The following is a 72,089-nucleotide window of genomic DNA, read 5'->3' on the forward strand; positions in this document are numbered from 1 at the left end:
TCAAAGCTTCCCAAGGAATCTGTTGCTGTTCATTTTAACACAGCAAGCTCTCAGTGCTCACTGTGTTTTCCAGTTAATTAAAGAGTATGTGTGAGAGAATTTTTGCAAACACACTTGGGGGAGAGGTCTTTTCAAGTTTTTTTTTACATTTACTTGGAGTGGACAGAAGGAAGTTTTTTAAATGCACGTGGAGTGGGCAGTCCAGGGGCCCACGCCAGTCCTCAATAGCCCTGGATGCCTCCACCTGGTTCTCTCATTTGCTGCCCTAAAATCAGTTTTTTGGAAAAAAAATTGTCAGTCAAAGAAAAAGCAGTAAGCAACTGTGTGAAACTGGCCTCTGGAAGAAAATGAAATGACATTCTTTGTACTAGTGCTTGAATAAAAATATATACAACACTACCTAGCACTCAGATTATTCCCCCTCTCCCCTCATACATATTATAAGGTAGCAATGAAAAGAAGTTCAGCTTTCCCTTTACATACATGGAGGATAATGTGAAAAAAGAGAGAATTACAGGACAGTTATATAACATAATGCTTAAGAAAATAAGCAAAAATCTGGGAGGTTGCTAGCTTGAATCTCATCTCAGTTACTTCAACCTCAAGCCCTCAATTTCAATTGAAGCATAATAATATTTACCTACCTTACAGGGTTGGTGTAGTATATTGTAATAATATATGTGGAAAGCACATTGAATTCATATGTTAAGTATTATTATCGGGGTGGAGCAAAGGGGAACTGCGCTCGGGGCACTCGTGCCCCCTGCACCTCTGCCACAGCACCACCTACTCCCATCCCAGAACACCCCTGCCATTCCCTGGCCATGTCCATGCTGTGACATGCACCCAGGGCATCACGTCCTCCCCCATCCCATTGGTGCTACGCCACTGATTATTATTAAGGTTCCTGCTTCCATGGATATGAGTGCCCCCAGAGTTTGCAGCAGTATAAACTACAATAAAAGTAGAAATATACAGCAGATGGCTATAAAAGAAAAAAAATGTGGCCTGGGACTAACTTACCTTAAGATAGGCTTGCCAGCTCTGAGTTGGGAAATTCTTGGAGACCTTAGGGGTGAAGTCCAAGGAGGGCACAATTTGCAGAAAATTAGGACTTCAACAGAAGCATAATATGTACCTACCTTACCGATATGATGCCATAGAACTTACTTTCCTAAGTGGCCATTTTCTCCAGGAGAACTGATCTCTATCACTTGGAGGTCAGTTGTAATCCCAGGAAATTTCCAGCTAACATCTCCAACTGAGGCTAGATGGGTGGTAGAGTTGCCAACTTCCAGGTGATGGCTGGAGATCTCCTGTTATTACAACCGACCTCTAGGTGACAGAGATCAGTTCACCTAAAGAAAATGGCTGTTTTAGAATGTGGACTTTATGGCGTTCTACCCCATTGAAGTCTCTTCCCTCCCCAAACTCTTCCCTCCTCAGACTGCAATTATTTCCCAACTAAGAGCTGGCAAGGGATTTCTCAGTTGTGGCACCAAAACTTTGGAACTCACTTCCCAGGGAGATTTGTCTATCTTCTTCTATCGATTACTTCTTCCAGTGGATGAAAACTTTTTTGTTTCGTTTGGCATACTCTCAATAACAGTTATTGGCCCTCTTCTCTGGTTCTATGCGTTTTTATTGAATTACTTTATAATTTTAATTTTTTAATTGTTCTAATATTTTATATGCAACACCTTAGAGATCCTGATAGGGTAGAAAAATCACATAAAATTGTTTTAGATATATACATAAATATAGTTTAATATACATGTGATCTTGTCAGTGCATGCTGCGTCCTTCATAGATAACAATCACAATCTAATCTTACATACAAACAAATCTGGAGGAAGTAGGTTAAGGGAGTGCAGACTGATATTATTGTAGCTTTGATGAGCCTACTTAATACATTTTTTAGAATCTGGCAATGAATAGCAGGTCAAGATCTAGCACTGTATAGTGGGACCATTTGTTTAGGTGGAAGTTTAGAGAAATTGCAATGGCAGCATTGTTGATTGAATTTGCACGAGAAATGTTGCTCGCTTCCCTTTCATTTAATTACAAGATTGCTCCATACATTTGGAGTATGTACTACATTAAAACATTATATCAGATGCCCAAGAAGGAATGTGAACATTCATCTAAATTTCTTATTTTAAGCCTCCTATTCAGTTTATTGTTGATGTGGGATAGTCTGTACCTTTCACCCTGCTCTATAACTATAGCCCAGGTGAGTCTATAGAGTCCCTTGCCAGCTCTTTTTTGACAAAGTTCCTCACCAGAGACTGTTGAGAAAACTCAGCAATGAAGGAATAAGAGGGGAAGTCCTCCTATGGATTAAAAACTGGTTGAGGAACAGGAAACAAAGAGTGGGTGTAAATGGGAAGTTCTCACAATGGAGAGATGTAGGGAGTGGTGTCCCCCAAGGATCCGTTTTGGGACCAGTGCTCTTTAACTTATTCATAAATGACCTGGGAAGTAGGGGTGGGTAGTGTAGTGGGCCAAGTTTGCAGATGATACCAAATTATGTAGGGTGGTGAGAACCACAAAGGATTGCGAAGAGCTCCAAGCGGACCTTGATAAATTAGGTGAGTGGGCTAAGAAATGGCAAAATGCACAGTTCAATGTAAGCCCGAAATGTAAAGTGATGCACACTTAGGGGCAAAAAAAAACTCAAACTTCACATACACGCCAGTACAGGGGTCAGTGTGCTATCAGTCACAGACCAGGAAAGGGATTTGGGCCGTCTTAGTTGATAGTTCCATGGGAATGTCCAACTCAATGCATGGCAGCAGTGAAAAAAAGGCAAACTCTATGCTGGGGATAATTAGAGAAAGGAATTGAGAATAAAACTGCAAAAGATTGTCATCATGCCCTTATATAAATATACACGTGGTCGCTGTACGCGCTTGGAGTACTGTGTTCAGTTCTAGTGCAAGCCACATCTCAAAAGGATATCGAAGAGATAGAAAAAAGTGCAGAGAAGGGCAACGAGGATGATTAGTTGAAGGATTGGAGCACCTTCCCTTGGCGATGAGGAGAGGCTGCGAAGCGTTTGGGACTCTTTTAGTTTGGAGAGGAGGCGTCTGAGGGGGGATACGGTGATTTAGAAGTCTATAAAATTGTATGCATGGGGTAGAAAATGTTGACAGAGTGGAGAAATTTTTCTCTCTTTCTCACAATACTAGGAACCAAGGGGCATTCATTGAAAATGCTGGGGAAAGAATTAGGACTAAATAAAAGGAAACACTTCTTCACGCAACGTGTGATTGGTGTTTGGAATATGCTGCCACAGGAGGTGGTGATGGCCACTAACCTGGATAGCTTTAAAAAGGGCTTGGACAGATTTATGGAGGAGAAGTCAATCTATGGCTACCAATCTTGATCCTCCTTGATCTCAGATTGCTAATGCCTTAGCAGACCAGGTGCTCAGGAGCAGCAGCAGCAGAAGGCCATTGCTTTCACATCCTGCATGTGAGCTCCCAAAGGCACCTGGTGGGCCACTGCGAGTAGCAGAATGCTGGACTAGATGGACTCTGGTCTGATCCAGCAGGCTAGTTCTTATGTTCTTATGTTCTTATGTTCAGTGGTGTCACTTAATTATACAGGAAAGTAAACAGAGATACTAGTAGACTCAAAATTCAGCAGATTTATGAAGAATAACAGACTATATGAGCTAGTACCTCAGTTAAAGGGCATACATATGGACTTGGCCATTGGGCAATGTTTCAGGCAGTCATAATCTTAAAAACTGTGGGAGTTGCATGATAAACAATCACATGGAGGTACAATCATTGCTTGTCCATATTAATTCCCAAAGGATATCATTTCAGAGGTGTTGGCCACAAGAACTGGGTCACTGCATATTGTATATCATAAATTCACGTAGTCCAACTTTTAATCACTTTACCATAAAAAAAATACAACAAATTTCTGAGTTGTGCAGTGGCTCATTTCTATACCACCTTTTGTATCTAATCTGATATGCAGAATGTCCTCTTTGTCCTCCTAAGACAAAATGGTTTTAGATCAAGCTTTACAAAAAAGAGATTGGTTCCAGTCTTTGAAGCTGTGTTTGGGGAAATATTTCATACTTGATCATTTGTTGGGCTTTGAGATGGCACATTAAAATATTTGTAACAGTGGAGGCTGCCCCTTTTTTATGATAATCCATAACATTTTGGTGCATAATGTGATGGCTCAGTTACTTGACATTCTAGGAAATGCAACAAAAATGATAATAATAGCCCTGACTCTTGATTTCTGATGCCATCTTACAAAGCATAGTAGTTTACTGACATTGACTTTGGAGAGCTCAAAATCCTTGTTGTAGTTAATACATTTTAATAACCTCCCTGAATACCCTTCAAATCTAATTTCTCTTATATACCTAGAACTATTCAGCTTAAAAGCTTTGGGAAAAATATTGAATGCACTAATGAAGTGGGTATCTGGCTTATTTAGAATACATTCTCAAAATAATCACAGAATTAACAATCACAACAACCTTTTTTCCCTCCTAGACTTAGTGTGTGGTTATTTTCTCAGGGTTTATTTTCAGGTCATAATGGTTTAAATTACAATATCATCTCATTTGAAGGGTTTGCAACAAAATGACCTTTGAAGTGAAATGATCTATAAATTCTCATCAAAATAGTTCAGTAGATTCAAATGCCTCCACATTAGCATTGATCAAACAGCACAAACACAATATAAACTCAGCACCAACATACATACTTTTTGTGATCAATTAATACGGTATATTGGATTAGATTGAGCCAGTTTTTTTAGCCAATCTCACCTAATTCCGCTCATTACCCCAGCCCCCATGGCACATGCTTTTCATGTCATGCACACCCCATGATTCCCAAAAAAAGTTTTTTGGTAGTCAAAGGAGATTATTTCCTCCCTTTATCACTAACATAAATGCTGGTTGGATATAACACATCCAATGGATTTGGACATTTTGAATTGGTCTATAGGATGTTTCAAGCAGGAATGCTATCAATTTTCACAGATTTGTTGATTCTGTTCAGAAATATCCATTTTATTTTTACATCTTCCCATGCAAATTGAACCTACGAGTTCTTATTTTTGTGTGATTTTCCATCTTCTAGCAATAAATTATTCGGTTTAAAAGTATGTGTTTTTCAATGCTGCTTGTGGATCAATACATCTACATTATATAGGGATTGGGAAAATATTTTCTTATTTTCTCTTGCTGTATCATACCAAACAGCATTCTCACACAAATTGCTGGGTTTTTTTTCATTTCAGCAGGCATTATCTGTAAGATGCTATTATTTGAGGATATGATGAGGGCAGAGGCGCAGCTACCAGGGGATGGGTGGGTGTGTTGCACTGGGTACGCGCCTGGGGTGGAAAATTGACCCCACCCCTTCGGCACCCCCTCCTGCCTCCCTATGGGACACCCCACTTACCTTAGTGAAACAGTGCAGGCTGGTGAAGTGACCTGTTCTCTTTAGGAGACCTTTGCAAGCCCCAGGGTCTCATGGGAGACCATTTTCAGTCTGAAGAGAACAGGTCGCTTTTCCAGGCTGAACTAAGGTAAGGAGGGATGGAAGGGCAGGGCACCATGGGGGGTCGAAAGCACAGAGTGTGCACCGGGCATACTCTGGCCCAGCTATGCCTGTGGATGACGGCAGTGCTTCCAGTAGGGGGATTTATGGAGCGCAATGCAGAGGATCTTCAGGGCTAGAACAGGAGCTGGGAGATGTAAATCACTGGCTGAGCAATCATTCTTGATTAAGAATGGAGATACCCCACTCTGTTTCAAGTAACTCTCCTCCCAAGTAAACTAAAAATGGAGATCTTTGCATATCCCTCTAGCTCATGGCTGCATTGAGTATAACTGAATTTTAAGCATGATCAATCTCCATTCTTTGCTTTTGGATGGCCCCTTCCGCACACGCAAAATAATGCGTTTTCAAACCACTTTCACAACTGTTGGCAAGTGGATTTTGCCATTCCGCACAGCTTCAAAGAGCACTGAAAGCAGTTTGAAAGTGCATTATTCTGCATGTGCGGAATGAGCCGATGATAAACAGTCTTAAAGACAGAGAGAGATTACATCTCTGCTGATGACAAGCAGCCTTGTGATAAACTAAGCCTTTTCTCTGGGAAGTTATAAATCAGAATGAAACTTTTTAAAAATGTGGGAAAAGAATTTAAAATAATTTGGCAAATAGTGGAATAAAGGGAGAAAGCAAAAGGGTTTTTTCTTATTCTTGCATCTACATTGTTTTTTTTGCTTTGTGACAAAAGTGCATTTGAAAGAAGACTGCTATGAGAACTGTCTAAACTGGATTTAAGCAAATTGTATTTTTGTTTAGTCTCAGTTATGAGAATTGATTGCTATGGAGATTGTAGGAATGTAAACAGATTAAGCTACAGCTCTGTGTATATTTTAAAACAGCTGCTAGAGTCATATGCATTGTCAGATTAAAGAGATTACATTTTCAAGGGGCGGGGGATCAATTCATTATGGCAACTACGAAGAAAAATCCTTGGATATAACACCTACAAAACCAGTCACATTTGAAATTATGGGAAAAAACATTTTGATCAATTAAACTTTGAAGACAAAAATGGAAGAGAAATTTACCAAACTAGACGAATATTTTCTAAAAAGAAAATAACAGATTTCTGAAGATTTTAGGAAACTGAAAGTTCTATAAATCAGATATCTGGGTAAATAAGACACACTGCTGATAAAGTTGAAATCTTAGATGGGATAACAGAAGCCTTAAATAGAAATCTGCAAAGAAAAATGGACAGTTTAGCTTTACTGGAGTAGAGAGAAAAAGAATTCTGTTTGAGATTTAGAGCTATCCCTGAGGACACAGATGAGAAATTAGACAAAGGATTATATTTGTTTTGGCAAGTTTTCTAGGACTCTCAAAGAAAGAGATGGGGATCATAGTTGATAAAGTCTGGTAAAAATGGACAATTGTCAAAGAAAGCAAAATTTACCTACAATTACAGAAAAACAGAGATATATTATAAATGGTATGATAACAGGATGGGAAGTGGTAGAGGCTATAAAAATTAAACCAGGAAAGGTTCCTCGTCCAGATGGTTAGTCATGTTTGTACCATAAGTGTTTTGAAGGTAAAATTTTACAACCATTACAGAATACAATGAACTCTATTTTGCAAGGAGGAAAGATGTCAGAGTCATGGAAAGAGGTCACTATAACACTATTTTTTTAAGGGACAAGACTTAACTAACAAAAAATTATAGTCAAATATCATTACTGAATAATGATTATAATTTGTTTACCACAATTTTAGATGATAAACTGAAAGTAAAATTACAAGAGTTTATCCATGAAGATCAATGCATATTTTTACCTAAAAGACAGTTACAGCCCAATCCAGGGAGGGGACAAAGGAAGCAATGTGAGCCCACGCCAATGCATTTGTTCACTGCACCTGTATAAATGGCACCTATACTGGCAGGGAGGGCAAACAGGGTGGCAGGTGGGTGCTTCACGGCTCCACTGTGCCCAACACAAAAGAGGCTTCCTTCCCTGGAGTCCTACTGGCATAACGGAAAACACTGGTGTAACAGGGGGCAGGCTAGGGGCATTCCCAGGGGTGGAGCCAACTTTAATCAGCTTCTACCAGGCTTTCTGTTTGGGAATGCCCCCTTCCCTGACTGCAGACTTACACCACCAGAAGTGTGATGTAAGTTCCTTCTTTTCAAATGGTTCTTTTTTTCAGGTTACTTTTTTTCCAGGAGTTTATGCCTTCCCACACTACCTGAATCTTTTTCAAAGGCAGAGTGGCATTGCAGAAGCAGTGCCATTCCTGGCCAACTAGCCCTCTGGATTGGGGTATTAAAGTACAATGTTAGAATCGTAATCGATATCTTGGAATATTTGGAGAAACATAATGAAAAACAAGGCGCTTTGATCTTCCTAGATGCAGGGAAAGTGTTTGATAGTTTGAATTGGTCTTCTTTATTCCAGGTCATGGAAAGTATGTATTTTGGAGAGAATGTTATAAGATAAATGAAATAAATTTATGCTTTGCAATCAACTCAAATAGTTGTTAGTGAAAATTTGTCAAAACCATGAGAGATTCAGAAAGGAACAAGGTTGTCCACTATGTCCTCTCCCATTTATATTAGTTCTTGAAGTACTGAATAGAGATATAAGACTCAAGGAGAGAACTGGGGATATAAAAATTAAGCAAGAGATGTAAATTGAAAGCATTTGCTGGCGACTTGCTGTTGGTTTTAGAAAATTTCTTAAGGGGAGCTGAATTCTTAATGAGAAAATTTGGTGCATTGGCAGGTTTTAAAATTAAAAAAAGAAAGAAAAAGAAGGTGTTAACATATGAAATTGCAAAATCAAAAGGAACCAATGAGTAAAACAAGTTTTAAAGTTTCAAAAATGTGAAATATCTGGATGTTAGGTTGACAAAAATGAATTGTATGTTATTTAAAAATAACTATGTTAAAATAAGGAATGAAGTTTAAAAACGATTTGTCAAGGTGGAACTTCAGTTATCATTGTTGGAGAGTACTGCTGTGATTATGATGAATGTGTTATCAAGAATGCTATTTTTGTTTCAAACAATATCAGAATTGGCATCTGACACTCCAATTAAACAATTGCAAAAAGGATATATCAATTTTTTGTCTGGCAAGGGATAGCCTCAGATTAAACATGAAATCTTTCATGATGCAAAGGGGAGCTTCAAGTTACCATGGCTGATGTTCCTGTCCTCACAAGGGCCCTTTCCGCACGGGCCAAATACAGCACCCTAGGGACAGCAAAAATGCCACCCCCAGGGAGCTGTTCGCATGGGGGGGGGGGCTTAGCTGCTTTGCAGCTGCTTTGCAGGTTTTTGGAAAACGCAACGGCTGGAAGCCGCCATCCCTCCACCCTTTGCCCGATCGACCGACCTTCTCTGTGACCGTCCGGCGCATCGCCGAGGCTTGGGGACATGCCCTCCCTGCCCTGCGACTCCGGAGCGGTCATGCAGGGCAGGGGGGCATGTCCCCTGGCCTCGGCAACGCACTGGACGGTTGCAGAGAAGGTAGGTCGATCGGACGACGGCGCTCCGCAGAGCCGTCTTCCCTTTCGTTACCGGGACCATTCATGCGAACGGTCCCGGGGGGGTTGGGTCGGTGTCATGTACACTGACCCAACCCCCAGCGTGGCCATGAGGAAACAGCCAAGGTGTCTGTTGTGGGGAAGGGAAAGGAGCTTGTAAGCCACCTTGAGTCCCCTTGCAGGAGAGAAAGGTGAGGTATAAATCTCCTCTTCTTCTTGGTTCTGAAAGACAATAACACTCTCAGTGCATAATTAAATTCTAAACTTTAGACTGAAACACAGATGAGAAATTTGAAATCATCATTACTTTTAAATTACATATCATATTGCCATGATACAACACTATTAGTGGAGTCTTCAATGTCATGATGTTGGATAATTCCAACATGAATTGTACTAAAAATTATTTTCGATGCCAGGGAGAAACTTCTTGCTGTTATAAAAATTCAATGCGGGACTGAACTGATGTCACAACTACTTCTCTTCCCCAATAAGCAACCTTATTGACTGGCCTTTCTAGGGTTCATCTCTGGGATCTGATTTTAATTTTTAAGACTCAGTCTTATAACACACTGAATAAGAAAATCAAAACAGGAAGAGCCTTTGAGCAAGTTCTAAGCAGATTTCTGTCATTGCTTAGAAATTATAAATAGTGTGTAAATATTGATTCCTCATGTGGTTACTGATGATTTGTTGTATGGCCCGATTGTTGTATGGCCAGCCAGTCCTGCTGTCTTCCACCTCACTAGATTAGGAGGTTTTTCAGAACAACCTAACAAGCATCACCTTTGTGTTTTCAGGATGCACCTGGCTGGAAGCACCTTCCTCTACTGTAAGAAGACAGTTAGCACAGAACCTGCCAATATTTTCTGAGGACTGGAGACTTAATTGCAGCCATTTTGTGGTGGCATTCAGTATATTCAAAATTCTGAAAGTGCCAGCAAGTTCAGCAAGGTTGGGGACTTCTGTATTAGAGAAACACTTTCAATCAGGTTTTCAGACGGATGTGAGAAATTAAACGCTGTTTAAAGATTCTTAGTTCTTCTGATGTGGATCTTCAAAAACAGATTCTTCAAAAACAGAATTACATGGGTTTTCAAAAACTTAAGCAACTAGGAAGCTTAACACATTTTGATGAATGTTTAATGAAAGCTGGGCAGCCTTACAGTTGGAAGAGGAGCTCTGCAGCAGCTGGGGATGACATGAAGAGGCAGCAACATGCCACCACCAATTGAGTTCTGGGCAGAACAGCAAGGAGTGGGGGGAAAACAACCCACTGACTGCTGGAAAATTCCATGGCAAAAAGTGACTTTACCATGTGTTTTCATGGTGTAAGTTGCAGGCCTATGCCAGGGGGTATTCCTGGGCCAAAACCTCAGTGTAAACCAACTATTGTATTGTCGAAGGCTTTCATGGCCGGAATCACTTGGGTGCTGTGTGGTTTCCGGGCTGTATGGCCGTGTTCTAGCAGCATTCTCTCCTGACATTTCGCCTGCATCTGTGGCTGGCATCTTCAGAGGATCTGATGTTGGGAAAGCAAGTGGAGTATATATATCTGTTGGAGTGTCCAGGGTGGGTGGAGAAACCTTGTCTGTGAGTAACAAAGAAGGCAACCAGGTCAATAGTTGAGGGCATCTGAATAGAAGTATGAGTAACAATGAAGACTATAGCATGGGAGTGTCAATGGAGATAGCAAAGTCACTGGTGGGAGCATCTGAATAGAAGTATCCTGGCCTTTGTTTCTTTTGTCTATGGTCATCCTGTGTTTGTGTGGAGCTGGTTAGACACTGTCTTGACTCTAGTATTTTTCAACACTGGCAGCCAAGTTCTGTTCATTTTCATAGTTTCTTCCTTCCTGTTAAAATTGTCCATGTGCTTATGGATTTCAATTGGCTTCTCACATTTTTAATTCTTTTCAGTTAGTCTCTGGAACCAGCAGAGAAGAGGAACAGTGGAGAACAGCAGTGGGCCAGAAAGGGCTGAGAAGTGGGCCAGAAAGGGCTGAGGAGCTCTGATTTTTCTTTACAGAGGGCTTTTCTCAAAGCCACATCTTTTAAACAGTGTATTTTAAACAGGGGGTTTCTCTTTTTTCTCTCCTTGTCCTAGGGCTGTACTTTGATTGGTGGGAGGCTGCTGAAGGGGTGGGGACTTCTCCACATTTTTGTAAATCTTTTTCAGTTAGTGCTACGAAGGGGTGGGGCTTCTCACATTTTTGGGAATGCTTTTTCGAAGTTTGTCTCTGGAACCAGCAGAGAAGAGGAGCAGTGGAGGGAGAGCAGCAAGTGGAGCCAGAAAGGGCTGAGAGAGTGGGCCAGAAAGGGGCTGAGGAGCTCTGATTTTTCTTTACAGAGGGAGGCTTTTTCTCAAAGCCCACATCTTTTTTAAACAGTGTATTTTTAAACAGGGGGGTTTCTCTTTTTTTCTCTCACTTGTCCTAGGGCTGCTGGATTGGTGGAGGCTGCTTCCTGAAGGGTGGGGCTTCTCACATTTATAAATCATTTCCCAAGTTAGTGCTGGGAAGGGTGGGGCTTCTCACATTTTTAAATCTTTTCAGTTAGTCTCTCTGGAACCAGCAGAGAAGAGGAACAGTGGAGAGGGAACAGCAGTGGAGCCAGAAGAGGGCTGAGGAAGTGGGCCAGAAAGCGGGCTGAGGAGCTCTGATTTTTTTCTTTACAGAGGGGGCTTTTCTCAAAGCCACATCTTTTTTTTTTAAACAGTGGTATTTTTTAAACAGGGGGTTTCTCTTTTTTTCTCTCCTTGTCCTAGGGCTGCTGATTGGGTGGAAGGAGGCTGCTGAAGGGGTGGGGCTTCTCACATTTTATGTAAATCTTTTTCAGTTAGTGCTGTGAAGGGGGTGGGAGCTTCTCACATTTTTAAATCTTTTTTCAGTTTGTCTCTGGAACCAGCAGAGAGAAGAGGGAGCAGTGGAGAACAGCAGTGGGCCAGAAAGGGCTGAGAAGTGGGCCAGAAGGGGCTGAGGAGCTCTGATTTTTTTCTTTACAGAGGGCTTTTCTCAAAAGCCACATCTTTTAAACAGTTAATATTTTTAAACAGGGGTTTCTCTTTTTTTTCTCCTTGTCCTAGGGCTGCTGGATTGGTGGAGGCTGCAAGGAAGGGGTGGGGCTTCTCACATTTATAAATCATTTCAGTTAGTGCTGAAGGGGTGGGGCTTCTCACATTTTTAAATCTTTTCAGTTAGTCTCAAATGGAACCAGCAATTTCGCGCCTAAGGGCACTTGGAGGTGTTTTACTAAATAAGAACTTCTTTATTTTAAGGGATAGTAGAAGGTATAGATACCTTAATAGGGAGTCACTAATTAAAGTCAGTATTTAGATAATATCTAAAACAAAATTAGATATGAAGGCAGGGAAGCCAAAGCAGGGGGATGGGGGGCTTTCCAGTGCGTTTTGCACTGAGTGTCACATGTATGACTATCTGCCACTAGGGGCAGAAGTCATGGAGTGTGCCCTGCAGCTGCAATGAGCTCCTGGCACCTCAAGAGGCATTAACGCGGTGCGTTCTCTTGAAGCCAAGGTGGCAGACCTGGCGAAGCTGAGAGAGGCAGAGAGGGCAACAAACGAGGCTTTCAGGGACCTAGCAGCCGGGTCCCACTCCCAAGGTGACATCTCTTCAGATGTCATGGAGAATGAGTCTGGGTGACGGAGGGTGCCAGTCTGAGGTGGTGGAAGATGCTCCCTTAGATGGGACCCCTTCCTTAGCTGGTGGTCAGATATCCTCGCACTGAGGATACCCCTCGGGGCGGCGGGGGACTCCTTGTAGTGGAGTGATTTCGATCATCAGGAATATAGAGAGTTGGGTTTTGTGACAGGCGTGATGACCGCATGGTGACTTGCCTGCCTGGTCGCGGAAGGTTGCGAGATGTCACGCCCGTCTAGATAGGCTGTTAGACAGTGCTGGGTGGAGTCCTGGGGTGATTGTAGTCCCATACATTGGTACCAATGACATTGGGGAAATGTAGTCGGGAGGGTTTCTGGAAGCTAAATTTAGGCTGCTAGGAAAAAAAGTTAAAATCCAAGGACCACCCAAAGGTGGCATTCTCCGAGAATGCTACCTGTTCCACGCCAAGAGGGCGAAGCTAGGCAATGCGGAGATACAGGGTCTCAATGCAGTAGGATGAGAAGGTGAAAGTGGGTGTAAAGCCCAGAGGGTTTCAGCTTTAGTCAGGAACTGGGAACAACCTTTTGGGATAAAGGCGGAGGCCTGTCACAAAAGGGACGGGCTTGACCATCTTAACCAGAGGAAGGAACCAGGCTGCTGGCGCCAACATTAAAAAAAGGTGGCAGAACAGCTTTTAAACTGGATCCTTGGGGGAAAGCTACGACAGGAGCTAGCGGGTGACTTCGTCAGAATACAGAGCCCATGGGGATGCAGACAGAGAGGGAGGATTTTCTAAATCAACCACATACAAGTGAGGAACATAGCAATGTGATAAGTGATGAGTGTCTACAAAAAAGGCTAAGAGGGCAAAACACATAAAATCCCAGGTTAGGGACAGAGACAGAAAGTATGAAGGCGTCTCTATGCTAATAGTAGCTTTATCTCGACCTAAAATGGGGGAGCTGGAGTACAGAGTTTTGAAGGAGGATATTGGATAGTGGCCATCACAGAGACATGGTGGAATGAGGAGAACCAGGTGGGATGCTGTTAATTATAAGCCACAGGTCCCCTACAGGAAGCGATAGGACAGGGTGTATTGGGGGTGGGTGTGGCTCCTCTACGTCAAAGAGAGCATACTGTCACATAAAATAGACAATGTAGGGGGAGCTGATTCCCCTACAGAAGCACTGTGATATCAATGCCAGGTGTAAAGTATAATCTAATATTAGGAATATATTATCGCCCCCCCCCCCCGACCAAAGTGCACAAGAGGATTCCTGAGATGGAAAAAAGAAATTAGGAGAGGCCAAAAAAGCAAAAATGTTGTGGTAATGTATGCGATTTTAACTATCCCCACATAAACTGGAAAAATGCATGTTCAGGTCATAGTAAGGAGAGAACATTCCTGGATATGCTAAATGACTGTGGCTTAGGAGCAGATGGTTCAGAACCAACCAGGGGAGAGGTGATCCTAGATCTAATTCTATAACCCAGGGACCTGGTATGGGAAGTCAGTGTTGTTGAGCCGATGGGGAACAGTGACCACAATGTTGTCAGATTCAGTATCTCTGCATGCTTAACAAGTGGACAACTACTAATGAAGTTACATTCGCCTTCAGAAAGGGAAAATTCTCAAAGATGAGGGGGATAGTGCGCAGGAAGCTGAAAGGGAAAATCAAGAGAGTCAAAAATGTCCAAGGTGCTTGGAGGTTATTTAAAAACACAGTCTTAAAAGCTCAGCTGGAATGTGTACCGCAGGTTAGGAAAGGCAGCGCACAGTCCAAAAGAAAGCCACCATGGTTAACAAGGGAGGTTGAGGAAATTATTAGAAAAAAAAAGATGTCTTTTAGAAAATGGAAGTCCAACTTTAACTTCGATAAAGAATACCAAAGAGAACACAAATGGTGGCAAAAAAGAGAAGCAAGTTAGCTGTAAGGGGAGTAAAAAAGGATTACAGGAACGACATGGCTGCGAACATCAAGACTAGCAACAAACAGTTCTTCAAGTACATCAAAAGCAGGAAGCCAGCTAGGGAAGCGGTAGGCCCGTTAGGTGATGCAGAAGGAACAAAAGGTGTGCTAAAAGATGACAGGGCAATTGGAGAGAAGCCGAATGAATTCTTTGCATCTGTCTTCACCCAAGAGGAGGTGAGGAAAATTCCTGCACCTGAACCAAGCTTCTTAGGAGGTGAATCTGAGGAACTAGCGAAGTTAGTGGTAGACAAGGAAGAAGTTCTGGCAGCCATTGATAAACTAAATGCTACCAAATCCCCTGGCCCAGATTGCATCTTATCCAAGAGTTCTTAAAGAGCTCAAGCATGAAATTGCTGATGTTCTCACATTAATACGCAACTTATTCCTGAAATCACTCGCCATCCATGAAGACTGGAAGATTACAATGTCATTAACACCAATCTTTAAGAAAGGGTCTAGGGGGGACCCAGGAAATTACAGGCCAGTCAGTTTGACATCTGTTCCTGGTAAATTAGTAGAATCTATCATTAAAGATAAAATTATTAAACATGTTGAAAAGCAAGACCAGCTGAGGAAGAGTCAGCATGGCTTTTGTAGAGGCAAGTCCTGTCTTACAAACTTACTAGAGTTCTTTGAGGGTGTAAACAGACATGTGGATAAGGGGGAACCAGTGGACATTGTCTACTTGGATTTCCAAAAGGCTTTTGACAAAGTTCCTCACCAGAGACTGTTGAGAAAACTCAGCAATGAAGGAATAAGAGGGGAAGTCCTCCTATGGATTAAAACCAGTTTGAGGAACAGGAAACAAAAGGGTGGGTATAAAATGGGAAGTTCTCACAATGGAGAGATGTAGGGAGTGGTGTCCCCCAAGGATCCGTTTTGAGGACCTGTGCTCTTTAACTTATTCATTAATGACTTGGAAGTAGGGGTGGGTAGTGTGGTGGCCAAGTTTGCAGATGATGCAATTAAATTATGGAGGGTGGTAAGAACAACAAAGCATTGCTAAGAGCTCCAAGCCGACCTTGGTAAATTAGGTGAGTGGGCTCAGAAATGGCAAATGCAGCTCAATGTAGCTAAATGTAAAGTGATGCACATAGGGGCAAAAAAATCCAAACTTCACATACACGCTACAGGGGTCAGTGCTATCAGTCACAGACCAGGAAAGGGATTTTAGCGCCTTTAGTTGATAGTTCCATGGGAATGTCAACCTCAATGCCAAGTGCTGTGAAAAAGGCAAACTCTATGCTGGGGATAATTTAGGAAAGGAGCTGGATAATAAAACTGGCAAGGATTGTCATGCCCCTTATATAGCAGCAGTGGGTGCTTAATTCCATCTCTAGAGTACTGTGGTTCAGTTCTGGTCGCCAAATCTAAAAAAGGATATCGAAGAAATAGAAAAAGTGAAGAGAAGGGCAAAAAGGAAGATAGAAGGATTGAAGCACATTCCTTATGAGGAGAGGCTGCAGCCGCTTGGGACTCCCCTCTCTTTTAATTTTGAGAGGAGACGCCTGAGGGGGGATATGATTGAAGTCTATAAAATTATGCATGGGGTAGAGGCACATTGACAGAGAGAAATTTTTCTCTCTTTCTCACAATAATTAGAACCAGGGGGCATTCATTGAAAATGCTGGGGGGAAGAATTAGGACTAATAAAAGGAAACACTTCTTCACTAACGCGGTGATTGGTGTTTGGAATATGCCGCCACAGGAGGTGGCGGATGGGCACTAACCTCGGATAGCTTTAAAAAGGGCTTGGACAGATTTATGGAGGAGACGTCGATTCATGGCTACCAACCCTGATTTCCTTGATCTCAGATTGCAAATGCCCAGAAGCAGACCAGGTGCTCAGGAGCAGCAGCAGAAGCTGATATTGCTTTCAATTCCAGCATGTGAGCTCCTGAAGGCACCTCCAGCCACTGGGCGTAGTAGCAGAATGCTGGACTAGATGGACTCTGGTCTGATCCAGCAGGCTAGTTCTTATGTTCTTATGTTCTTAATTGCTTCTCTGTGTAGTCTGGACGTAGTGGCTTTCAGAGTGCGTCCAGAATTTCTGTTTTTTCAAATAATATTCCCATGTCCAGGTTGGTTTATCATGTGTTCTGCTATTGCTGATCTTTTCTGGCTAGGAAATAGTCTACGAATTGCCTTTGTGTTCTTTGATACGTGTCATGCGCGCTTCGCGTTTGGTGGTTCCTATGTATGAACTTGTCCACAGCTGCATGTTGTTATCGTGCGGATAGACTCCTGCAGTAGCCTTAGAAGTGATCCCTCTTATCCCTTTGCTTCCGAACAGCTAGCATCTGTTCGAATTTTCTGTAGATAGGTCACTGTACCACCGATTGTTTGTAGGTTGTGCTTCTTCTTCATCAGTTTTCCTATGCGATCAGTGGTTCCTTTGATGTATGGTGGCAACACCTCTCCTCTAGGATGGCTCTCAATTTTATGCATTGTTCATGTAGCTTGTTTGTGGACTTGCAGCCCTTCTGATTTCCGTATTAGGAGTAACCATTAGCTTGTAGAGCCCATTTGTTTAGGGATGATTCAATTCATCTTGCTTAGGAGGTGGGGTTCACAGATTCTGTTTGGCGCCTTGATAAAAACAAAGAGATTTTATGGTACGCTCGCTTTTTTTTGCCCTGGATGGTGATTGGAGTTTTTGTGTAGATATCTGTCTGTGTGCGTAGGTTTTCTGTATACTGTGTGTCCCAATTGCTGGTTTGGTTTGCGGAACCAGATGTTCTTTGTTACTCACAGACAAGGTTTCTCCACCCACCCTGGACACTCCAACAGATATATATACTCCACTTACTTTCCCAACATCAGATCCTCTGAAGATGCCGGCCACAGATGCAGGCGAAACGTCAGGAGAGAATGCTGCTAGAACACGGCCATACAGCCCGGAAACCACACAGCACCCAAGTAAACCAACTATTGTTGGCTCCACTCCCAGGAACTCCCCTAGCCCACCCCCAACTGCACCGGCATCCTCCTTTATGCCAACACAGCTCTGGGGACAGAGGTATTTTCTGGGTTGGACAGTGCATATCTCTGAGACAGCCATCCATCACCCAGTTTGCCCTCCCCATGTAGTAGGGTGGAAAAATGCATTGGCTCAGGCCTGCACTGCTCCCACAACCCATTTTGTTCCTACCATCTGAATTTGGCAATAAGTGACTTTTATTCAAAGACTGATAGGCTCATTCCGCACATGCAGAATAATGCACTTTCAAACTGCTTTCAGTGCTCTTTGAAGCTGTGCGGAATAGCAAAATCCACTTGCAAACAGTTGTGAAAGTGGTTTGAAAACGCATTATTTTGCGTGTGCGGAAGGGGCCATAGATCCACATTAGAAGCACTAAAATAATTTAATGCAGAAATTGGTTAAGAGAGCAGCAGAAGCATACGTGGTACCAATGATGGAGTCAAAATCTTTACACTTGACAAAAATATTGCATTTGGGTAATGTGGAGGCTAAAGTTATGTTTCTCTTTCTATACATGTTTGTTATTAGGGCTCCCCCAAAACAACATCGCTTTCATTTTAATGGAGGGACATGATGCAAAGAAATGGAAAATGATACAACAAGGTTTTATCTGCACAAGGGGAAAACTGAATAGAAGAAAAGTGTTTTGAGTCAAAACACTGTGGCTACAAATTCAGAAGTTTCTCATTCAAAATAATCACAGTTGAGGCACATCTGGTTTGGCCTAGCTAGCAGAATGCCTTAGATCCTATAAGCTATAACAGCACACCTCATGGTTTGCTATATATTATGTTATAAAATCGGCCAGGATGTGCCTGAGAACACTTAATAGCAAGTAATTCACCCCAGCTGAGAGGTCATGAACATAAATGAGATGTTTCCCAGCATCTAAACATCTGTGTTTATCTTGGCTATGCATTTTGATGGTACAGATGGCCAGTAAATAGGAATAGCTAAACTAGCTTCTGCTTCAGGCTGCCATTACTTCTTGGGTATTTACATGCTCAATATACTTCAGAATTATGATTAAAATGGTAAGTAAGCTGGTCCATACTCAGTGAAACATTGGCTTTTAGAAACAGACAGGTTCCAGAATGTAATTCTAATTCTGCCTCTACAAATGCAGGAGAGTGGAAATTAAAACAAGAGTATGCCCTATGATCACTTACCCTGGCCTGTGACCACTCACGCTGCAACCTCAAAAACAAAAGCAAAAGCTATGCAGTCCTGTTTTCTTACTGATAGCTCAAAAATATGCATTTTAAAATAGAGGGTTTGAAGGGAATGAACTCCTTTATGGACAAAAAAAATTGGCATCTACAACGTAGGCAGATGATAGTTAAGAGAACTCCTTTGCTGCCAGTGCATATGCAATGCAAAATGTAATGTACGAGAATGTTCATGGTTTTTTTCCCAAATGCAAACCTCTGTATGTAATAGAAACAAAAATTGATAATGATCATTACAGTTTTAACTTTTTTAGGTAGCACAGAAAACAAAAGTCCCTGGAAAATTCTAATTTAAAATGACAGTGGTGCAGTTCTTGAAATGCAAGGGCATACTTACACAAACAGCATCAAGTTACAAATGACTGGGCCACTTTCATTTGAATCTTTCTCCTTCTTTCATATACTTGAAAATCTTATAGATGAATAAATCCACGAAGTATTTTATTTTTTTATTTCAAGGCTCAGGCTGTCTTAGGCCCCTTCCGCACATGCAAAATAATGCATTTTCAAACCACTTTCACAACTGTTTGCAAGTGGATTTTGCCATTCTGCACAGCTTCAAAGAGCACTGAAAGCAGTTTGAAAATGCATTATTCTGCATGTGCGGAATGAGCCTTAGAGAGCTGCAACTGTGTTTTAGAAGACCTTACTCTTTTTTCACTGGCAGGCTGTAGGATGAAGCTAGAATAGCCTCACTGTCTCATCTTCCCTATCTGTAATATAAGGTAATACAGATGATGTAAGTAAAGGATATTGAAAGCCCTATTAAAATATTCCTATTATTTATTATGATTCATTTTAGTGGGTAAAATGTCAGTTTGAGAGACAAATTTGAAAATGCATTCAGAAAAAAACTAATGGTCTCTACTGAGCACTGGGATGTTTTTGTCTTGCCATTATATTACATTCTAATTAGAGGACCTGAGACTAAAGCAAAGCAATTAATCACAAGTTCAGGTACTGACTTTTTTCTAGAAGAGATAATTTTAACTGCACTTGCAATACTACTTTATATCAACAGTATATGTTTTCTCTTCCATATTGTATGTATTTTATTTGAGAGGATCCTTCAAAATTCTCTCTGATACAGGAATGCAGACTGCTCTTCTTCTGACTGAGAAGAAACAACATTAATATTTCACTGTGTGTCTGTACATTGGGAAAATCTTTGAAAGTAAACCTCATGGCAAAAACGAGGGGAAGGCGGAAGAAGCCAAAAACCTTTGGCAGAAGCCAAAAACCTTTGTTTCATGGATTGAAAACTCATGCAGTCTTATGATCTTATGGTTTCTTCCCCAGAAGAAAGCCCTACTAACTTCAATAAGACTTATACCTAATCCTGGAACATCCATCCTAAGTAGGATCATGTATACTCCCTTTCTTGGAAAAATGTGAACAGAATTTATCTCGGCAATTACTGAACTACCATAAACACTGGGAAGTTTTGTTTAACCTACATCTCTTAGTAGTATAAAACCAATGCTTAACATTCTGAAATAAATAGGTCCGGTAAATCATCAATGCTCTATTCTAAATGGTTTTAAATATTTCTGAACTGTTTGCACATGTTCTCCCATCAACTCCCCCCCAACTCCACATAATACAAAACTCTATAAATTCCTTAAGTTCACACCTCAAGTGGTATTAGGGAGTTCTATGATCAATATCCTGATAGTTGTGTATGTTTCATGTATAACATGCAGGCTCAACAAGAGAGGGCTGCAAATGTAACTGGAACAGCAGCATTGTAAGAGGTAAGATTAACTGTACATGGAAATAATACACAGCTCAACAGAAGTACCTATATCCAGTGGTGGGATTCAATTTTTTTTGAATTTTTGAATTTTGAATACACAAAGGTAGGGTATTCAAAATTCAGCCTTAAAAAAAGGCTGAAAAACTCGACATCCGCGAGTATATACGGTAAGTAACAATAACAATTGGTGCAGATGAGAATAAAAATTTCAAACAGTACATCGAAGTGTTGCAAATAAGATTCTACATTGCTATTATTAATGTCTTATTTTGGGGATCATTACTATACAAGTATCGTAGCATAGGTTCCCATACTTTGAGAAAGAATCGAGACTTTTTTTTTGTTTAGAAGCATCGTTAATCTATCTGCTGTTGTATAGTCCTGAATCTTCTGTAACCATTCATCAATTGCTGGTATTTCTTGACTTTTCCAGTGCCTGGCCACAGCAGTTCTTTCTGCCATTGTCAGATAATAAAGTAATTTCTTGTGTTTTTGTAAGTTAGCATCATTAGAATCCCATAAACCAAGAAGATATGTTTCTGGAAGCATCTCGAACGTGTAAATTATTATGTGTTCTATAGTTTTATGTATTATATTCCAACATTGCTTTTTTTTCCTTGCAAGTCCATCAACAATGGAAGAAGGAGCCTTCCTTGATGTCATACTTCCAACAGAGTGGTAAACAGGTTTTGTACATCCTAGATAACTTTAATGGTGTTAAGTACCACCTGTAAACATTTTTATATTGTTTTCTTTGATTTCGGTGGAGAGTGTTAGTGTTGAATTGTTCTTCCAGAAATATTCCCATGTCTCCAATTGAATGTTTTTGTTAAGATTTTGTGCCCAGAGTATCATATTATCTTTGACTAGTACTGTTTCTGTTTTGTATTCCAAGAGTAGTTTGTATATTTTCCTTATGGCTAATTTATTAGATGAGTTATAGATAAGATCAAGGGTCGTGTTCCTGTCTAAACCCCCCAATGTTTTTTGTCTTCTAGTACATAGGTTTCTAATAGATGGTGTATGTCCTGTTGACATGAGGAATCATTTATCAGTATATTATCTCTTGATTTGAGTTCATAGTTTTTGTTTATTTTTACTAAAATATCTTTGTATTGCAACCAGTCAGTGGTGTTGTTTGTAACTGTGTGTTTTAGTGTTTCCAGTCTTGAAACCCATAAAGGAATTTTATTGTTATAAATGATATTCCTATATTTCTTCCATATTTTTATTGGCCCTTTTCTTAAGGGATGGATGTAGAAGCCTTTTGTAGGAGTATTTTGCCATAGATAATAATGACATCCCTTATGAAGATCATAATATCCTTCAATTTCTAATAGAGTTGGGTTTTGTAAGGTCACCCATTCTTTGACCCAAAGTAAAGAGCATGCCTCATAATACATTTCTAAGTCTGGGCATGCTAATCCCCCTCTGCTTTTTTCATCTATAAATTTCCACATGGCCACGCTGGGGGTTGGGTCGGTGTACATGATGCCCACCCAACCCCCCTGGGACCGTTCACACGAACGGTCCCGGTTGCGGTGGGGAAGACGGCGCAGCCTCCGTGCAGGCTGCGCCGTCCCCCAAACGCCTTACCGTGTCCTCTGGCCTCCGGCGCGTCGCATAGGCCAGGGGACATGCCCCCCTGCTCTGCGCAACAGCTCGGAAGTCGCAGGGCAGGGAGGGCATGTCCCCTGGCCTGTGCGATGTGCCGGAGGTCAGAGGACACGGTAAGGCATTTGGGAAAAGGGGGATAATGGCACCTTCCAGCCACTGCCATTCACATGGCAGTGGTTGGAAGCCGCTGTTTCCCAAAAACCTCGCTCAAGGAGCGAGGTTGGGAAACAGCGGCATCGCGCTGCTGGGGGGGAAGCGAGGGCGGTGTGGCTGCGATGCAGCAGTGCCCCCCATGCGAACAGCTCCCTAGGGATGGCGTTTTTGCCGCCCCTAGGGCGCTGTTATTGGCCTGTGCGGAAAGGGCCTCAGTGTTTTATTCTTGTTTTTTTGCAATTCCAAATAAATTTCAAGATTCCTCTTTTCTACTTCATTAAATGTTTTTTATTAATGTCGATCAGGAGATTATTGAACAAATATATGAACTTCGGTAACACTGACATTTTTTATCAGGGCTATCCTTCCTAGTAGTGATAGATTAATTTTTTCCCAATCTTCTAGTTTCTAGAATTTATTTCTAAAAAATACCTTATTTGGTTTCTCTAGTTACTATAGAGGTAGCATAGAAACTGGGAAAATAAAAGAAGTAGTAATATTTATGATGAGACATTATTAGTCCTTTGCAGAAAGTATGAAGGCTTAATCAGAATTTTAATTAAGACAATTGATCTCCTTTCAGTCTAAGAGCCCGTTCACACAGCTTTTGTTGTCCATTTTTGCTGCTGGTTGCGAATGGATTTTATGTACTGTTTCAGAAGCAATTGTTTTGGCTGTAGGTTGAACAGTTTGTTTACCTTTTCGCACACAGCCATTTGTGTCCTGTTTACCAAGCAGGGTGGAGCAGTTTTTGATAAACCAACCTGGACATAGAATATTATTTGAAAAAACAGAAATTCTGGACCACTCTGAAAGCCACTACGTCAGACTACACAGAGAAGCAATTGAAATCCATAAGCACATGGACAATTTTAACAGGAAGGAAGAAACTCTGAAAATGAACAGAACTTGACTGCCAGTGTTGAAAAATACTAGGGTCAAGACTGTGTCAAACCAGCTCCACACAAACACAGGATGACCATAGACAAAAGAAACAAAGGCCAGGATACTTCTATTCAGATGCTCCCACCAGTGACCTTGCTATCTACAGGGTTACTCCCAGGCTATAGTCTTCATTGTTACTCATACTTCTATTCAGATGCCCTCAACTATTGACCTGGTTGTCACTTTGTTACCTCTCACAGACAGAGGTTTCCCCACCCACCCTGGACACTCCCCACACACCCTGGACAGATATATACTCCACTTGCTTTTCCAACATCAGATCCTCTGAAGATGCCAGCCACAGATGCAGGCGAAATGTCAGGAGAGAATGCTGCTAGAACACGGCCATACAGCCCGGAAACCACACAGCACCCAAGTGATTCCGGCCGTGAAAGCCTTCGACAATACAACTTTTTGTTATCTTTCCTGCTTCTATTGTTTCTTTTCTTTTTTTTGCAGAAGTGTTCAGTACTGACAACGAGAAAGGTACAATATAGATGAACCGTACTGCTGAATTTTCTGTGTAGCAGGTTGAATTATGGCTACTATCTGCTAAGAAAGATAGTTCAACCTTTGACCATTCATTCCAAAAAAGTACACTCCAATAGCACAATACCATTCTAAATTTAAAGGCAGGAGGAGCTAATACCACCAGGGAGAGATATTTCCTTTCATTTGGGCTGAGGCTGCAGCAATTATTTTGGAATGTGAAAGATTTTTTTTCATTTTTCCTGTTACTGCAAAACTTTTGTATGAATTTAATTAAGACGTGCATGTCATCTGGAAAAAATGCAGCATATTTGCATAGAAATAACTATGGCAAACTGAAATCTTAACTTTAAGCCATTTTAATCACTTTCCCAGACATCATGATAATTATTTCTCGTTGACACAGTTGAAGAGCTTTCTTGCAGTAACCAAATACATTCATGCTGACTGAAGTTTTCCCTGGTGAAGTAAGATGAGATGCATGTGAAATCTTAACGTGGGTAAATCATATTTTTCATCACTGCCTAATAATTAGCAGAAATTCATTACTCTGTGTTTACTCAAGACCTAACAGAATAAGCTTGTAATTACTTGTAGCTCTGGGCAAGGTAAATATTTGATGTGAATCAGTGTGCTAGAGATAGAACAAGTCGGCTGATCAATCTTTCTTTAGCCTTTAATAGGATTCGAAGCATCAACAACAAAGACAAGGACAAATCTATCTCCCATAGTTGTCTCTCACTATTAACAGTCACCATAGGAGACAATGTTGGCAGAAATTAAAAACATCTAATTAACCCTCTAGAGAATGAATCTGTACAGACAGGTTAAAAACTAGACAATTGGGACTAAAATCAAAGAGAGCAACCTTTATCAACAAGCACTTGGAAGACTTATAATCATGGAAAAAACAGCATGCAGATTTTGTTTTAGAACATATTTCCATCTTAAAGGCATTTTTACATAGAATGAATGGGAAAGAACTTGTGATTTTAAGTATTCTTGGCATTACTTTTCAGGCTTTGCTTCCTCTAAGCGTTGGGAGAGAATAGGTAAAGCATAACATATATAGTTGAACTAAGGCTTCTGTGGCTCATGTGGTAAAAGGGTCCTTGCCTAACAAGAAAAGGTAGGGAGGCATATACCTGGGTACACATAATACTAATAAATGAGACCTTTAAAGGTGACCCCTACTTCCATAATGATGTTTTAATTTGGACAAGAAAGAAATCATGGAATTGGGGTCTAGGTTATCCCATATCTAACTCATATCTTGGTGGCAGTAAGATGGAATCCTAGATGTGCCAGGATGAGTAGGATAAAATGAAGATGAAAACTTCTCTTTGAGCTCTAACAACCTGGGACCTGGACCAGCAGAATATGGACATCATTCCCAGTTAGGTAGAATGAAGCATCTGTGGGGCCTATTTGGACAATAGAACAGGACCAGGACAAAGAAACCAGCCTTAGTCTCTGTTTGGGATCCACTAACCAGGTTAGAAAGCAGATAAATTGGACATTAGTGAAGGCCAATTAGGCCCTACCCCACAAGTAGTGGAAGTGTATTTTTCTTCATTGTGTGACAATTAACTGGATCCAGCAGAAGATTTCCACAGGTGGAAAGATGGGCTTTAATTTTCACAGATTTCCTCCTACCCACAACAGACCTCCAATGTTCAATTTTCTCTCATGCTGTCCCTGGACTACTCAAAAGATTACTTTAGCATTTCACATTTTAGTATCTACACTGGATAATGTTTTTGATGATGCTAGCTGTCCTAAGCCTCAAAGATTCATGCTGCAGCAGGTTAGACAATCAAGCAAATACAATTGGTCCATTCCACACAGCAGAAATAACACATCCTGAGGATGTAAAAAAAAGTGTCCTAGGAAAGCACTCTGCATAGCCTTTTCCCCAAGACATCCGTAGAACGCCTTATTTCTGCTCAAGACGTCTTTTTAAAAAATTGCTTCAAAGTGTACCTTTTTCCTAAGTCGTCTGCAAGATGTCACCTGCCTGGCTGTGTGGAATGTAGAGCTCAGGAGGTTGTATGTTTCCTGCCTGACAGTTTTGCTTTCTGGTAAGTTTCACCCTGAGTTTGTGTCCAACATTTTGTAGGTAGCTATAGGAATTCTCTCTGCCACCATTTGCTGAAGGTTACCCCAGGATATTTGTTCTGCACACTCCAATCCTGGGTGCCTTTTCAGCCAGAAAAGAACATAGTTGTACTCAGCTGCCTGTTGAAAAGCATTGGTCCATGGAGGGCAGGTCAATCCAATGCTTTTCAATGGGCAGCCGACCTGTCTCTTATGCTTGTCTATATAGCTACAAAGATAGGTCCTTGGGAAAAGAAAAAAAAGAAAAACTATATTTTCCCAGAATTGGCAGAACCAGCTGAGTACCATGATGTACTTTTCAGGCTGAAAAAATGCCTAGGATCAAAGCCTAAAGAGCAAATGTCCCGAGGCAACCTTCAGAAAATAGCAGCAAGGAGAATCCCTTCAGCTTCACACAAAATGTTGGGCACAAGCTGAAGGTGAAACTGACAGAGAGCAAATGGTTGTGTGGGAAACAGCCTCTTTTTCCCTCTGATGCCTTTGCTGTCTGGAAAGCACTCTGAAGCCACTTCTTTTTAAGATGTTCTTCAGACATCTTATTTTGGGTGCACAGAGTGAAAAGAGGCAGTTGCCTCTTTTTAAGACGTCCCACAGATGCCTTTTTTGTGCTGTGTGAAATGAACCATTGTTCTGGACTTCTCAAGTAATTTTCTTAATTTCTTCTTTAATATAATCCAAAGTAAATAGTTTCCCTGTTACTTGCCAAATTTAGAAATATGTGATGATTTTAATTTCCTGGTTGCTTTTTTACTGCACTTGAAGAAAAATGTGTACTCAGCTTTATCTTTACTTTCGCTAAAGAAAACAGTTATAGTAAACAGAAACTTTGGAAATAAATCTTGCCAGTTCATCTTTTGACTCCATGACTGCTGTGATGCCAATAATTTACACAAGATGGTCCTGTTTTAATTTGGCCAGTAATGGCTCACAATCCAAATTAACAGATTAAATTAATTTTATACAATTAACATTTGATTCCTTTGTTAAAAATCTGAAGTTTAATGTTTCATTGAAAGAAGATGACCATAAGTGTCTTATCTATGGTTAAATTAGCCAAACTTAGTTACTGATGTCTGTGACAACATGCATTATGTATAAAATGTTCTAAAATGTGCATTTACTGGCAAGCAGTCTACTTAATCAGCATGATAGTTCCTGTTGGCAAGATGAGTGCTTATGAAGTACGGCACTGCTATTGGCAAAACGATTTATCTGCATGACACTGTGTGTCACTTTTGAACTTCGACTTGACATCCTTAAAATTACATTTTCATCAGTCTGTAAGATCAAGCTTCCTGTGCCAACTCACTTGGGTCAACATTTTGCAAATGGCTGGATTTACCACTTGAACCATAAACCCTTTGTGAATAAATTGTGTGCATTGATGTTTGATAGCCTAGGGCACAGATCACAGTTTCAGAGCCAAAGAAAAGATGTCAAAGCAAAAATTATTTGCCACTCTGCATACAGGATGACTTATCTCAAAGAGATTTCTCGTATGGCTGTTTTCAACTCATTCAATGAACCTGTTACATTCCAGTTACTATAAGTATCCTAGTAAAAACTTTTCCATATCCTGTATATAATATTTTTAGTTCTGTAACCATAATTTAAGAACTCAAGGTGCCACAGTTGTCCAAAGGACTTAATTGATAGCAGAAATAATTTTTCAGCAGAAACAGGGCTGATTCCCTGGTAACACCGTTCACAGTCTACGCTGAGATAGGAATTTCAGATGAGGTATCAGAATATAAAACTGCTGTTTGCTACCTGTGATGGAGAGTGATTAGTGTGTTTCATCTGTCTCAATGCCTGCTGTGTAAAGATAGATGAGACCTCAGGCACAGCTGGATATTTGATCTTGAAAACAATGAGACATGTCCCGGTTGCTCATCAGCACTGCTGCCTAGCACCTTGCTAAAGACATTTTAAATTGAAGTGATTTTGAAGAAACACTATTTTTATATTTTAAACTGTTTTCAAACTACAACTATTTAACCTCTTTGTGAGACCATTGGTAGAGATTATCAGGAGCTTTGAAATTGGTTGATACAAATCTGCAGATGGCACCCAGCTTTGCATATATCATGATTCAAGCCTATGGAGACAGTTGTGAAGGTATTGGAACTGTAGCCAAGTGGCTGAGGGTAAACAAATACAGCCTTAATTCCAACAAAATGGAATTTACTTGTTGGTAAAGCATAATGTTTGGCTGGTATTGATCTTCCACACTTAGTACCCTTTCATATGAGTTCCTTAACCAACTTTGCCTTCTGAAGGCAAACAGATTTTTAAAGGTTTCACATATCTTAAATTTATAACACTTGCATTTTCCTGAATGTTCCAATTTCATTTCCTTCTATTAGTGTTTTTTCCTCCTTTCCACACCATTTCATTAGGTTCTTTCTGAAACCTGTTTTCAATTTTCAATCTGGGATAGCAAGGGATTGCTAACATAGCTTTATGAAGCAAGGGGGGGGGGGAAATGATAGCTGAGGAAAATGAAACTGGAACTTTAAGGCTGTCTGGGAAAGCCATTGTCCTCCTGCAATTAATGAAGCTTTAATCTGGATTTTCCAAATCTGTACTCTGATTTGGTTTTTGTGGCTGTTACATTATATTCTTTTTTAAAAAAAATCTGGGTTGGTACATGGAATAATCAGCAATGACATGTCACTTTCAGGAACCCCCTGGAAGTGGTATCACTTCTAGAGTAGACTGACATCACTTCCACATTTTCCTGGAAAGTGACATCATGCCATCAGCCTGCAAACTGGGGGGGGGGGGGTATTTTTCGCCTGCTGCATATTTGAGTGGCCTTATGAAACAGGAGCTGGCAGGGCTTGGGAGCCCTAATAATCACATCTAGATCAGGAAAGAGCTATTTCTGTTGTGGACCAGGACCTTCGATACTAGAGTTGCCAACCTGCAGGTTGTGGCTGGAGATCTTTCACTATTACAACTGGTCGACAGAGATCAATTTACCTGGAAAAAATGGCAGCTTTGAAAGGTAAACTCTATACCCCCATTGAAATAATTCCTTTCCCCGAACACTGCTGTCATCAGCTTCTATTCCAAAATCTCCAGGTATTTCCCAACCTGGAATTGGCAACCTGATTTGCTACAGCCTGTTAGCCCTGATGTGGAAATCACCTTCACTTATGCAGAAGGCATTTGATGGGTGTTAAATTATGTTTGGCAAATCGGGTTGCAGGTTTTTAAATTCTTTGAATGGGTTTAAATTATAATTTTTACATTTTAATCTATGTTTAATCTTGCTAACAAGACTGGAATATTTTGTATTCCCACATCCTGGTTGTTGGACTGATAGGCACCTTGAGTGTGAGGAGATAAGACAGAATAGATTTTATGAAAACACTAGCGGGGCCTGGCCATGCGTTGCTGTGGCAATTGTCCTTCTCATCACAGTCCGCAACCCACACAAGGGGCAAGGAGGCTATTCCAGTCAGGCAGCAGAGGCAGGGTGGTGAGGCGTTCAGATCGAGGCCAGCTCCCAGGGTTCTTAAAGGGCCATGTGTAAAGGAAGCGGAGCCAGTAGTGTTGGTTCGCCCCCACCCCGCGGATTTTCTTAGAAGAAAAAGGCAAACTCCAGCTCGCTTTTAGTAAAAGAGAGCTGTGGCGAATATGGGTGAGGAAGTGGGTAAGTGGTGGTTGGATGTGAGGGAGGGCAGAGTGAGGTGTGTGAGGATGAGCTGGATGTGTATGAGAGTATGTGTGTTGTGTGGTAGCAGTGGGTGAGGCACAGAGAGTGAAAGTTACCAGCGTGTGAGGGGGGGAACCCCACCTGATGTCTCACACGGCAAAGTGTGTATGTGTTTCACTTCCACTGGTATTATTTTTATTTATTTATTTATTTATTATATTTATAAGCCGCCCTCCCCCGGAGGGCTCAGGGCAGCGAACAACAGTCAATAGAGCACAATAAAATCAATAGTCTCAAACTATAAAATCATTAGGAATAGCTCTATATATTAAAACCTAACCCCATTAAAAGCAGCGTTCTAACATCAAATATATCGATGGCGTCTCTCTAATCAATCCCCTAAAAGGAAAAGGGGGAAGAAAGGGGCGGTAGGTCTATAGATGTTATAGAGAGAAGCGGAGGGGGGGGAACCATCAGCGGCCAGACCCCTCAAAGGCCCGGTGGAACAGCTCTGTCTTGCAGGCCCTGTGGAAGTCATTTAGATCCCGCAGGGCCCGCGTAGCTGGAGACAGAGCATTCCACCAGGCAGGGGCCAGAGCTGTAAAAGCTCTGGCCCAGGTGGAGGCCAGCCGCATCATTGAGGGACCAGGGATCACCAGTAGGTTGGCCTCTGCTGAACGTAGAGGCGAGTTGGGACATATGGGGACATATTACCTAACAGTATTACCTATTTACTGTTTTAACTGCTCATCTCTGCCCATCTGTGTGGACATTCTAAGGACATACCAACCCCTCAGGCCACAGACATACTGCACGAACATTCTAAAGGTGACAGTTAAACACAGCCAGCTTCATGGCCCGGTGCGCCAGGAAAAAGAAGTTGGGAAAACTGTGGGGCTGAAGATATGACAAATAATCAGTCCCTTAATTATGAAAACATGAGATTCTTCAAATCATGCCTACCAATTATTCACCCCCAAATAAGAGGTAGACATCTGTGTGTGGTTACTGTGAAGTGATGAAAAATCCAACTACAGATGTACACAGTGTTTGTTATCTTAATAACCAGAGAAGGGATTATTTTTGGCTGAAATGTATTTACATCCTCCCAAAGACCTTATTTTTCTGTAGTGAGAAGAAGTGGGACTATTCTCTCAAACTTCTAGAACTAATCCCAGATTGATCCCAGGTTATTCATTGGAGAGCAAAAAGAATTATGTACATGCTCAGACAGACACAGGCAACTTGCCATAAGGCAGGCACCTCATACTTTATTATTTAAAAAGATATCTGACTAAGTGAGATTGGGTGTTTGTTTTTCTGCTCCTGCCTCCAGGGCAACAGTTCTCCAATTTGGCACTTTGGCTATTAAAGTGGAAAGAAACAAAAATAAAGAAGAAGCAAAAGTCTGGGGTGGGAGGAGAGTGAAATTTTGATTAGGTCTTTATACTCCATGTTTCTCCTCAATGGGGACTAAAACAGGTTGCAACACCATTATTCTCTCCTGCCAACAACCTTGGGAAGTTAGGCTGAGAGAGAGTGAGAGAGAGTCATTAGCTTTACAAATGCACCCCTGACAGCCCCCCCAAGAAATTTGCCCAAGATTCTATGTTCTGCAGTGGCTTGGCTCCATTGTAGCCAATGGGGAATTTCTGAGTGTGTAAGCAGGCTGCACATTTTTTAAGATAGAGGCACCAGACTTTCCAGGAGGCCCTCCTGGTAATAGCATCCAGGCTTGGTCAACTTTGCTTTTGGAGGTTCAATTCTATGGCCCCCCAAAAGGTTTATTTTGTTTCCCCGCTCCTGCACATGAAGCCTGCTGACTGAGTTCTCTCAGAACTCTCTCAACTCATGCCCCCCATCCACCCCCAGAAGCAAAGCTCACCAAGTTTGGATGCTATTACCAGGAGGCCTCTTGGAGCCACCTTGAAAGTCTGGTGCCTCTATCTTCAAGAATGTGCAGCCAGTGCTTGCACACTCAGAAATTCCCCAGAATCTGACAGGCTTTTCAGCAAGTTTTGTGGTGGGAAAAATACTTTTCTTACCATAGACTTCAATGGGGCTTTCTGTTATGCCCAGCTGGCTCTGTGGTAGAGGTTTCAATGGGAGGCACTCTGGTGGTGGTCTTGTTCTGGGTGGGGGCATTTCCTGCAGGGCTGCTGGTGTGAGTCTCCTGAAAGGAACTAGCCAAATTTGCTAAAATTGGTGTGAGAGAGGAAAATGCCGTGGGCACCCAGTTGAAGGTGAACCTGATGTCCACAGCATTTGCCCCTCCCAAGCACTCCTAATGCAAAAGGAATTCTCTGGTATTTGAATTATATTTCAGAAGAATTTGAATTAGAAAAGTGAGTTCATTTCTTTTCCTCAGATAAGTGTTTGGCAAATCTTGGAAGACTTTTCAATTAGTGGTTCAGACTGTTGTGTTTCTTTTCTGTTTTTCTGTTCTTTCAGGCAACGGTGCTTGCTCCAGTAGGGTTGGGTTTTTTTTTGCTTCCCTTTTGTGTGGGTAGAAATGGAGGCCAGGACATTTTTTAATTGCTGTTTCAGTGCAATTTCACAGTAACATTACAGCATCTGTGCAAAATACATACACAAAAAGGTGGGAAAGGTTCTTCTGCATCACCAACGAAATCCCACCTCCATTAGGAATAATATGTTCTCAGCTGTAGCATGTAGGCAAGTGAAGAGACAAAGTGGAAAACACAGGAGGAATGGAGGTGTGCATAATGATTTCACAGAAAACCTCACCAAGATGCAAGGGTTGACTACTAAGAAGAAGTCTGTGGTAAGTTGTGCTACAACCAGCCCCTAAAAGTTCTCACTGCTTGATGAAGTTGAGTACCTGCAACACTATGAAGATAAAACACAATGACCAGGCCAAACTGCATCAGAAACTACTGAAAGCTTTTGCAGATACTGGAATGTTCCCTTACTGCTTCCTTTTATTAGTAGTTTCTAATGCTGCCTTTTGCCTTCTACAGTAGCTATTGACATGATACAGAGGCTGTTTCTGCACAGCCAAGGGAGAGAGCCTGCATCGGCATTAATCATGCCGATGCAGGCTCTGGGGCCGTTCGCACAAACGGCCCCATGGGATGCGCAGCTGTTGGAGCAAGCTCCGCACAGCCACATATTCCCCTCCCCTCCCCAGCCCCAAACGCCTCCTTACCTTTTGCTGGCAGCCATCGCTCTGTCGTCACTCTGAGGAGGGGACACGCCCCCATGGCCAGAGCTACGGCTGAAGCACCGGAGGCCAGGGGGCGTGTCCCCTTCCCTCCTCAGAGTGACGACAGAACGATGGCTGCCAGCAGAAGGTAAGGAGGTGTTTGGGGCTGGGGAGGGGAGGGGAGGGGAGGGGAAAACACCGGCTTCCACCCGCTGCCATTCGCATGGCAGCAGATGGAAGCCGGCATTTGCAGGAAAACTCACTCCCCAAGCGAGTTTCGAAAACACCGTTTGGGCGGGCACAGAACGTTGCTGCATCGATTTGGCAGCAGCGCCTGTGCAAAGGGTCCCCGCCAAAATGGTGTTTTACCAGGCTGAAACCGTTGCTTTCAGCCTGTGCAGAAACCGCCTAAGTCAGTATTGGTTTATATTTATTTATATACTGTTTGATGGTCTTTATAATCTAGGGTTGTGATCCACCAGGTGGAGGCAGGAGATCTCCCGGAATTACAATTGATCTCCAGACTACATAAATTGCTTATTTATTTATTATTTCTTTATTCAAAGTTTATTCAACTTCTTCTGATGAAAATGGCTGCTTTGGAAGGTGGTCCCTCCCCTTGGTAAACTTCACTCTGCCACGCTCCACTCTCAAATCTCCAGGTATTTCCAAACCCAGAGTTAGCAATCCAACTATTATACAGCATTATAATCTACAGTAACATAGCTGAGATAGCCCTAAGTTTGGCTGACTGATGAGTCACAGTTTTATGCTGTTTAGGAAGGGGATAGGGTTACTGATAACCAGGTGACACCTGGAAATCTCCTGTTTTTGCATTTGATCTTCAGATGACCAAAATCAGTTCCCTTGGAGAAAATGGCTGCTTTGGAAATGCCATTATACCCTGCTGAGGTATCTCCCCTCCTTAAACCCCACCCTCCCAGACTCCACCCCCAAAATCCAGGTATTTTCCAACCCAGAGCTGCCAACCCTAAAAGTGGATGTGCCAACTTCCAAGTCTATGCCCTATGAAAGGAAACAGTCATACTTACAGAGGGATTTGTTCAGTACTTTGAATTCTACAGTGATTAATTATGTAGTGTCTGGACATTTGAATTGTCTGGACATTTTTTGCTGTCATGTCATAGACAACCTATGGTGGCCTCATAGGATTTTCAAGTCAACCAACATTCAGAGGTAGTTTACCATCACTCTGTGGAGCATCCACCATATCCACCAGCTCTATAGCTGATATTTTTAAAATATTTCAAATTATGTAGAGAAACTTTCCATGAACTACTATGATCCAACAAGGGAGAAGCAACGTGTGGTGCTGTTTGCCATTATGCAAGAAAATGAAAGATTCATGTGAGTTCAAGGACCTTTGCCATACTGTATCCAGCAATGGGAAGCCATATGCTTATGTATTGTCGAAGGCTTTCATGGCTGGATTCAACTGGTTGTTGTGGTTTTTCTGGGCTGTGTGGCCGTGGTCTGGTAGATCTTGTTCCTAACGTTTCGTCTGCATCTGTGGCTGGCATCTTCAGAGGTGTATCACAGAGAGAAGTCTGTTACACACTGTGTCTGTCACACATCTAGACACAGATGCAGGCAAAACGTTAGGAATAAGATCTACCAGACCATGGCCACACAGCCCGGAAAACCCACAACAACCATATGCTTATACTTTTCTGAAACACAGTAACTGTCAATTGAAGCAGATCTAGGGACTGGGGGAGGGAGAATGAACTTTTTGAATTGTCTGGAAATAATGTATGCTTATAGAGGAAAGAAAGAATAAATATTGCACACTAGCTGTTTAAAAGTTTCCCTAATGCTGAAGAAGGTTCAGGAAATGAGGAATCGTAATTCAGTTTTTATGTTTTAGTAAACTGTTATTTGATAAATATAGAATCATTGCACACTTTCTTTTTACTGAGATCAATTTAAGCATAAATTGTTTTTACGATGGTCATCAACATTCCATCCCTTGGAACAGCAAACATGCTGGGCATATATTTGTTCTTTTATAAATATTAACAGATGCAATATAACTTTTTGAAAAATATTTTGATCATATTTGAATGTGGTAAATCATGGTTATAACCTTGGGATTTTATTTTACATAGCACAGACATGCTTATCCTAAATATTTCCCCTCCAACTGCTTGAATAACTTGTAGAAAAGTGTTCTTGCCTACACAATAAAAATATGTCCTAAATTGCTGACATCTAGTTAAACAATTACCATTAATTTAATTAAGACATTTTAATACCAGATCTTTGATGCCTAGGAGTACTTTGAACGTCACTGGTATTTTTTTCCCTCCTATCTGCTAAATTGTTTTCATAATAGTTGATTGTATTGAAATTGTACGACACTATTTTAATTACTGGTCATTAGTGTATTATCCCTGACTATTACAAAAAAGAAATTGAAGCACATCAGGGGGTTCTCTCATTTTCTCTCAATGCAACTGGGTAAGCCCAAAACATTTTTTTCAGTGTGTGATAAAACATCGTGACCAAATCTGGTTGTCTAAGCATGTACTTCATATATCAAATTCTATTTATAATATACCTACTGGGCAGAAAAAATGACTTAATGTGTACATAAGTCCTTTACTTTTCCCCTACTAATAACTGTATGTGGATTTAATTAAATAACATCAAGAAATGTGTATTTTCCCAAGAATTTTGCTGAAGACTCAGTGAGAGAGTGCATGATTCACAGCAAAACTATCTAAATTAAAAGGATTTAGATAACATTGGTTGCCTGAGTGGCTGGAGAGCCTTGAGCAGTCAGAGTAGGTGCCTGTGGGTGTTTTCTGTGTTTCTGGCTCTTCCTTGACTGAAACAAATGGGCCAGGCCTGCCTTTCCTCCACTTCATTGAAGTAGGAGGTGCTTCAGAAAAGTACACAAGGTATCACCTGTGGGTCTGCAGGCATCACTTATTTGGAAACTGTTGTCTCCATCAAGCTTTCTGGGGTAATGGGGGCAGTCTTTACATTTTGTGGAACTTTGAAGGTTTTGTGATTGCCATTTTATTGTGGTCCTCCCTACCTGTTCTGAAAATTTTATGAGTGCTCCTCTTTCAATAATTCTGGCGACTACAGTTACCAGATCCTCAGCTTTAGCAAGATACCTCCTGCCAGCTGCCTCCCAACCTCCATCACTACTCAGTAGGCTTTCAGGGGAACAAATAAGACAAAAATTGTGGTTGCAGTAATAGTGTGATCTCATTTCTGGGGTGAACCAGGAAGTGACCTCACGCTGCTCTAGGATTCAGTGGAAACCCTATGATATATATAGAATTTTCACTGAATCCTAGAGTGGCATGGCATCACTTTTCCTCAGAAATGATGACAAGTTCTCAACTTGGGGGCATCACTCCCCCCCCCCCCCGGTCTCCTGCCAGGAATCAACCAGCTGGTAGCCTCAGACAATGCTGAAATTCATGGACTAGAGATCTGACTCAGTGTGAAACAGGTTCATATGATTATTTCTACTTGTAACTGAAAACTGATTTCAGTCAGTGCAAAGCTGATTCCTCAACTAGAATGCAAAATGGCCAACCTGTTTGTTTGTTTGTTTGTTTATAACATGCCTTTCTCCCCAAAGGGACCTGAACCTGGTTCTCATCTTCTCTGTTTTACAAAGGCAGATCTCATTTCTCCAAAGTTGGGGACAGAGGGTAGCACTAGAAGAGAAGAACCTCTATCTAGTGACCCCAAGTATGTTGGATTCTCCAAAGAGTGATCCTTTCTCCAGGGCTTTTCAACATCAATACCTACCCCCTTGCCCAGCTGATTTGGAGATTTTGGCTGGGGGGCCATCAATGTGCTGAAGAGACCCAGCTCTTTTTGCTAATGGATAGCAGATTGGGCACTGTCCCAAATGTTTTGCATAGTTGCCTGCAGACTATAGTGGGATGGTTAAAACAGAGCGACATGAAATTAAATCCATTGAAGATGGAGGACTTGTGGCTGGGCCAGGATGGATCAGTTGGGGTGAATTCATTGCCAACTCTTGATAGGTTCTGACCTTCAAATGCCTGAACTGTCTGGTATGGTCATATTTGTGGGATCATCTCTTCCACCACACCACTCAGAGAACCTTGACCTCCTGTTTGGATAAACTCTTATTATCCCTGGCTTAAAGACCATTCACCTGTCCTCAACCAGGGCTACAGCATTTTTGGCTGAGGACCCTAGCTTGTGGAATTCTCTGCCTAAGGACTCCAAGGCCTGGCACACCCCTCTCCACCAGACCTATGTTGAGGACAATGTTGTCTTTGTCATCACAACTATCCTGTTTTCATCAGCTCACTTGCACACCAGAAGTTCCTTAATTTGGAGGGGGGGTTGATGCTCCAGGGTAGGGAAAGAGGGGAAGCTGAAGATGGGGCACAGATGAAGGTAGGGTGGCTGGTGTTTAGAAATAGAGAAGGGAGCAGAAAAAGGTAGAGACTATGATCTGGGTATCCTTAGGCTAGCGCTAGCCTGATCTCAACAGGTCTCAGAATTTGGTTAGTATTTGGGTGGGCGACCTCCAAAGAATACCAGGGTTGTGATCAGGGACATAGGTATAGATTTTTATGGGGGGGCGGGGGTGGGGCCATGCCCCCACCCACCTCTGGGGGTGTGGCCACGCCTCCCCAAGCCCCGCCCTGGCCTCAGTACTCATAAAAGCAGCTCTCCGAGGCTGGGGACAGCAGATTCCCCTGCCTTACCTTGCCCTTCCCCATTCCCCCCACCAGCTGGGCTCCCAGCAGGCAGCCAGCAGCCCCTTCTACCCTCCCCTCTGGGCAGAGGTGTAGCTAGGGAAAATGGAGCCTGGTGCAAAAACTGTGTTTTGCTCACACCCTTCCCCCATGGGCGGCCGCTGTGATGCTGGAATCCACCCCCAACAGCATAATTTTCGATGGTGTTTCAACTAAAGAGCCCAAATTCTCCTTTTAAATCCACCTTAAAGGGAGAATCTGGGGTCCCCAGATAAAACAACATTGAATGCTGTTTTGGGGTGGATTCTCGCCCACCCTGGAACAGCATCACTTTCAATGTTTAAACTGGGGACCCCAGATTCTCCCTTTAAGGTGGATTTAAAAGGAGAATCTGGGGAAACTTGGGGGGTGCCTGCTGTCAGGGGTGCAATTGTTAAGATAGCAGCATCAAACTTTCAGGGTATCTTTAGGAGACTCTCCTAATGATACCACCCAGGTTTGGTGAAGTTTCATTCAGAGGGTCCAAAGTTATGGATTCTCAAATGTGTAGTCCCCTTATTTTATAGCTCCCATTGGAAACAATGGGGGATGGGGCACCCCCTTTGAGAGTCCATAACTTTGGACCCCCTAGACCAAACTTCACCAAACCTGGTTGGTATCAGTAAGTAACTCTCCTGATGGTCTCCCCCAGATTTGGTGAAGGTTGGTGGAGGGAGTCCAAAGTTATAGGCTCTCCAAGGTTTAGCCCCATCTTCTATTAGCTCCCATTGGAAACAATGGGGGATGGGGCACCCCCTTTGGGAGTCCATAACTTTGGACCCCCTAAACCAAACCTCACCAAACCTGGGTAGTATCATCAGGAGTGTCTCCCAAAACATCCCTGAAATTTAGGTGCTGCTAGTCTACAAATCACGCCCCCTGCAGGCCAAAAACCAAAAACACTTAAATATTTTTTAAAACTACAAACGGGGGGCGGAGCTTCGGACATGAATGGGGGGGTTGAACCCGAGAACCCCCCCTTACATACGTCCTTGGTTGTGATGCAGAGGCAGGCAATGGCAAACCTCTGAATGTCTCTTGTCTTGAAAACTCTATGGGATTCCTTTAAGTCTGCTGTAATTTGACAGCACAAAAGAAATGGGAACTTTCAGGAAAGGGAAAGAGCAAATGGTGGGGGAAGGAAAAAAAGATGCCCCCTAACAAATCCTCCATTTGTACAACTTTATATGTGATATGAGTATAATGTTATTTTGGGAAGGAACTAAGCAAGCCCTTTGATGTCATCTTTATGAAATTATGTTGTAGTCACAGTGTTGTTAAATAACACCCTTGTGTTACAATACTGACAGTGGGTTGTACTTTGTAGACATTCACTTGATAGAAAACGAGGGAGGAGATAATCTCACTTCCTTTTATCTCTTCACCCTTCTCAATCTTTATTTAAAAAATTTAAAAAAATTTAAAAATACACACCCCATCCTTCTCCTAGGGGCTCAGGGCAGCAACTCCATAATATCGCAGTAAAATCATAACAAATAGTTAAAACAGTTTAAAACAATACTAAAATCTTCCTGGCTGTTAGGGATTAAGGATTTAAATTTTACATTCTCAGGGCAAAGCCCATAAGAAGTCCACAGCTGTAACACCAAGCTATTTTCCCACTGTAAAATAAGGTAAGTTATTCCTCTTTTGAAGAAAAAATGTTTTCTTTCAACAGCAGTTTTATTTTGCATGTATTCTGGTGGAACAAGTGCCTAGTACTATATATATTAATGCTCAGCATACATTTATTGATATTTATTCTTGAAATATAGACAGCTTCCATGTGCATGTGTATGTATTCTTATCAGGTAGTCTGTTGCTACTTGTAAGCAAGGATTCTGCCTTGTCTGCATATTCCCTTGAGAAAATCATTGTCTCCCAAGGACAATTCTAGATTATTTACAGTGAAGTCCTAAACATTTACACCCTTCTAAGTCTTTTTACTTCAATGGAAGCACAATCAGTGATGACACATTTATACTTCCATTTACAAAATTCATTTTAACTTGTTCACATAAGCATCACGAAAACGATCTAGCTGTATTGCCCATACTTTTTGAAAGCATAGTTGGCTGATGAGAATGATTTTGGTAGTGCATAACTATGGCCGTGCTGATGCAAGGATAATTACTTATGTGCATTGACTTCTGTAGTTTAATAGATATTTAGCCTCAACACATTATACCTCGGGTATAATTATTATACCTCGGGTATCATTATCGTTATACCTCGGGTAGTTGGTCAAGGTGGAAAAGTGATATATCTATGTCCTAAATCAATCAATGCCAGCCATTGCATTTTATGAATGTGATATAGTCAGTGGTGGTAACAGAAGGCTCCATAGTGGTGGTGGTGGCGTTTTTAAAATATATGCATACTAGGAGGCTCTAACTGCTGATTGTTGGAGAGAGAAAATAGTATTTTTTCATAGTGTTGGAATTAACATTTCTCTCAAATTAACCCATGCTTTCAGAAAGAATTTAGTAGTTTGCAAATAGTTTTTCAATGTCACATTTCAGTTACAGATTTACAGAACAAAACTAATTGCTGTCTGTAGTGGATGCAGTTCTACTCACAGCAAGATAAATTGGATTTCTGAACAGTGATTTCCATTGTGTTGCCTCCATGTATCATGAGTGTTATCCTGATGTGCACAGCAGTTGGTCTGTTTATTTATACAGTAAGATACAGCTTTATGCTGAATCCATCATCTTTTTGTGTTTCAGAGAGGCTGAGGGAAAATTGTAGTTGTAGATTGTAAAATTCAGTTGTAGACTGCCATCTATTGGAAGGGGAAGGAGCATACCAGCTACTTGGTACCAAGAGGATCATATAAGAATGGAGGGAGGAGAGGAATGCCCCTATTGATCATATAAGACAGAGGGAAAGTAACTTCCTTTTAAAGGATTTAAGCATTAGTCCAAACAATCCATTTAGTTATTATAAGCCCAGTTTGAGTTTTGTGGATTTTTATGTTTAGCAGGGATTATTTCCAGGCTGGCAATGGTAAACCACTTCCAATGCCTATTCCCCCCCCCCCCGCCCCCGCCACCGCCCCCCCCCCCCACACACACACATACAGTGAAGAACAACGTATACATTTTAAGGTGTTAGTGTCTTTCAGCAAAAACAATCAGTAAAACAAATCTTAGCTTGGGTATTTTGACGTACCTGAAAGGGGGGGGGGGGAGGAAAGCCAAAGGGCAACGTATTACACCATGTAATAATGTCACAGATTAAGTTAGGCTTTTATAGTCTAATCCTACTTTGCCAACTAATGCTGAGAAATCTTGTAAAATCATGGTTTAGCGAATGGAAGGAAAGACAGTGGAAATTATCTACGGTCATAAACTTCAAAGAACTGTAATACATTATTTAGGACCATGTGACACTTCAAGTTTAGAGGCTTCAGTTTTACATGATTAGTAGAGCTATGAATCAGAAAAAATATGCTACATAAAAGAAGAGATATAGATTCAGGGTTGTGGGCTACAAAATATGTGTCAACTGTATATTTCATGCTATAAATTCCAATGAAATTCTAATGGTCCTGGAGACCAAGAGATTCTCTCTGAGTTTAAATCGCGCCCCAGGCTTCAGCCTGGAGGCGCCGTTGCAAGGGGGGAGGGACGACTGGAGGCTTCTCCTGCCGGCCGAATGAGGCGGTCACGTGGCCGGGTGCCGGCATGTGACAGGGGCCTCGAGCAGCCTTAAAAGGCTGCGGCGGCGGGGGCCGGGCCTCTTTCGAGGCCGGATTGTTGAAAGGGAGACTGCTGTCGAGCTTCCTTTCGGCCTCGGGGAGAGGAGGATCGGCCTTGCCGAGACTCCAGGAGCGTCGTCGCTGTCGGCTGGTTTTTCCCTGAGGGCACTTTATTCCCACCCATCCCCACTCACGCGGAACACGCTGGACGGGCGGAGCCGGCCCAACAGACGCGCGACTGCTGCTGCTGCCTTTGGCGGGGGCGGCGGCTCGTGTATTCGGCCGAGGCTCGTTCCCGTGGGGCCGGGTGGGCGCCGATCCCCTGCCTCCTTCCCTCCCTTGGGTGGAACAAGGCGCCGGTCGCGTCTGGCTGTGTCAGCGGATCGCAGCAGGTCGTTTTGGTCGGGAGGGAGAAGCACCGGCCGTGTCTGGCTGTTCCAGCAGGCTCCGGCCGGTTGTTGTCGCAGGTGTGGTTAGTGTCCTCGGTGGGGACGTGCGGCAGCGAGGCGTTCCTCTCAGGGGTGTTCGCCTTTGGACAGTCTGTCCGGAGAGGGGACCTCTGAAGCGTCCGTGTAGCGGGCGACCAGCAGGCCATTCGCTTGCTTCTGAGGTAGGCAGGCGGGCCTTCTTGACGACCCTTGTAGGGCAGCCTGAGTCACTGCGGGGAAAGGAGCGGCGGCCATCTTGGCCCGTGTTTTTTAGTTTCTCGTTTGCCTTCCTCCCCTCTAGCAGGCAGCCATTTTAAATAGCTCAAGGCTCTACAAAGCAGCGGCCATTTTACAAAGATTTGACGGCCGAATTTAAGAGGGTGGTTTTAGGCCACTTTAACTCTGCAAAGCGAGAGGTGGTTTTTAGAGGGGGCAGCTGTATGACAGGCCCCGCTTTCAGGCCACTTTAACTTGCGAGAATTCCGCCTTTGTATATAGAAATTTAGAAGGAAAAAAAAACAAAAAAAACCAAAAAAAAGAGAGAGAGAGAAGGAAAACAACTGCAAACAAGGGCAGATTGGAGTTGGGAGTCAGCAATAGCAATTTTATTAGTGACGTTAGTGGTGCCATGGCATCAAAGCCAAAAAGTACAAGGAAGAAGGCACAGAAAAGTGCCCACCCAGTGCCTCCCAGGGTTGTAGAGCAGGAGCAGGCGAGGCCCACTCCTACGCCCCCTCAGGAGTGTGAGACAGACATGCCTCGCCCTGACAGGGAGTTGGCCTCTTCCCTTACTCCGTCAGGTGTGGTTGCCTCCTCTTTTGGCACAGGGGTGCCTGGCACACCCGCAGCACCCTCAGTCATTCGGCCAGAGGCTGTCAGGTTGGGGCAAGCGCCTAGCATGGAGGTGCTGGGGCAGCCGGGGCCGGGAATATCAGGCCCTCCTCGGCCTCCCTCCATTCGGAGCGGCATGAATAGTCCCTCAGTGCTAACGGCTCCTCATGGCCAAAGTGGAATGCCCATCCACGCGAACTCTGTTTTTATGCCGTATGCATACCCATATTCATCGTATATGGGCATGAATGTTAACCCTGCCTTGGGATGGCCGGGCCAATTCAACCCCACCCCTGGTTTTGGACAGTGGTCGGGAGGCTTCATGGGAAGCCAGCAAATGCCTCCTTACCTTTGGCATCCTCAAGGGCAAAGTCCCTTAAGTAATCAGTTCAGGGGGACGCAGGTCCAGCAGAGCTTGGGTTCCCCGGTCACCACTTTTGGGGGGACTCAGGCCCAGCAGAGCTTGGGTTACCAAGCACCTTTGGGCACCTGGCCTCCTCCGGTAACTGCCGAACCAACAGTTCAGGGTCCAGAGCCTACGACTGGGGGTAGTACTCTGCCCGGGATATAGAGAAGAGATATAGATTCAGGGTTGTGGGCTACAAAATATGTGTCAACTGTATATTTCATGCTATAAATTCCAATGAAATTCTAATGGTCCTGGAGACCAAGAGATTCTCTCTGAGTTTAAAGCAAAATAATATGTCAAGTTCAATACCCGTAGTTTGACTACCCAGCACTAAGGGTGAAATATCTGGAATGGGATAGGTCAAAGCACTATCAAAAATAATGCAGGCTTTCAATCTACTGCTTAAGCAGTAGTAAATAGAGCTTGTCATAACTGGATTGGTAAGGTGATGACCTATAATAGCATAAAATGGCAAAACACTTCTGTGTGGGAAATCAGGTATAGAATTGGGGAGAGTTTTTCTTTGGTAGTTTCTGCATGATCCAAATATCCCAGGTTGAGCAAGGGAAATATCCCAGTTTGGTCAAGAAGTTTGCATGGTTCCTGGCCCTAAAGTGGGTTTGCCCAGCAATATTTCCCTCATCCCTGGATTTTAAAAAATCGCCAATTTGGTAATTCTTTTCAAAAATCCCAGGTTGAACCCTGTACCATGCAAACACCACTGGAGCAGAACCAGTATTTTTCCTGCCCAGCCACTTGATCTCCCTGCCCCGCTGCCCTCCCCCGATCTCCCCACCTGGTGTCATTTCACTTTTCAACTCTGCTGAGCCATTATCCGTTGCAGCCTGCCCTTCCCAAAACGTTCCCCCAAGCATGTTTTCTTCTCATGGTATTGACCAGGTGCAATTTTGCCTGGGCTAATCAGTAGTGGAGTCGCAAAATGTTCTAATTTTCTTTTCTGTACATGTACTGGTTGCTCAGAGTACATAGCTAGGGAGATGTACACTTTGGGCCGAATGTTAGTGGGCATATCACTGGGGGGGGGGGGGGGGGGTATACAGCCATCAAAAGAAGACCAGTCTTGTGTCTTTCTTTTCTGGTATAAGTGTCACAGCTTAGCCAGACACATTTCAACACAGTCCTTTATGTTCATTCAAATGTATTAAATGGAACAACTACAAACGTGCAACTTCACACTGACTTATGTGGTCTGTTGCTTTCAAACCTTACTTACCTTATTTTGAATGACTATGTTGGTACATTTGCTGTTCAAATCTAATGTAATCTTATCTAATTTTGTCTAATCTGTTCTAACCTTGTGAAAAAAAGCATGAACCCACGTCCATGTTTTTCATCAGACCAAGATCAATACTGTAACTGTAACAACTGAAAAAAGGCGGGTTCTAAACTGACAGGCTTCTATAACTAGCCAATCTTGTCTAAATACTACTCTCATGCCTCTAAACCACATTTCCCACAATTCTTCATCTTAAAGACAAAGCCTCTTCTTCTTTATTCATTATTGCTACATAGATGCTGGCTCCTTTGCTACTAACTAATTTACATGGGACAGCACAGGGGGAGTCTCTCATTTTCCCAAAAAATATGAAAATGTGAGTAGGAATGTGATGTGATGCTGTGCCCCATTGTTTTTTGCTGCCTCTTGCTGTGTTGAGGCCTGTGACGGGCCCTATCCAGAACTGGAAAAAAGGAGGGGACTTCGTTTTCCCACACTTGCTTTGGGTTGGCCAATCAAAAGTGCCAGAAATTCAAAAGGCAGGGGGGATACGTTCATTCAAGCTACTACCCAAAAACAATAGCCAATCAGAATACAGGACACTGGGGATGTCCGTGCATACGTGGATACGCTTCTGGTGTTAACACAAAAGACCCGGGCTTGTGTGAAACAATCTGGAATATTTCCTCCTAGTCTTCACTTGATTCCTTCACAAAAACAGACAGCCATATGAAGGGAGGAATCGGGCTAAAATATACTTGATTGAAAAATACCAATTGAAACTCGGTATAATTGTGCAGTGCAATGGCTTTTAACTCATCTATATATATAAAAAGCTAACCGTGCATTTGTGGGTGACAGGTCAGCTCCCAAATGGCTGGACTGAATGCTTTGAAACTTGCACACGCCGTCCCTCATGCCTCCAGCCAGGTTTACACCACCTTCCCCTGCTCCGGGACTGCAAACCCCAAATTTCCCCCCCAACCAGCTGCGCATGCCCACCACTAACCATCGAATGCCTCCTCCAGCCAGTGCGCAACGACTCACCGGTACCCTCCCCCTCCCACCCCCAACTCCTACTGCGCATGCATGCCATCTACAAGCGCATCCACTGCAGCCTCTGCATTTCATTTTGAGCAAGCAGGAGGGAAGGGGACAGCCCCAGCCTCTCCCAGCAAAGGAGGGAAGGAGGCCCATACCTGCCAGCCTACCAGTAATTGGGGTGCTGCAGCGGCATCGCGGCTGGCCTGGGCCCTGCACAGCCCCCACCCTCAACAAAATGGCTGCTGGTCCCACCCCCTCCCACCATGCCCTTCATGCCTAATGACCTGCATGCCGGGACCACCCAAGCCCTCCATGCTCCTCCTGGATCAGGGCCCAGTGGATGTGTGGCTGCCTGGCTGGGGGGCCCAGGGGGCCCCTTTCAAAGGCCACCCTCATGGACCCCCTCTGACTTCCTGCGCATCCCCACCCTGCGCACTCCCAGGCGTGTGTCTTCTGCCAGTGGTTTAAAAATAGCATCCTTTGAGAGAAAGGGAGGGAGGCTTGGCTCCCAGGGTGGGGTGGAGTTTCATCTGTGCAAAACCCGGGGAAGGGGGGGACCGGGCTCCATTTTCCCTCTATGCCTCTGCCCAGAGGGGAGGGCAGAAGGAACTGCCAGCTGCTGGCTGGAAGCCCAGCTGGTGGGGGCAGGGGAGGGAAGGGCAGGGGAGTCTGCTATCCCTGGCTTTGGAAAGCTGCTTTCATAAGCGCTAGGCTGGGGGTGGGGCTTAGTGAGGCATGGCCATGCCCTAGCAGCAGGTGGGGGTGTGGCCCCACCCCTGAACCCCCCTCATAAAAAATCTATACCTACGCCCCTGCTGGTTGCCCCCAGACTCCCTGGCTCCTGGCCCTTGGTGCTGGGCAAACCTTTTTTGCTGCCTAGAAAATGACCTTGTGTACCTTTGTTTTATATATCATGACAGCTATAGCCTGCTCCTATGAGATCTTGAAAACTAAGCAGGGTTGGGACTTGACAGGGAGATTGCTAATGACGACTCTGCAGAGGAAGTCAATGACAATGACAATGACTCATTTTATTAAAATGGATAGGAACACTTTAATTCCTTTGGGAATAATGATGTTTTTTCATTTTGTTTTGGAACAGAGTTAAAACCGAGGAGAGTGTTAGACGAGATGTATAGAGGAACAGTCCTGCTCTGACTGCGCCCCATTCCACCACACTTTCTAGTGCATCTTGCATGTGCTACCCACCTGGTTTATCCAACACATGGAGGGGTTTTTCTTTCCCTCTGTCAGTTTAACTACTGTCACCACCAGGACCTCTGCAGGACTTGTTAATGGAAAAGACCTGGCCTTCTAGCTTCCTCTCCCTCTGTTCTGAAGCCTCACTTCCGTGTATGCTGCTGTTCAGCATTTGGTTACTACAAGGATAGCTTACTGCTTTATGCACCGCTGAGGGAGTAGCCACTTGTAAATTGACTGCCCCTCCCTTTCCTGACACTCCTTCTTAAAATAGTGTGTTTGGAACAGTGGAAGTCTAATGATGCACATAAAACTCCTATCAGCATTAAGTTATAAAACATTTATTTAAAAGAAAATATTCACATACATCCTCTCAGCATAGACATAGATAAAGCAGGGATCCAAAAGAAAAGAACAAAATGCAATTTTGTCCCTCTCGCCATACATGTCCTAGGGCATAGGTGTTAAACTCGTAGCCATCCAGATGTTATGGACTACAGTTCCCATCAGCCACTGCCAGAATCATGCCCCTGCCCACATCTGGAGGGCAGCAAGTTCGACACCTATGTCCTAGACTAGGGGATGTGAGTATAAGGCAATCTATTTAGCTTAAAAGGTTACAGCTGTTCTACAGTGTGCTCATTACTTTGAATCCTCTGCTGAGGTCTAAAGTCCAGCACATGGCAATGGCTGCTTCCAGCAGACCTCAGGTAAGAGTTCTGTCTGCCTCAATAGAATCAGCACCACAAAAGGCCCTCCACAACATTCCCAGGAGTTTTATCTTCTCTCTCTTTCCACTGACTAGGTCAGGCCAGGTCAAACAAGCTTTTCCTGAAGTCTCCAAGTAATTTTTCCTAAAGTCTTTCTATCCCCTTTAGTGATGAGCAGTTGACTCCCACCCCACAACACACACACACACCACACACACACACACACACACACACACACACACACCCTAGTACTCTGCCAAGAGAAAAAACACTCTTTGAAACTCATTGCTCAGTTCAAACCTCCAAAGAAAAATGTAGTTCTCTTCAAGAAGTATTGATTATGGTCTGATTACTAAAATAGAATTACAATCACAATTCAATATTAAATATTTTTTATGTTTTCATGTATTATTATGTTTAGTATTTTTATCTATTAATGTAAGGTTTTAAGTAAATAAAAGAACAGTTTGAAGGATCTATGAAGGCAATTTGGACAAGAAACTATAGAAAATCTTGGTACAAATATACTCTCACTCTTTCCAGATATTAGATCTTTATTTTATATATTTGAAAACCATTCACAGAGCATTTTTACATTTTTAAAAAATTATTATAGGAAGATATAATTATAAAGGCTTAATATCTAAGGTTTATTCACGTACTAAATTATTCTAAAAAGAATATGCAAATGAAATAAGATCTGGTAGTGGATACTATAGAAGAAATGTAGGAAATTATCTAGTTCAAGGTCACTACTTTCTCCATGCTTTAATCTTATGGAATTTCATTTTAGATGATATATAGATAGTGCTGCATTCCATTAAATATCTGTTTTACGTATAAAACAGTTTTATGTATAAAACAGTTAATGATCTTTGCTAGAAGAACTTTAAAGAAATTGGCAATGTGAAAAACATTAAAGCTACTAAAGCTTTCTGGATGGATGTTCCTTTTGCCGACTTCCACTGATGTTGGTGTTTCCAGGAGTTCAGGGACCCTGCCAGGGATTCCCAGACCTTACCTATCAAATTTTGGGCCACCAAAATTGTGGAGAGAGGGTGGTGAAAGAAAGACTCACACTCAATCAGCAAACATTGCTCTTCAGTGGAAAACTACCAGGATCTCTTTTTGAGACACCTGAGATACGATGCCATAATTCTGTAGAGGGAGAGGAGAACAGCTGAGGGGACCTTTGTGTTACTTTATTCAGCTGTTCTCCTCTCCCTCTTTTGTTTATTTTAGCTGTTTGACTAGCATCTTTTGCAGATCTCAGATCTCTAAATAATGATAATATTTTTTAAAGTCCTGGAGTTAAAAAATCATTCCCTGTAGAGAATAATGTAAAATTGATTCCTAAGTAGTCTTACATCCTTCTAAGTCCATTGAAGTCAATGGGCTTAGAAAAGTGTGAGACTGCTCACTAGTAATACATGGATTAATCAAAATATTGGTTTTGGAGAACAAAGGGCTTCAAATATCCTTCAATGCTTAAAGATGTTTCACTCAAGTAAATGCCAATAATATAGCTATTCCAAGAGTGATAGTTGGCTGGAAACTACATCTTCCTTGTGAATGTTTCTTGTGTATTTGCATTAAATTCTAAAATAACACTTTCCACATACATACTTCCTTAAGGCATAAAATTCTTCCTTAAGAAATAAGAATGTCTGGCTTTCATGGTGATGCTAAGAATGCCTGAACAGAAGCAGTTGTGTAAACACTCCTGGATCTTTAGCAGGTTACAAAATTTCTATGCATGAGTCATTTTGTGTATAATTTCTATAGAAAGCTTGTATCTACACAGTTCACCAAGTGCATAATATAGCTATGCCACATTCTCATTTATTGCTTACTCAGGTGCCTACAATGTAGATATCAAAATTTGTATGAGTGAATTCATATCACAAAGCAGGCTCTCAGAAGTTCAGATAAGGAGACATGTAATAATTACATTTCACAAGGAGCATTACATTCTGATATATTTTAATCCATGCACAAATAACGTTAATCAGATAAAGCATGAGAACTTCGATTTATACAATGTGATTCAAGGTTAGCAAAGGTTATGACTAATTGGTATGAATTAATAAACCCAAACCAAAGTCCCTTCTGGACTCTGTCTACAGGTAAATGGTATGTGACAGTTATGTTAATCATTTAATTAATACCATGCATACAATTAGCAAATGAAATATTATCACTGGCAAATATTAATTACAAAGTGATAAGGTGCTACTTCCTTGCACTGAAAGCCAACCATTTAACCCTATTTCATTTGAATTCATTCTTTCATTTGTGATAATTTATTGACAAACTATGGGAAGCAAGAGTTCAGCCCAGTATTTGCATAATACCTTGATTATAGTTTGACCTCATCATATCCTTCACAGTACGTGCTTAAAAGAGACCATCTGTTTAAAACATTTCCATGTGACACTTCCTAAGTAGAAATGTACATATTTGATTTGGACAGATAATTCCTTACTAGGTGTGAACTGCCTGTTGAAAGAACACTAGAGGTTGATTTTTTTCTTTACTTTTTTAATTATACATTTCTCATTACAAGCAGATTGGGTTATTCCAATATGTATTGCTCATCTTCTTTTAAGATAGATTCAGAGTGTAGCCATGTTGACGTACGGTTGAACAGCTAGATTTCTACTCCAGTTACACTTTAAAGACCAACAAGATTTTTGAGCTATAAATTTAAAGAGTCAAAACTTCCTTCATCACATATTGGAGTCTTTCTGTTATACTGCTACCAAACTATTTGTGTTTGCACATCTATGTGCATGAACATTCTTACTTCAAAGTTCCTGTCTATCAGACTGCCAGTTTTGGAGGTTTGGTGGCACTTGGAAAAAAAAGAAATCTCTTTTAAAAGAATAGAGCCTGCCAGTTCAAACACAGGCAATGATCAGTCCAAGGTAACCCCTCTGGTGACCACTTCCACAGGACTGTCAGACAGACACATCTCATAAGCAAGCTACCAAAAAAACTCCGTAAGACTTCAGGTCAGCCTCTGCAGAGAATAGAATGAGAAGGGGTTATCAGACTTAAATCCAGAACTTTGCCAATTTAACAAATACTTTCTGACTGTGTGGTCACTTAGCTTACCAAAACAGGCATTTGTGCAGCATAAAGGAATTAATAAAACAACATTTACAGAGCAAATTTTATTGTAGTGTTTCCTTTGTCCCTAACATAGAGAAACCTTGCTGATTGATACTTTTTTGCTAGAAGCTTCATTACTCTCAGGAGGTCCATTTCTCTTATTTTCAGAGTGTCTGATGATTTTGCCTTTCTTCTCTTCACTTTGTGTATATCTATGCAACTCTGACCCATAAACTTCAGTAAAATTCCACAATCACTCAAGTTTATACAACATATTTTCTTAAGCAAAGAGAGTATTATCTTATTCAGAAGAAACAAAGGTGTTTTGGCCTCCAAGTTCATCCCTCCTTCATCAATTTACAGAAATCAAAGTTTGGAAGGCTGAACAACATTGTTGTGGTTGCCAAGTGTAACGAACTTGCCCCACCCTGAAGGCCAGAGTAAAAAAAAAGGCTCCACAAAGCAAAGAACCCACCTGATTGGTTGGAAAAGGTCCAATAACATTTGGCCAAAGCTAGGGGGAGCTAGTGTGCTAACAGCACTTAGAATGAGGACAGTTCTAATCAGAGTCTGTCAGAGAGCAGTTGAGACTGAAGATCAGTCAGAGCAGAGCAGAGTTTGGCAGAGAGGAGTCTGTCAGCTCTGGAAGAAAAGGATTCTGTCTCAGCAGAGTTGGTTGACAGAAGTCCAGTCCCTGTCTAAGCTGTGTATGCTTGACAGAGAAAGGAGGCCCTGACTGGGTACAGGTTGAAGTGCCCTTCAGGAGCTTGGTAGTTTTAAAACTGCCCAGACCTATCGAGTCTGCCTTGCCCCTGTGTGTATCACCAGAATCACCAGTCTGGGTGAAGCCGGTCCAGAGGCAGTGAAGCCATATTAAGACTAGTGGGAGAGAGGGAGGCCAAGTGTGCCAGAATCTCCTGGGCTTAGACTGTGTGTTTACGTGTGATCAGTGGGTAGCAGAGCAGTACAGGCTAGAGTCTGTGTGTGTAAGGGAATTTATTAGTTCAAAGCTAAATCTTCCCATAAGAGACACCTACGTGTGTCTGTGTGCATATGAATCTGAAGTAACATCTTATCCTCTCTGAAACCATCAAGCGTTAGTACCTCTCTGAGCCAGTTTTAAAGAAGCCTTTCTTTTGTTTTAAAAATAAATTTCAATTACCGTGTTCAAATTCCCTCGTGCCTGTGAGAGTCTGTGTGTGTGTGTCTTTAGAGTGGGTGACTGGCTAGAAACCCCAGACATTAGGAGTTCCCTCCAAAACAGTTAAAGGGACTCTGAAATAATTTCCCCTCAAGTCAGAGTGGGAGAGAGGTGGGAATCTTTAAAGCCTTGGTGACTAGTAACAGTGTGGGGTTCTCTAGTTATCTGAATTAAATGGTGGCAACGAAAAGTTAATTAAAAGGAAGGTTCCTGAAAACAGCTACCAGGAATCCTTTCTACCAGAAGCTTCGATCTGTTTACACCAAGCAACCTACAACATGACAAATGAGAGCTCAGTGGGAATTTTTTTCTTAAAGTTACTGTTGTTATTTTTTTTATTATTTTAGGATGTTTTAATCCCCTAATTCTTTTTAAAGATTTCACAGTTTTTGGCAAACCTGGAACTCCCCTCAAGTTTGTAGAGAAATTCCCACATCTCTACCTAGCTCATTTTTTAAATTATTAATCCACATTATATGCCACAGTTTGCAATTCTTGATATGATTTATTCCATAGTGAGTTTTTTATGATATTATGAGGTACTTTTGCTAAAAGGTTTAAAAAGTCATATCCTGTCAGACCTTGTATTTCAAAGTCAATTAGTGGAGCTGTTTCCAAAACATTGGTCTCTATCTGGTAAATAATGTTCTTTATTTTTTTACTCATATTTATTTAGAATAATTTATTTGCTACTACTGTGGAGGCTTATCTGGGGAATTCAGATTAGCCTGTACACTCCTACACACGCCAGCTGGGTGACCTTGGGCTAGTCACAGCTTCTCGGAGCTCTCTCAGCCCCACCTACCTCACAGGGTGTTTGTTGTGAGGGGGGAAGGGCAAGGAGATTGTAAGCCCCTTCGAGTCTCCTGCAGGAGAGAAAGGGGGGATATAAATCCAAACTCTTCTTCTTCTACTACTACTACTACTTTTTGCAAAGTTTGTTATGCCTTTATTAATTGGCACACAGCATGTTTTATTTTCAGTATGTAATTAGACACTTAGTGCTAAGTTAACTTGTGGCATAGTGCTAAGTTAACTTGCGGTTTTCTTTTTTTCCTACTCCTTGCCACTCTACACTTGTTGCCTGTCTATGAAAAACTGAAGGGATGGATCACTACCTGAAAGAGCAATCTAGCTCTGTCCAAAGGACACGTTCACCTTTGAGTGACATTTGACCTCCCCAGAACTGATTTTTTTCCTGCCATTTCAATTATCCATATTGCATATTTTAATGCAATATTTAAGGCAATAGTTGCCAATGATAATATTTCATTGAACAGTTGATGCCAAATGTCTTTAAAAGGCTGGACAAAGTGTTATGTTTATTGTTCCTAATAGTATACCTCTTGGCACAAGTTTCCTGCTAATCTCAAATGTGCATATTTTTTTCTCTAGAAATAAGTCATTCTAGGCCAGGTTTTCATGGTGAAATTGCACTGGTGTGAGCACAGGGAATATACCTGTGCATTTGAGGATTCCTCATGGCTCCCAGAGCTGCAGCATGCCTGCCCTTGTGTGGCCCTGGTGCCACCCTGCAGTATTACCTTTGCTCCACACATTTCAGAAATCTATAGCAAGCTGGTACTTCTTAAATACCGCTGTGTGACCCTGGTGCCATGAAAGATCTGGGGAAGAACTTTTCTATTTTTCCCACCTCGCCATTCTGGCCCACCACTCTCTGTGCCAAATGTGTGAGCCGGAAATGCAAATGGCAAAGATGGGGGGGGGGGGGGCAGGCGGTGCTTTGATCACATTAAGCAAAGGCTTGTGTGCACCCCAAAGAGGAGGGGGTGAGCCACAGTGGCAAAAATCCATCTTCTGGAGGAGGGGGGGAGATTTACGGGCGGGGGTGGAGAGGAGAAGAGGCGAGTGTGAAAGGAATTGCGACTTCCTAGCTGACTGAGTAAAAGGACTTCCTCCTCCTCTCCTAAATGGAGTCTTTCACAGCAGCCATTGCAGAAGGGCTGCTTCCCCCCGCTCACATGCTTTCCTTCCATCCTATCTGGGAAAGGCAGACTGCTCTTCGTTCCCCCTTTCGCCTCCCTTTCTCTTTCTAAATCCATGGTCTCTCCCTCCATGAAAGTGAATGGGGGAGAATGATGCCATTTAAGTGACACAACCAGCAGCCAATCAGAATGTGGGAAACGGAGGTTGTCTGTGCATGCACGGAATATATTGGGGGGCAAATGAAAAAAGCCCTGTGCCCATGCAGAAACAGCTGGAGCAGTGTAGGGGCAGAAGTGGGGATCCGTGAAGAATCATAGACCAGGGCAAAATTGACCCGTTAAGTGAGATCCTGGGTCCACCCATGTGCAATTTCACCATGAAAAAACAGCCTTGCTAGTCTCATGCTGGCAATCATTGTAAGAAGTGATATATCCAGTTTGGTTTGGCCAGCTGCTAAGTGCTATCTGCAAATACCTTCAGCTGATGCAGTGAGATGGGCAATGTTAGTTCCCTGTGCTTTGTCCTCCCCTGAAATATTTCTGCTTTGGGCTTTTATTGGACGAAGAGCCTATTTTCCCACATACTATGCTGTTTAGGTAGGCACCAATGATAAACAGGTCTATTTAGAAATCTACTCAGATCTATTCATGAGGTTGATTCCCCAAAAAAACTGTTCTTAGGATTGCTCTGTTAATTTCCTTCATATTCTATATGATTCTTATAAACTGGAGCATCACAAATTGTTCGCGAGACATATTTCTCTTAGTGAAGTGTTTGCCTTGTGGCCTCAGTCCAGTAGGAGTGTGCATTTGGGAAAGACAAACAAGAAAAATAGCCGAAAAGATCTTGTCAGTATTTTTCAGCTATTTTTCAGCTCCCAAAAAGGCAGTTTAAACTATAGCTGGCAGTCTCAATCCGAAAAAGTCAGAAAAAAACAGTCTTTGGGGGGATCATTTCAGAATCCCCAGCTATAGCAATAGAAAGGAAAGAGATCTCTTTTAAAAGAAAAATGCTTTGGCCCATTTGCACTGGGTTGCATAGCATTACAGAGTAACACATACACCCTCAGCTGCATTATAGAAGATGGAAAAATCTTTCCAGGTCTCTGGGGGCAGGGCACTTTTATGGCTCTCCAAATTGGGCACCCCATCCATCTTCCATTGTTTCTAATGGAGGAAAAATGTGGTTTATAAAATTGGACCCTCTGACCTAATTTTACCAGACTTGAGGAATCTTCTAAGGAAAGTCACCAGCAGCTATTCTGAAAATGTGGTGTCTCTATCTTTTTTTTAAAAAAAAAAAACAGTCTGGGGGTGGAGAGAAGCCAGGAAAGATTTCCCATAGGCTATAATGAAGCTGAATTGTTCAGATTCCAGGGGAAAAATGGTTTAAAAATCATACCACTATGTAGATTCAGGAATATTTTGAGATCTCTTATAACCAAATTCAAATTTTACTCTCTTTTTTTGAACACTTACAGATTGAGGAGAATGTTTTGCCCTGTATAAGTACATACAAAGGTTTTGATCAGGATTCCTGCTTCAGATTGTGTATACTCAGGAAACTTGGTTAGTTACCCATAGGATGAGGAGTGAAACCTTTCAACGGGTTCCTTGGTTTTATATACACCCTGCCTAGACTGCTTAAGCTTCTTTTTTACATTTTTGGTGATTTTATTTGTGTACATTATTTTTACAGAGGCCTTAATATTGTTGAATGAAACAAGGCACACTTTTAAAATGTTTTATTTCTACTTCACCACATGTTTGATTTTCACATAATTTCTATTTGTTAAGTTGTACATGTGCTGTATGCAGAACATATGTCAAGAGAGAATGCTTACATTTTGATGATTTTTTGTTGTCTAGGTTTGATCTTATTTTAGGTTCCTTTAGCAACCATTGGAAAGTTGCTCAAGCATCCATATGTTTAACTGAACAGTAATTAAATAATTGCTCAGTGAATTTCTGACTATTTCTTGAGGAGGCAGGAATGTGACTCAGCACTATTAGCAGTTGATTTGTAGCACTATTAGCAGTTGACAGGTAGGACATCATTGTCAGCCTCTTCACTTTAAGATGGGGGAGTTGTTGTTTTTCTTTTAAAAGTAATGGCAAACAATAAAAACTCCCACACTTAAAACTTTGTCATTGCTATGTTTCCCATATAATTACTGCCTAACTTAGAATGTATCACTTTTGTTGCATTTGTAGATTTTTGTTCAAAGTGTACTTTGTTAATTTTTAACATTTTTTTTGCTTTGCCTTTTAGTATAAATCATGAAACCAAGCACTACACATTTCCACAAAGGAGGGAGAATGAAGCAATCAAGTGTCCAAGATTATTACTAGCATACCACAAGGTCACAGATGGATAATATCTGACAACTAGGGATAGCAGCAGGTGACATCACACTTGCAGGTAGACATGGGGAAAATGAATTCTTTCCATCTAGACTATTTTTGCATTCCATTAGTGCTACATGTATCACAGGTGAGATCACTGAAATTAAGCTTCCCCTTGGTCTCCAACTGTCTTTAGTATTTTGCTTTTCCTGTGGGTTGTGTCCAAAGGGGAGCCTGGAACTAGGGGAACAGCTCCAGAGCAGCCAGTAGTCTGAGAATGTGATGGCAGCATCAGCTGCCACTGCAGATGCTCCACTTGCAGCATTGGGAGGAGGGGCACTGAGCCATTGTAAACAGTGACTCCTCTGGAAGAAGGGGGTTCAGGAGGTTCCTGCATGGTCAGGAAAGACTAACATTCCCCCCCTTCATTCTCACAGGTCCAGAAGCAGTGGCATCACCTGTTGTCACAGAGCCAGGAGAATGACTCCAAGGGAACTCAGCCACATTTGACACAGTCCTCAGGAGGTGTCAGAAAGTTGCCAGGGAATGAGGCCACTGACACCAATGCCAGTGACTGCCCCTGACTTCTAACGAGAGAGACACAGAGACTATGCCAAGTGGTGCAGAGTGGGGGAAGGGCTGTTGACAGAGGAGCCCTGGCCCCCTCGAAATTGTCATCAGGCATGCTGTTTTCTACAGGTGCGGTGGTCCATCATGGCCCCCAATGAGGACTCGAATGACTTGATCGCAAGGAGACAAGGCCACTGAGGCTCCAGTTCAAGACCCATCACCTATTTTTGCTTCTCTTTCAATAAAAGCTACTTTTGTGCAAGAACACAGTCTTCTTGCTTTTGTGGGATGGTGACTGAGTGCAGCTGTGAGTGGAGTGAGCACCAGCTACCCATGGGCTTGTCCCCAGATCTCTCTGAAAGCTATGAGAGGAGTTGGTTTTGGATAGGGGCCTCAGGGGAGGTTGGTCAGAAGGCATAGAGGAGATATAGGCCCACTTATGCAGGAGGTCCAAGGGTTTGTATGGGCAATGCCATTGGCATGTCTACACTACAGCACTGCCAATCCCACTTGAGTTCCTTTAGTGATAACCTGTTGGAGGATGCCTCAGTAACTCCTGTGAATAAAGGATCACTGGGGGACAGCATTGAAAGCTGCAATCCCTTGGACATGCACTGCGCTTTCCAATAGAACTTTTATTTTTGCTATGGCTATGTGGGAGACAGAAGGAGTAGGCTAGAGTCCCCAATGGCTCTAATTGGTCATCTTTGTTCCTCTGAAGCTGCTGGGACCTGCAAAGGAACTGGGAATTGCTGAAGTTAGCAGCCTATGTCAGGGCCCCCAAGTCCCATAAACTCCAATGGAATTTGCATAGTGCCAGTGCCTTGCCACAGAAGGGTAGAGATCCAGTATAGGCAAGGGAGTTGGACAACTGCTGCTGCACCCTGGAGGCTGGCACTCAGTAGCCACTGTTGGTTGGAGTGGCCCCTGAGGTTGAGGTACCTCCAGCATCCAGGGTGACATCCCATCTATGGGTTCAGTGTCCTCCAAGCTTGGAATGAATGAGTGGAGAGGCAGCATAAAAATGTTTTAAAGAATTAAAGAATTAATAAATATTTCCACATTATGCCAGAATAGAGGCTTAGCTTTATCCTGTACAGTTTGCAGAATTGATTCAGGCTTGGTCCTTAAACCTGTCATTTTAAGGTATCACAATATTCATTGTTGCTTTGTTTGCAGCAGACTCATCCTGCTACCCCTCTGGAATCTAATTAGTAGAGGGGCATTTCTCAATTGGTTGGTCCAGACTATAGTCACAGAAATATCTGGCTGAAAAACTCGGCTTATATGCAAGTATATACGGTACTCATTTCAAACTTCAAAGTTGCTGCTAAGATCAACAAGGACTATTTATTTATTCAGATACTTATATCCCACTTTTCCTCCCAACAAGCAACAAACATGGCTTGCATCTTCACAACAACCCCAGGAGGTAAATTAGGCTGACCTTATCGTAAGGTTACCCACTGAGCCTTTACACAATGTGGATTAAATCATGGGTATTCCAGATCCTAGTCCAACACCCTGTTTTAGTAAATATCAAAACACTACTTCCAATTTAGTGAGAATTGGCATTACCCCACACTGACCTGTTTTGGCCTTCCAATTCAACCTGAGATAGAGGGGTCATCAGGGAAATTCTAAAATTTCAAAGGCCCATTCAGCTGGAAGTGGAACCTAAAAATAAACCAATAGGGGAAAAGAGAGTGACATTTAGAGGTTTATTTATTGACTCATGTTCAACTTGTAGTCTACTAAGATTGTTATACCTTGTTTAATCTGTAGTCCTGATCCAACAGTAAAAGTAAATAGTGTCTAGCAAACAGAGCGACCTTTGATTCAGCAAATGTCCTGTTTTAGTCAGATAATTAAGGAGACAGATTTGACTTCTGTTTGTCTACTTTAAAGCAGTCCTATATCTTGTTAATTAGTTAATTTAGTTTGATTTCCCCTTCAGGGCTAAGCAGAGGTATGCACTGAGAAAATTTTCGGACCCAGTCTTCAGAAGGTAAATTTTTACTGCAATTGCCCATTTTCAGGTAGGACATTATCAATTTGGGATACAAATCAATGTGATTCCAGGGATGTGGATGTGGTATTTTTTGAGGGGGGTGGAGGGGTGGGAGTTTCCTGAAAAATTTAAAGGGATCTGAAAAGCAGATCCTGAATCATTCCATTTTTTTTCAGCATGATTCAGCCCACTTTGGACCTTCTGCTATTTCTCAGCTCCATGTGAAGCTGAGAGATAGCAGCATTGCAGAGCTGAACACTGGGTTCCAGGAATCAGCATTTGGGTTTGTGCCTGCTACCTTCTAGCTCCACATGGGCTCAAAGGCTCAAACATGGGCTCAAACCTGAACACCAAAAATCCCCGCCCTTCCAGTGCATACCCCTATGTGGTTCTGGAGTCTGGGACCCTTATTTTCAGTAGGGAATGTATATTAGGGTGTGGGGCAGCTTTTTTATAAAGTTAATACCACCAACTTTGTACAGAATATACTTCTCTCCCTCATAAAAAAGACCCCACATGTTTCAATTGAACTGAACCAATGGGGGACATTTTACAGATCACCAAAAATAGATTCCTCTCAATCTAAACTCTGTTCTCTCCATTGATTCCTAAAATGGTGATCCTGCAACAGCCAAGCAGGAAAGCTCCGGCCAGCCAGAGCATTTTAAAAACAAAGTATTCATTTTTCTACTCTTACAGTGATTGACTGACAATTAACATTTCTTATCTTTCCTTGAAAACTGTATTTGTCATTCTTCTTTGTGCCCAGATGTGCAGAGGTTTCATTTGGTGAATAACCACAGGACACATCTTGGAATTAAAATGGGCTGCAGCCCTTTTTATTATTATCATAGCAGAAGCTGGGCAAGCAAGAGGAGCACATCGTTCAGCAGCTGGAGCAAACACGTGCTGCCTAATATATAGGGAGTGTGCTCCACCCTTACAACTCGTGCACATCACGCGATCAGGCTGGGTGTGGCTCGGCCGCCCAGCCGGCCCAGGGCACACATGCTCACCGCTCCAGAGCTCACCAAGTGCCACGCCCCCTGTCACAATTACAGCTTAGTTGAATCTAGTGCCGTTAATTGTTGTGGCCTGTTCATTTTGTTTCACAAAGTAAAAGTGACTTTCTTTGCATAGTCTCCATATCTTTCTGTTGGACTGCCATTTTGAGGATGTACTAACAGAGGATATACTAACAGTCCAGTAGATATAATGAGAGCCAGGAAAGGCACCTGACTTGCATAGGGTCCATCGAAACAAGTTACAGAACACAAAAATTGCAAAGAAAATATGGAATGCATTATGAGAAACCAGCCCTGGGCCTTGAGTGGCATTCTCCAAAGTGTGATTGACTTATTGTCTTGGGGGACTTCAACGTCCATGTCGACACCACCTCATGTACGGTGGCTGCGGACCTAGTGTCATCCATGGCGACGCTGGGCCTCTCCTTAATAAACTCCGGCCCCACTCATGAGGCTGGTCACACGCTGGACCTGGTCTTCGGGTCGGGAATCAATATGGTCGTATCCTCTATTGATAGAGTGCCATGGTCCGACCATTATGCCCTGAAGGTCCGGATGGACTTGTCATGCCTCCCCTGTCTAGGCGACGGACTGATTTATGTCCGCCCGCGGAGACTTATGGATCCACTTGGTTTCCTGAATGCTCTGCGGGACCCTGAACCCGCTGGCACGCTCGATGAGCAAGTGGAAGACTGGAATGCCCAGCTTTCCGTTGCCATCGAGGTCTTTGCCCCCCGGCGTCCTCTGCGCCCCCGTTCTCGGCTAGCTCCATGGTATACCGAGGAGCTACGCCATATGAAACGGGAGCTCAGACGGCTAGAGCGAGTGTGGAAGAAATCTCGTGACGGAGCTGCGCGAACATCTTATAGGATGTTTATGAAAGCCTATGAGATGGCGACGAAGGAGGCGAAGAGAGCTTTCTTCTCCTCTTCTCTCGCATCTGCTAGCTCTCGCCCGGCTCAATTGTTTCGTTTGGTTCAGTCTTTGACCTCATTATCTAGAGGTTCTACAAATTCTCAGTTGGCGATCAGCTGTGAGGCATTTATGAGCTTCTTTGCAGATAAAGTCACGTCGCTCCGCCAAGACCTTCCGGCCACGTGGACTACAATTAGCGAACTAGAGGCTCCCTTGCCGTCTTCTGGCCCTTGTTTGGCCCAGTTTTCCCTGCTCTCCGAAGCCCATGTTGACAGGGTCCTGGCTGCTGTTAGACCTACTACCTGTCCTCTGGATCCGTGCCCCTCCTGGCTTATTAAAGCTTGCCAGGGGGAGCTACGACCCCACCTGTTGAAAATCATCAATGGCTCCCTTGAGCAAGGAGTCTTTCCGGGTGGGTTGAAGGAGGCAGTGGTCCGCCCACTCCTGAAAAGACCATCGTTAGATCCAGCAGATCTGGCCAATTACCGACCCGTTTCGAATCTTTCGTTTCTGGGGAAGGTAATTGAGAGAGTGGTGTTGGAGCAGCTTCAGGGCTTTCTGGAGGACACACGGGCTTTCGATCCCTTCCAGTCCGGCTTCCGTGCTGGGCATGGGACGGAGACTGTCCTCGTCGCTGTCACAGATACGCTCCGCATACAACTTGACCAAGGCGGATCGGCGCTGCTGGTATTATTGGATCTTACCGCAGCGTTTGATATGGTCGATCACGACCTTTTGGCCCACCGCCTGGCCGCTTCCGGGGTGCGGGGCACTGTCCTTCAGTGGATTGTCTCGTTTCTCCGGGACCGGAGTCAGCAAGTGTGGTGCGGGGATCAAGCCTCCCAGAAGTGCCCGCTTCATTGCGGTGTGCCTCAGGGAGCGCTGTTGTCCCCACTGTTGTTTAACATCTACATGCGATCCCTTGCTCAGTTGGTGCGGAGCTTTGGGCTGATTTGTCACCAGTACGCTGATGACACTCAGCTCATTCTGTTGATGGAGGGGGGGGCAGTCATCGCCCCAGCAGCTCTACAGCACTGTTTGGAGGCGGTTGCTGGATGGTTACAACAGAGCAGGTTAAAACTGAATCCATCAAAGACGGAGATCCTCTGGCTGGGCCGCAGGGGGGAGGTGGGGGATTTCCAACCGCCGGAGTGGAAGGGGGCTTTATTGGCACCGGCCTCCTCCGTTCGCAGCCTGGGGGTCCACCTGGATTCGTCTCTTTTAATGGAGACCCAGGTGGCCCATATAACCCGGGTTGCGTTTTTCCATCTTCGACAGGCCCGGTGGTTGGCCCCTTTCCTCTCCCAGGTGGATCTCGCCACTGTGATCCATGCAACGGTCACCTCTAGGTTAGACTATTGTAACTCAGTCTATGCGGGCCTCCCCTTACGTCTGCTTCGGAAGCTGAAGCTGGTCCAGCATGCGGCGGCGCGTGTTCTCACAGGTGGTGCCTTTAGAGAACATATCCAACCTGTGCTGCGCCGCCTGCACTGGCTTCCAGTTGAGTTCCAAATCATTCATAAGGTATGGGTGCTTACCTTTAAGGCCTTACGCGGCCTGGGACCTTCGTACCTTCGGGACCGTCTTACCCCATATGTCCCTACACGACCTCTACGTTCATTAGAGGCCAATTTACTGGTGGTCCCTGGCCCCTCGATGATGCTGCTGGCCTCTACCCGGGCCAGGGCTTTTACAGCCCTGGCCCCTGCCTGGTGGAACACGTTACCACCAACTATCCGGGCCCTGCGGGATCTTGGAGAGTTCCGCAGGGCCTGTAAGACCGAATTGTTCCACCGGGCGTTTGGAGGGGCCGGCCGCTGATGCCCCCTCCCCTTTCCCCCTCCATTTCTTTACTTTCTGGGTTCTCCGCTTCTCTGTTTTATTTTCCAGGGTGGATCTATGAAGTTCTGTTTTTATGATTGGATGCCAATATAATATTATTGATTGTTGTTTTAATGGGGTTTTTATTGTAACTATTGTTTTATTGTGTTGTTCACCGCCCAGAGCCCTTCGGGGGAGGGGCGGTATATAAAACTAATTATAAATAAATAAATAAATAAAATAAAGCTATATGATGGTCTCTGGGAGTACAGTGACTTTCCCTAGCCCCAGACAAAATGCTCTGGGATTGGATTGACAGCCCCCAGAGTGAAATGAATGCACCTGGGACTGGAATTGGTACTCTGGGGGCTGCCATTTCAGTCATAGGAGAGTTTATATAGTACCAGATACCATCATTCCATTCTGGACGCTTTCATACCAGTTCCTGAGCATAGACTACAGTACCTAAGGCTGTCATTGCCCTCTGAAGTGTCATTTCAGTCCCAGAGCATGTTATATGAGCATGGGATCATAATTCTAATCCAGGGACTCTGGAGGCTGTCATTCCTGCAGAAGGCAAGTTTCTCATATTTTTCACTGCAACTTTTGTGTGGTATAATATATTTCAGGGGAGCCTGTGCAAAATTAGCTAGCATTCTGGATTCCCATTATATTCAATGGGCATTCAGGCATCCCCCATTGTTCCTAACAGGCATTCCTGTCATCTGTTTCAATACATCCCACTATTGTGCCTCAGAAGCGGGGGGGGGGGGGCTGAGTGAGTGCTACATGTCTTCTTAAGAACCAACTTTCAAGGAAAATGGACCAAGGAAATGTATTCCATGGGCCATTCAACAAGTTACCCCAGCCCTCTATTTACCCAGCCAAAAAAAAGAACAAGAGGGATCTGCCTCCTACAAAGAACAGAGGGAAAGAGAATAATAACTCTCAGTGGCTTGTCTCCAAAAATATTTGACTGGAAGCTTTCAGTGGTTCTCCTTTGCAAGGATCTCATCAGAAGGAAGAAACAATATTGCTCAAAAAATCAGTAGAATAAAAAACCATTAGCATATGTTGTATTCAGCTACAGCTCCCAAACTCAAAAACAGCAAAGATTTATTTAGAGAAACTAATTTTGTTTCATTGAAACCATGAATTCCTAATTCCATACCTGAATGACTGATTTCTTCTACTCCGCTTTTAGCTATGCACACGCCTAGGGCCAAGTCTCGCACTATAGCTCTGTCATGGGAAATCTCCCAACCACCAGTTTTGTACTGCCTGTCCAGTTACATCTCCACCTTTCAGAAAGTAATGCTGGAAATAGGCAAGTTTTTTTGCAGAGAGGAGTCAACATTGTACAGTTGTGCATGTGCAATTATCCTCACATTTTGTAAGCATTGTCAAATAACCACTAAATATTTTTGAGTGCTCATTGGGGATTTTCTGTAGAATTGCAATCAGCTACAAGACAAATAATGGAGATGTTTGCCTATCATCAGGGAAGCCCGCTTGAGCCCAGGCAGTGAATGGAGGATGCAAAGGCTAAGTAACAAGCTTTTTCCCATTTACATTTAAACCAAAGAAGGAGGCTTTGCCTGTACATTTTAATAGGGACCAGGTATGTCACATGACCAGTTCAGACTTATTAGGTGTTCAGTTATCTTTTGCAGCTGGACCACTCAAATTAATAAAGACATGATTTAGTTCTGTAACTGCAATAACAAATATTTGACCAGACTGTGTGACTAAAGGTTCCAAGTTCTCATGGGAAGTTTTCTCATAGGAGGCATAAAAAATAGAAAGCTATATCAGATATAAAAAAAGATTTTGCTTACAGATTATTTAAGCCTTGTAGACTAGGGAACATTAGAGCCAGAGGGAGAGCTGCCTCTTAAGAAGAGATCTGGTGTGCTGATGGGCACTGAGAGAAACACAGCTATAACCATTGTTTAATGAACTCATTTCTACTTCCATCAGCCTTTTAGCATTTCTGTTTATATTTGTTTATTTGGTGCATTGATGGTTCTTCTTTTCAGTTGATAATTATCCTGGATTGATTCCCCACCCCCTTACCTTCCATCTCATATTGATATTTTCTATTTGCAAAGATTGTTTTGAAATGCAAAGCTAGCTTTAATACTCTAAAAAGACTCATAACTCACCCTTCATTAATAAACACATTATGAGCCTTTAACTCAGTTTTATTTCCTCATTATTAGTAATAGCTCAAGGGTAGCGCTGTCAGAATGTAAGCAGTCTGTGTTCAGGTCCCCCTGCTTTGATGGTGAGGATGGAACAGACAAAGTCCCTTGTCTTGTTTGCATGCAAAAGGACACAGCTGGCAGGTGGCTAGTTGAAGATCAGAAACCGCTTCTTCTTATGTCAGCAAAGGCAAACTTTTCTTGCTGACATGAATGGGCAATAAGTTGTATATTAAACACAATGAAAAAACTATTCATTTTCTCATTGCAGGAAGTTTGAGGACTCCTCTGTGAGCTCGGATAAGGCTGTGATGTTTTCTTGCTTTGTCATTCAGACACCACTGCTCTTTCTCAGAAGAGCCCTGTTAGATCAAAGCAATGGTCCACCTAGTCCAGCATTCCCCATTCCACATTAGACAACTAGATGCCCCAAAAGTATGCAGAGAGACCCCTGTGTTGCCCTTCTCTAGCAACTGGTGTTCATGGGTACACTGCATCTCAACAGGCAGATTCCATAAATATGTTGTTGCTAATAGAATCTACATCCATGAATATGTCTGGTCACCTTTTGATGACCAAACAACATTGTGGCAGTGAATTGCACAAGTTAATGAGACAATATGTGACGAATGCACATCCCTAATCCTACTGACATGTACTAGAAATCCTCAATTTTTAAAAAATTGTTCCTTTCCATTTGGCATCCTTATTTAAAAATCACACATCCTCTTCTATCTGTTGCCCCAAAGAAAATGAAGATATTTGAACATGCATAAAAGCAGGGAGAAATGCTATTTCCTATAAAATTGCTGTTTATTATTAAATCCTTGTAAAATTATTACTGTAGATCGTTTTATTATGTAGCTCATTTTAAATGACGCAGAATATTTTAATAGTTCAAGAAAAGTAATAGTTTATTGCTTAAAACTGGAGATACTTCTGTAAATTTTCCCATTAAATATTCATGCGTGATTTTAAGCCCCATTTAACTAATGGGTTTTGGAAAGACTTTACAATAGTAAATGCAACAAACTTCAGCCATGACAAAAAGTAATATATAAAGTGTGATTAATGGCAGCTCAGATTTTTTTTATTCTACAGAAAATTTGAATTTTTCAGCATGAATCCCTTTAGGTAGATAACTCAGTGTTACAATCCAGTTAAACAAAGCTGTAACCATTAGAAGGAAGGCACAGAATTGAAAATTATGTTGGAGAATTAAACTGTCAAAACATCATAAACCACTCAAAGGGTGGGGGGAGAAATGTAGAAGGTTTTTGTATTGCCTAGGAAAGCAATCAAAACTTGAGTATCAGCTGCTATGAAGATGCATTTTAATATATGTCTTATTCAGACTGAAGGGAAGAGCACACATTCCAAAAGGAAGAAGACATTTATCCGTTTGAGCAGCAGCAAGACAACTTTCCAGAAGGGCTCTCCCTTTTAGGAAACAATTTTTGTGTGTGGATGTTATCTTCCTCAGAGATTTCAAAACATTTTGGGAACAGAACTGAGGTAACATATCAGCTGTTTACTGCTGGTGGGTTGTTACTGTAACAACTTGTCTGCTCTTGAAACTGCTCTCCAGGTTCTCAGGAAGTGGGCTACCTAGTTTGGAGGGAACCTCCTACCAGCTGTCACTGCTGTATAGGGCAGTGGAAGAAAATGGGAGGAGTAAAATGGCATCCATCAATGCCACAGTGGCACTTCTGCCTGCATCACCCTAACTGACATTACCGGATTACACAAAGTTGCAGGATATGCCTGAAACACTATGGTTTCTACCATAGAATTCAAGTGAATCCTTAATCATCAACTGGACTGTGTCTGTCTCTGTGTAACCCATGGTCCCCAGGCATGACCATGGTCTGCTCCTCCCCGCACTCCCAGAAGTGCCTACAATAAAACACTCTGCTTTGTTCTGTGGGATCCATGATAATCTTCAGCTAGACATAAATGATATATTTATTGGCATTCACAGAATTTAGGATAAGCTCTTCCTGCATTGTGGAAACTTAGTTATGAGGTAGTTTATAATTTGCAAGCTGGATTATTCCTTCCTTATGTCTAGAATAAAAACAGTTTCTACAAAATAAAATTAAAAATGATCATTGCTTTGGTTATGATTCTCAAAGCACATGCTTTAAAATGCCTCTATCCTTATTTTTTTAATTAAAGCATTGATTTATTTATTTGGACATTCATTATCTGAATTTTCACACATACTACAAAGAGTATCCAACTCATGAAGGTTGCACCACACAGGGTGAGAACATGATGGAAGCAAACTGATTAATTTTCTGTAATTATAGACTAGCTACAATAAAACTTGTATCTAATAATTCTGAACTCTTAATAAGTTTGTAACGGCAGCTTTTTTTCTGGCAAAGCAGTGGCCTCAACAGGTATTAAGAAATTGTTCATTGAAAGAAGCTCTTTAATGCATTGGCCTACAGTGCCTCATATCACACAAATGTCCCCAGCAAGTGTAACACCCTCCTGGGGTTACATTGGGAAAGGCAGTCCTGTAGATGAATAGTCTCAGACCATTTAGGGTTTTGAAGATTAACACCAAAATCTTGAACCTAATCCAGTGTTCAATTGGGAGCCAGTGCAGCTGGAAAGGCACAGGTTGAATATGTGATCTTAAAGGATCCTCACCACAGCATACTGGACCAGCTGAAGTTTCTGGAGCAGCTTCAAGGAGGAGGAGGAGGAGGAGGAGGAGGAGGAGGAGGAGGAGGAAGAAGAAGAAGAAGAAGAAGAAGAAGAAGAAGAAGAAGAAGAAGAAGAAGAAGAAGAAGAAGAAGAAGAAGAAGAAGAAGAAGAGGAAGAGGAAGAGGAAGAGGAAGAGGAAGAGGAAGAGGAAGAGGAAGAGGAGGAGGAGGAGTTTAGATTTATATCCCCACTTTCTCTCCTGCAAGGAGACTCAAAGGTGCTTATAAACTCATTTTTCTTCCCCCCTCATAGCAAGCACCCTGTGAGGTTGGTGGGGCTGAGAGAGCTCCAGAGAACTGTGACTAGTCCAAGGTCACCCATCTGGCATGTACTGGAGTGCACAAGCTAATCTAGTTCACCAGATAAGCCTCCACAGCTCAAGTAGCAGAGAGTGGAATCAAATCCAGTTCTCCAGATTAGAGTGCACCTGCTCTTAACCACTACACCATGCTGCTCTTAACCACGACACCACGGTTGAATCCCGACTGGGAAATTCAATCTAGATCAAACCAAGTTTGAAAATAAACTGCACCTTTTCATCGAGGTTTCAACCTCCCCAGTGAAGACATCTAGGCCTATCTCAGGCCCTTTCCCCACAGTCCTTTTACAGCGCCCTAGGGATGGCAAAAATGCCATCACTAGGGAGCTGTTCGCATGGGAGGTGAAGCTGCATTGCAGCCGCGCCGCCCTCACTACCCCCCCAGCGGCGTGAAGCCGCTGTTTCCAAACCTCGCTCCCTGAGCGAGGTTTTCTGGAAGCAGTGGCTCCCAGCCGTTGCCGTGGACTCACATCTTATGTAATTTTTCCTATTCAGTGAGACTACCACTCCATTTTTCTTCTCATTTTATTCTCCAGCTTGTTATAACTTCTACAGTGGCATAGCAAGGGGGGGAGATGAAGGGTGTTTGAGCCCCAGGTGCCATCTGGCTTGGTCACATGGGTGGAACCTTTAGCACTGTTCCTCTCTTCTCCCCTTCATATGCATGAGTGCACATGTACATTAGAGGTCAATGTGCATCAACTATATTCCCCCACCAGTCATTCCTCTCATCCAGTGCTCAAGTTCCAAGTCCAAGTATCTGGTCAGTGAAAGAGCTGGACAAAGACAAAGGAAACGCATAAGGGTAAGGCACACTTCACCAACAGGGAAGAGGGAACTGGGTTCTGCTGAAATCTTTGGTTTGTATACTGGTTGGTATACTGACAGTGGCAGCTGTATGAGATTGGTTGTAGCTCATGGTGCAATTCTGAGATTCATTTGCTGTTCTTTGATTAAATCTCCCTCCTTTCCCCCCAAAAAGTAGTTGAGTAGCAGCACCCTGCCAGTTTCTTAATGGTGCGTGACGTTTACTTACTGCTAGCTGGTTGTGTATACATTCCTTGCCTCTTTGAGGACACCCTTGTAGGCAAGATATTGTTTTCTGCTGCTGTTTGATTTCGCATTTTGCACTATTGATTTCCCCTTCACATTTTAAATTCTCTCCTTTTTCTCCTTTGTCTCTTTTCATCTTTCTCTCCTGCTCTCTCTATTTTCATCTTACTCTTTCTTTCCTTTCTCTATTTTCTTCTTTCTCTCCTTTCTTTCTATATTTTTATCATTGCCTCTTTTAAACTTTCTTTTAATCTTTCTCTTCATCCTTCTCTTTTAATCTTTCTTTTGATCTCTTTTGATCTTTCTTTCTACATTTTTTCTCTCCTAGCTCTTTTTATCTTTCCTTTTTTCTCTTTCTTTGCTGCTTTCTCACTCTCCTTTCATCTTTCTCTTTCATCAATTCCCTTTGTTCTTTCTCTGTTTTTGTCTTTCTCTAATCTGATCCTTCTCTCCTGCTCTCTTTTTCTTTCATTTTTCATCTTTCCTTCTTTCACTTTTCATATTTCTCTTTTTCCATTGTTTTTCTATCTCCATTATTTTTCTTTCACCCTTTCGCCCTTTCTTCTCTTTCCAGAATTGCAGATCCTTTCTTTCCCAGGGCATCATAACATTATTATCAATATTATTAGATCTCAAGAGCACAAAATAAAGTTCTTCCCCTCACACACAATCTTAGCCTTTACAGGCTTTTCTTTTCCAATAATGGTGAAGAGTTATGAGAACTGGGGGAAGGGGGTTGGCGGGGAGAAAAATTATGACATGGAGATGGTCAATAACTGAAAAGAATCCTTGATGTAGAGACATCTTTTGAAGAGATGGTCTTCATTTTTTGCCTATGTTCCATATGAATAGAGACATGTGTGTGTGGAGGTATTTCATGGAATAGGGGGCATGGTTTTGATACAATTATCTAAAAATGTGTGTCTGATGTTTGGTAGGTGCAATTTTAGTTCTTGGCTGGGCACTATTTTCTGTAGCGATGCCCCTGAGCTTCTCAGTTTGTGGCAAACAGGTCATTAGACTTTTTTGTCATAAGCAAACTGCCAGTATCATATACTGTCACCAGTACTGTACAATTGTCCTCCCTTCCATCTTTTTATCATGACAACAACAATCCTGTGAGGTAAGTTAGATTGACAGTGGTTGAACCAAGATCAGCCATCTATTGTAGAGTAGTGGTCCAGCAAGAGAATAGAATATTAATTAATTTTTCCCATTTTTGGTGTTTCTTCCTCCTCCCCATTCTTATGGACAATTAAATTAGTGAAGCTAAGCAGAATTGCTGCAGCGCATTTGTGGAAAACGTGATTTTAAAATTATGACAGCCAGAAAACAATGTTTCAAGGAGGGATTTGCAGACAATGGGTTCAAAAACACCTTCAAAATGATGTAAGTGCTGTATGCAAAAAAGGCCATACTCAGAAGTGGCATCATAAAAATGTCAGAAGTGTTAGCACCAAAATAGAGAGAGAATGGGCATGGCAGGAATAGTATAGGAAATCAGTTAGTCAAAACGAGCAGAGCAAGGATACTAGAGAAGTTTTTTTCTTTATCTTTATTAACCTTTAATAGGCATAAATAGATCAGGATTTACACAGACACATTCTGCAGTCTCAAATATAGTTCAGTAGCAAGGAAATAGTCCACATAACTTGACGGTTGACTTCGAGGGCTTCAAATCACTTCAGATTTTTTTTTTTAAGGAAATAACCAGAGCAATAATGAATACCTCTACACATCGATATAAAAATACAATCTAATATAAAATTACAATAAAAATAGATCTGTTTAGCAAGTTAAAAGCAAAATAATACAGCAATAGGTATCCTACCATGCCGAATATTAGACAGATTAGGGAAGATACCTATCTTTTATAAGAAGATCTACGTTTGTTTTGTATATCATATTTAATATTTAAAATTTGATTCTGTGCAAAATAATAATGAACCAATTTGGTTTAGTGTACTGGTATAATATATATAGATATATATTTTTAAAATACAGTTAAAAGTAGTAAAATGGGAATAAATTAGCACTTTAAAATGGTTGTCAGGTATAGAGCTACCATACGTGTTGTATGAGCAAATACGTGTTGTATTTTCCTTGCCACTAATAAAGGGTGGATTAATCTGAGACACGCATCAGCATTTATTTGGCACTCTAGGAGGACATGGGTAAGAGAGTCAGTGGAGCCACAGCGACAGTATCTTTGTTGTTTTGGAATTTGGTGATACCTTCCGTTGGTAGAGGCTGAAGGAAAACTGTTGAATCTGGCTAACATAAATGCCCGACGGTGGGCAACCGGTAAAGTAGCTGCTAGGTAATTGGCTATAACTCCATACTTGGGAAGGATGCCCAAAGCTCGAGGAGAACAGACTGGAATTTTTGATGTATAGAAAGCCTGGCGTTCATGATCTTTCAGTCTGTCTTTGATTAGGCAGAAAATAAAGTTCTCATTGCTGTTTTGAAGGGCAGATAGATCTATTCCAATGCTCCTAATTTTGTTGGTGATTGTCTTGGACCATTTGGAGACGTAATTGTCTTTAAGTAGGTGTACGGTAATGTCGTCATCCTTGGATCTAAAGTGGATCTTGAGCCAGAATTTTATTGTGAAAATCCAAGCTAGGGTTTCGACTGTGGATAGTCCACATTCAAGACACAGGGTAGTTAAGGTGATACTATTAGGGACTCCCATTACTCTTCTCAGAAATGAGGCTTGGATTAGATCGATTTCTGAGTTGAAAGCACTGATCCATATGGGGATCAACTAGAGAAGTTACCTAAACCCTACTTACCTGGACTGAGACAATCAAGAAAAACTCTTATTTTGTAAATTAATATTTCTTTCTTTCATGTGAATTGTGCTATCAACAGAAAAGGGAGTCACAGGGAAGCAGTCTGACAATGCACATCTGCAAAATGTTTGCAATCCAATTTAAAATAAATTATGATAAATAGCATACATTTTTTCAACCATTCTAAGATGCTGCTTGCAATTTGCAGTTCAAGCAGATAAGTATTCACACACCACTGATAGATATTTGTACTGGTGGTTATAGTAAGCTGCTTAGGGAGGATTGCATTGTATTGTGTTGTAAAAATAGAATAAATAAGTTGAAGGGCTTCAGGCTTTGGCAGGCCAGTTGCCATTCTAAGATTAAGGATTTTGTTTTGTTTTCTCACCCACCTCACTGGCAGAGGTTCCTCAGTGATATCACTCTTCTCAATATATATAGAGAGAGCAAGGGTTTAAATAGAAAGCTCAATCCCTGTCAAATGCTTGATGAATCCAAATAGTGGAATTCAAATGCTAATGCTGCTCATCTAATGCCAAGTGCTGTCTGCTGAGCACAGAACCTATTTTCCTTGTGACAAAATATAGTTCAAAAGAGAACACTGAAAGCATATGATGTGTTTCCAGCTTCAGAACAGAATTATCTTATTCGCTAAGTGCCTGCAGCTAAAAAAAACCATTTAAAAATTCTCTGATCATACATATTTTAAGAATATACTTTTATTGATAAATATTCAAATTAATTTGGCAGTTTGAAAGGCTGGACAAAGCTGAGTTTCTGAAAACTTGGCTTAGTTCAGTTCAAAATAACCAATCCCAGAAGCTCTTCATAAATTACAACATGTCGTTATACATGTTAATTAAGCAAAAATCCCCCCTATGGCTTCAGCATAAAATACAAAAGTTCTGGCTAGGTGCCACAAATGT

The sequence above is a fragment of the Sphaerodactylus townsendi genome, linkage group LG06 (assembly GCF_021028975.2).
Source record: "Sphaerodactylus townsendi isolate TG3544 linkage group LG06, MPM_Stown_v2.3, whole genome shotgun sequence".
Taxonomy (NCBI): domain Eukaryota; kingdom Metazoa; phylum Chordata; class Lepidosauria; order Squamata; family Sphaerodactylidae; genus Sphaerodactylus; species Sphaerodactylus townsendi.